The sequence below is a fragment of the Pagrus pagrus genome (genome assembly GCF_965226575.1).
Source record: "Pagrus pagrus genome assembly, chromosome: 13".
In the NCBI taxonomy this organism is placed as follows: Eukaryota; Metazoa; Chordata; class Actinopteri; order Spariformes; family Sparidae; genus Pagrus; species Pagrus pagrus.
In genome coordinates this window covers 7,593,068-7,665,156 of record NC_140197.1, presented here as the reverse complement: position 1 = coordinate 7,665,156, position 72,089 = coordinate 7,593,068, and the positions used below count along the sequence as shown (strand labels likewise).

The 72,089-nt window shown below is 41.2% G+C and overlaps 2 protein-coding genes and 1 pseudogene across 7 annotated transcripts; all 3 read left to right on the top strand.

The window, feature by feature from the left end:
• Positions 1 to 12,597: 12,597 nt before the first annotated feature.
• On the top strand, positions 12,598 to 24,161 carry LOC311268453 (primary amine oxidase, liver isozyme-like; annotated as a pseudogene). The gene is made up of 6 exons: positions 12,598 to 12,713; positions 17,636 to 18,797; positions 20,787 to 20,904; positions 22,399 to 22,565; positions 23,448 to 23,581; positions 23,700 to 24,161. The product of its transcript is annotated as a primary amine oxidase, liver isozyme-like (transcript).
• Positions 24,162 to 27,254: 3,093 nt separating this feature from the next.
• On the top strand, positions 27,255 to 48,351 carry LOC311268803 (transmembrane protein 106A-like). Of its 5 annotated transcripts, none has more exons than XM_084372672.1 (8): positions 27,255 to 27,658; positions 29,269 to 29,445; positions 30,282 to 30,345; positions 30,610 to 30,763; positions 30,960 to 31,100; positions 37,552 to 37,595; positions 38,804 to 38,857; positions 47,554 to 48,351. In XM_084372672.1, exons 2-8 carry the CDS (start codon positions 29,271 to 29,273, stop codon positions 47,672 to 47,674), a joined length of 753 nt encoding a protein of 250 aa, XP_084228798.1. In that variant the 5' UTR covers positions 27,255 to 27,658; positions 29,269 to 29,270; the 3' UTR covers positions 47,675 to 48,351. The 5 variants fall into 5 exon arrangements, with proteins under 5 accessions (XP_084228798.1, XP_084228796.1, XP_084228799.1 ...); XM_084372670.1 differs by lacking the exon at positions 47,554 to 48,351 and adding an exon at positions 40,366 to 41,139; XM_084372673.1 differs by lacking the exon at positions 47,554 to 48,351 and adding an exon at positions 40,163 to 40,338.
• Positions 48,352 to 59,842: 11,491 nt separating this feature from the next.
• On the top strand, positions 59,843 to 63,502 carry LOC311268723 (ADP-ribosylation factor-like protein 4D). Its single transcript, XM_084372521.1, has 3 exons — positions 59,843 to 59,978; positions 60,595 to 61,293; positions 62,494 to 63,502. The coding sequence occupies exons 2-3, from the start codon at positions 60,850 to 60,852 to the stop codon at positions 62,656 to 62,658; spliced, it is 609 nt and encodes a 202-aa protein (XP_084228647.1). The 5' UTR covers positions 59,843 to 59,978; positions 60,595 to 60,849; the 3' UTR covers positions 62,659 to 63,502.
• The last annotated feature ends 8,587 nt before the right edge of the window (positions 63,503 to 72,089 follow it).

Here is a 72,089-nt window from a genome sequence, read left to right as displayed (position 1 = left end):
ATTTGTCAGAGTCAACAGGCCGTTTTGTTTGTTTGTTTGCTTTTTTCCCTCTTTTTGTGGCCGCCTTCAGCTCCGCTTTAGTTTTTATTATTATGCGCCTCGCGGCCGCTACACCAGACGGCCGCAGTGGCATTTGCCCACATTGCCCAATGGCCAGTCTGTCCCTGGTTATATGTAAGGAGATGAATGATATCATAGTGTTTCAAACCCACAGTGAAACATGGCGGTGGGAATATTCAAGTCTATGGGGCTGTTTTGCCTCCTTTAGAGCTGGACACCTGCACAGAACTGACTCCACCCTGAGCAAGGAGACGTAGCCTACTACTCCATTCTTCAGAGTCATGCTCCACCCTCTGGTTTGAATCTTTGTGGAGAAGGATTCATACTGCAGCAGGATAATGAACCCAAACACACCTCAAAGATTTTGCAAGAACTACTTGAAGACCAAAAAGGACCAAGGAGTCCTGACTGTCATGGACTTTTCCCCTCCCAGTCACCTGACCTCAACCCCACTGAACATTTATGAAGGTACTTGGAGACAAGAAAAGCCAATTATGCTGTTGTAGAGTCCATGCCATCTCAAGTGCATACCAAGCCATTACTAAGATAAGAGAACTTTTCCCTCAAATTGTTAAGCTGATATTATCAAAAAAACAGAATGACATTGCAAAATAGAATCTTCACTATCAACACTAATAATTCATATGTGGACTAACTTTGCCTTAGAGAAAGGCATTGGAAAAGCAAGCAGAGGTTCCATAGACTGGTCACTTCTCATGGACAGACAGCTGGTCATGGAAGAGTCAGCCCTCTCTTGCTGCACTGGGCTTTACCAGAAAACAGGCAGAAGTTTGTCAGAGTATAATGGTGATAGAGTTATTTCAGTGCTGATGCGATAGACAACTCTGACAATCATACCTTCTGGGGGACGCCCCCTCTCTAGTGCTCCCTAGACCAACTCATGGTTGTGTCAAGGGCATCATATCCAGCAAGAGCGTGCAACTCTTCCTTGCTTTGTACACCTTTGGTTTAGCCCCCTGGCTAACTTGAATAGGGACAAAATAATTTAATATTGCGGCCCTTCTAGACTTTCCTAATGTTATTGGACCTAATGGATCGTATTATGACAGTGATTTAAGTCATTTCGCAGGGGTTGTGACACTCAAAAAAATGTATCCACCATTTAACAGCCACTTCCTTTATAATGTAAGCTTATGGGAGATAATACTTTTAGGGCCCCAGGGCATCACATGACGTAATCCCATGGTTTGGCTGATGTAAGATTGGTACTCGTCCTGGGGCTAGCCAGAGACATGGTTAGCGTTGCTGGCTCAGGCCTGTGGGACCTGACTAATCAAAACAGACTGGGCTTTTCGGGAGGGGGGCTTAAAGAGAAAGGAGCTATAACAGAGCATCGGTGGTGCAGCACTGGACATTATCAGAAAGCTAATGCATTTTTTTTAACATAAGAGCATGTCAACCTATTCTAGTTGTAACTTAAATAAAAGTATGAGCATGAAAATGAGCATAATATGTACCAAGTTGGTGTCCCTTAACTTTTAATTCATAATAATCTTTTCGTAAGAGAAATCCGGTTAGGGTCTCGTTAGTATCAAAATTACTCCCGTAATATTTGAATGCTTCCCAGACTCGCAACTTTACCATTCGCTCATATTCATATAATCCTATTACCTTAATCATATAGTCTCCACATTTTCTGTTATCATTGTTGTTGTCTGAATCATCATTTCATTTATTCACCCTGATTTATTTAGTAAATAAACGTATTTAACCGTATGTCATTGTCTGTGCAGGTTTGTTTTAATGTGGAGAACCGAGGGAAACTGTGTAGAATTCACTAATTAATTTATGAGATTGAATAAATTGATTTAAAATTGATTAGTCATATCTCTGTTACATACGTTCCACTACTATTATTGTAATGCATTACTACATACTATCCTTACCGTTAACCACTACTACTGTTATTACTAGTAATCACATTTCCATTATGTGCATTTCATTATTATTGCTGTAATACCTCTTTATGTACTTTCATTCCCGTCAACCATCCATTATAATTGTATACATTGTGATCTCGTTGATCTGCTCTGTACATGCGACATCTATTGCACATCTGTCCGTCCTGGGAGAGGGATCCCTCCTCTGTGGCTCTTCCTGAGGTTTCTTCCGCATTTTTTTTTCCCTGTTAAAAGGGCTTTTTTGGGGGGCAAGTTTTTCCTCACTCAAATCGAGGGTCGAAGGACAGAGGGTGTCCCCCTGTACAGATTGTAAAGCCCTCTGAGGCAAACTGTGATTTGTGAATTTGGGCTATACAAATAAAATTTGATTTGATTTGATTTGATTAGAATTGATACAAGTAACCTTGTGTAGTCGGATTTGATTAATTACCTCCGGATTATTCAAATAGACAAAACATCGGAGGTGGTGCCCCATTAACGAGTGTTTTATTAATCGCCAGTGATTAATATATTGCATTTATTAATAGTGTATCTCCTACAGAAATGACTGTTAATACTCCCTAGTTTTAAACCATGTTCGGATAACAATGATCTCTTTCGTGGCACTTTCTTTTAAATTAAGTCACAAAAAAAAACAAGACAATGCAGTACTAGACTACATCTTCATCTAAACTCATACATATGTCCAAATCAAGTTAAAGAAACATTTTACCATGTGGCTAAGCAGCATGTTGCGTAGAAGTTATTGTCTTCCGATGTGTCAGTCTCCACTGCTGCCACATGGGGTTAAGGTTATTCATTTTAATCCCTGAGCCACGACGGTTTTGTTTCTAGTTTACAAGTTCGACTCATCTAACTTGTTTTAACTGCAGAAGCCAAACCGTCTATCAGTCTGTCCCATCTTTTGCACTGTCCTCGTGTAAGCAGCAGGTTGCAGCAGGTTGGGTCTGTATTATTTTTCCTTTAACACGCTGTAAAAAACATTTGCCTGATTCTGACAGCAGCATATTGTTTCCCCACTTTAAAATGGTACTGTACTGTAGAAAACACTGCATTCTGGGCAATATTTAGGGAAAGCATGCCGTTGTAATAACAACTATGTAAAAAAGAATTGTTAGATGAAACAATAAAAAGGGCTAGGGTTATCCCTCTCTCACAACAGCGCTCCCTAACAAGGTGCAAGCTAATTTGGGTTATAATGTTAAAGTAATCCTGCGTAGTCAGTGTCGAGTGTGAGGTGCTACCATAATCAAATGTGGATTCTCCTCAACCTGATTTTATATTTATTTGCATCACAAATACTCTGTTTGCTTTTTTTATTATCAGATGTCATTTTCTAGCCGCGTACTTTGTGTGTGACTGTCAGTGCTAAAGGGAAGAGAGAAGGATGGTGAGAGAGAAGATGAGAAAGTGTACTGACAGTGAAGATTGTTACAGTGGCAGAAATTGTTTGGTTGAGGTCATTCACAATATAATTTTACATGCAGAGCACCCTTTAAGGTCCTTTAAACCTCTTAGCCTCTTAGCTTTACAGACAGCTGACTCATTTTGAAATAAGAGACATTTAACATGTTGTTAAAACACTGAAGTTAAAGCTGCATGTCTCAGGCAGAAGGGATGCCTCGCCTGGTGATTGATGTAGAAGACACAAAACAAATCAACAGCAGCTCTTTAAAAACAAACTGGCTGCTTCACTTACAAACTTGGACAAGCAAGAAAAGTTGTATTTGTGCGTCTGTGTTTGCATTGTAATGTACAAGAATAGAGGTTTTTAGGATGTGGACTAACCAAGGTGTTTATTGAACGTAACACTGTCTCAGAAAACTGCTGGGGTTGTGTAAGTTCAATAAATCATGAAAGAGTAACTAACGTTAGCCTCAATCTCATACAGTAGCAGCAGAAACCATGTCATGCTCAGTTAGTCAATTTGCAGCTTATAAGAGCAGATAAACACAGAGAGGGTAGCCTACAAAAACAAACCACTGTAAACTAAACTCTTTTATAAAGAATACCACCTGACAGCCTGTGCACACTGCTTCATTGAGTAAAGAAATCCAAAGCATGACAGGCCTGCCCTGCCTAGATATGGCTGCTAAGCTTTGATAGGACAACTGTTGTTTCGGCAGAGGGGTTTCATTTATATCTTTGTTTATTTCTGATGATTACAATAGCTTTTATGTGTCCATTCTAATTAAATCAAAGGGGGGTTGCTGCCACATTATTTACATTATTTTCTGTGACTATTTTTAGCTGGTTAGGGAGTCTTACCCTGTTAAATCAGCTACAGGGAACTTTAATTTTTTGTTTTTGATTCTGGTGGCCCCTGTGGCCAAAAGGAGTGTGAGCTCCACCATCTCGGTGGCAAGGCCAACATATCTACGAGTAACCAGTTATGATATTACAACATTAATCTTAAGTTTTGGGGCCGGATCATCAATAATAGCCAGTCAGTCTTAACTGTACTCAAACCAGCTCAAAGTGTCCTTGCTGTGCTATCAGAGCATCTTGGTGCTTGTGGGAGCTCAGGAAGAAGTCTTTCCCCCTCTGCAGGTCCTGGTCTGACAAGAAGCACTCCACCAGAGTCCGCTGGATGTCTCTACGCTCGCAGACCTTATAGTGAACCCCATGGCTCACGTTTCTCAGAGGCTCCACTATCAGCAGGGCCGGAAACACTTTCACCTGTTGGCAGAGGGAGGAATTATGGGCTGCTGCACAAGTTTTATTTCCATGGTCAGAAGTATGAAATCAACTGGAAGTATTCTGCAGATCTTCAAACAAACCTTCAAGGTAAAACACCTAAGAATTTTGGTTTAAAACATTTAAACAAAAAAACAACTGAAATTGTCAACAGAATGTGAAGAAATAACCATTTCAATATACTGAAAACGTCTATGTATTGTGTTGCAGAGATACAGTTTCTATTGAAGAAAGCATAATAGCCAGCCTCAAGTCCAATAGTAAACACCACCAACACTCCCCTGGTGGTCTGCACTCCCAGTCCCAGGCAGAGTCAGCTAACAGGACCGGTAGCTGCACGTTTGACTGAGCTTATTAGCTAACGTCAGCTACAGGTGGCTACCAGCATACAGTCAGCAGTTACCTTAGAGAATGAATTTGACAGGTGGCCGGTTCTTACAAATTGCACTTTTAGGTGAAATATTAATGTAAATTTTGATGTTGTTGTCAGGTACACCTAAAACTAATGCAGTCTAATACAACAGTCCTGTGATAAATCAACCATTATGAAAATGCTAATGTTCACTTATTGTTCAAACTGATTCTTTTCATGCTCATTTTGGAGGATGTACTTTGTGGTGCTGCTGAATTATATTTCATTGTACTGAAATATTTTTCCACATTGTCCATTTATACATCAATGGATATGATACCTGAGGATGGACTATTGTAAAAAGACAGGTTAATGCTTATAATTATAGGCAGTAGGCTGCTGACCTCTGGTGGTCTTTTGGGGGAAATGAATGTTTCCTGTGAGAGGTTATCTAATGGTGTTTGCAACTGTGCGCTTGTCTAGTGGGAAGTAGATCTCTGCACAGCAAACTGCAATAGAATCATTTTCACCTAGCTGTTGTAAGAGGAAAGCAGTACCATTTTGTGCAGATACTCTCTGTAGATCATGAGAAGAGGGTCAACACGTTGCAGGTAATATAGACTTAAGACTTCTCCAGATGATGGGTTGGTCAAAAGCTTCCAGTGGAGGAAGGTGTGGACGTGGAGAGCAGCTCCGTTTATCCACTGCTTCACCTGCACACGAAAGGTAAAAGAATGCCTTTACACACTGACAAAGAGTTTTTAAGTTTTGACCCAGAGCTAGCTTCATTTTGTTTGGAAATGTAGGTGAATTTGGCAGAAATGGAATATGATATTAAAAATCATTAGTTTTCATTCGTGTATAATCATCTGAAACTAAGAATCGTTGTGTTCTTGTTGTCTTAGAATGAGCCTTTTATATCTATGGTGGGGGCAGGTCCTCTCCAGCAGAGTCTGCCATGTTGCACCACCATGTTTCTATAGTAGCCCAGAATGGACAAACCAAACACTGGCTCAGGAGAAGGCCTTTCATGTTATTTGTGATTTTAGCAGCCACAGTAAGGGAGGGTAAGATCAGGGGTGTTCAGTTGGTTGCAATCTGCAACCACACCACTAGATATCACAAAATCAAGCGTAGCGTTTGTTCTGGCAGGCCACGACGTCAAGCTCTAAATCAGCATCAACAGCGTAGCTGTCAATACGGAGCAGATCAGCTGATGGCTCAGCTGACTCCCCGTGCCCACTTCCTATTGGGAAATTGCATTCAGAGCGCACTATTTAAACTGCTCTAGCCCGACCTCACTTGCTGTTTCCTCTGCTGGCTTTTTGCAACCCACCTCCACCCCAGCACCTCCTGTCATCTGTTATGAATCTTACCATTGAATCTTGTTGGTTGCTCTGCTCTGTCTGGGTTTTTCTTTGCTGCTGCGCTCCCTGTTAATGCCGTTCATGATGGCTCATGAAGGGCAGGAAGGTGTGCTCTTCCTGCCTCAGGCTTTCTACGCAAGCGCGTGGAAGAGCAGGTAGTGCCAGAACAGTACCATACCGCCAAATGAAACTTGTGCAAGTAAATAAAGATTATTTTGACAAAGTGGTCCTGACTGAAGTCCTATACACTTGACCTTTAAAACAAGGATTATCACATTTTTTCACTCTTGATTAACTGATCAATTATTCCAGTGCCGAATGTGCTACTTATTATTTAATGGATGGTAACAGTGACATCCATTCTGTTAGTAGTGACACCATTACCAGCACCAACCTCTCCTTGTCTCATCCTTGGCTTTGAGTCCCAAAAGGTAATAATTGTCAAGTGTGTTGATGTATAGACTCCAGATGTGGGTGTAAGTTGGGTTGTGTGCATGTATATAAGAAAACCCACAAGAGGATGTTTTTGCGCCTTTAGCCAGAAGCATTACATGTTGATGGTTGAAGCGCCCACTTGCAAGTGTTGAATAAAGGAACAACAACTCTCTCCCATGTTTGGTCCTCCGTTCACAACAAATTACCGCGACACAAGACCTGATTTAATACACACACTCCTATAGAACATTACAAAATCCATGACATGATGGATTCAACATGAATCGATTAAATGTTTACTGTACAATAAGTTCACATTAAACACGTGTGTATACATTATAAAATATGCAATACTGATAATACTAGCTGAACTGTGAAAATTATTCTGGTGAGTTTGAAAGACGATTAATAAAACTACAGCACTCCAAGGAGCTTTTAACTTTTTATGAAACAGTCTCAGCCTATATACTTATTCCTCTACACATATGACCTCCATAAGCAAATATGTCGGTCTTAATAACCTTAAGACGCAAGCTTGTGACCAGAGGCCCAAATCCCCGGACCAGCAGGATACATCTGGGCGGGGAATGAGAAAGGCAGTGCTTGCCCACAGATCAGACTGTGATCTGTGGGCAAGACTGAGCAGCTTCCCAGGTATGAATGTGATCAGGGCGTTCCTGAAAAAGAGAGCATCACTCCCAGTGATCCCTCCCTGAATAAATAAAGGTAAAAAAAAAAAATTAATAATAATTATTATTTTCCTAATGCCTGTCACCTAGAGTTCTCAACGGGCCTGAAAATTACAACCCGACCCGACCCGGCCCGTGGCTTTTAAAGCCCGGACCCGATGTAACCCGACACATCAACATGAATTATCTGCCCGAACCCGGCCCGCGGCCCGACGACGCCGATCACCCCCCCCACACCTTTTTTTTCTTCTCATACACGTACTATCATGACCAGCAGACGGGAATTCAAATCAACCTTTAATGTTCACGCCTTTTAACAATACAAACATGATGCACGTTGCACACAGCTGCCAGACTTTCTTTACGGTGAACAGCAGCGATGATTAATAAATGTTTTGTTTTTTTGTTTTTTTCACTGAGCGGAAAAAATTAAGCCCGAGGTCCGACCCGACCCGAGTCACTTGCTTATATTTTCGACCCGAACCCGGTCCGAACCCGCGGGTCCCGTCGGGTTTGTCGGGCCGACCCGACCCGTTGAGAACTCTACTGTCACCATGTCGAGCTTATGACCAGAGACCCAAATCCCTGAACCGGCAGGATGCATCTGGGTGGGGAATGTGAAAGGTAGTGCTTGCCCACCGATCAGACTGTGATCTGTATTTTTTCTTAATGCCTGTTACCAGGTCAGATTTCAACTTATTCAGGTTGGATAGGTCATGAAATGAAAGCTATTTCTCTGACAGAGACCTGTACATAATATGTATTGATTAGTGTGCGATGATGATGTGATGAAGGTCTGACACATGACCAGGGAGGGCATCTTCGGGGGACATTATAGTTCATATTTGACAACAGTGTCAGTGTAGTCCACACTGAAGAATCACACTGTGCTGAATGTTGCTGTCGTATCGTTGTCATACCAAGTTCTAACTCCTCCTCTTCTTTTTACCAAGCGTTTTCTCATTGTTTGCACCAATCCTTGGAGTTTTATGCAAACAAGCAGTGTTGTGGTCAAGACCAGTTCATCTAAACTGAGAATAAGTCACGACCGAGACAATAATTTATCAAGGCCAAGACAAGACCGAGTCTTTGAGGGGTTGAGACAAAGTCAAGACCAAGACCAGTCCCACACTGCGTGACACACATGTGGGACCTGCAAACCAAACTTAAATATCATCTTTTCACCTTAATGTTGAGTTGGCTGTTATTTTTGACGACCATGTGTCTGTTGTGTGGGTCAGTCTGTAGGACAGTGTGTGTGTGTGTGTGTGTGTGTGTGTTGGTTCCCTCCCCTTCTAAGATGTGTAGCTGCACATGCTGTGACAGGAGATTAGAAACACCTGTCCACTCTGGGAGGAGGGCGGTGATTGGTTGGTGCGGGCAGGTGGTTGCTTTTTCTTGTCTCCCTCCACAGTGTCGGGAGGACGGAGTGAGTGCGGGCGTGCAGAGAGAAGACAGGTGTGCGAGTGGGCAGAGCGGACGGCGTGGCGGAGCCAGGACGGAGTACGGCGGTGGACTGGGACGATGCCCGCCGATTGTAAAGTTGCGCATGCTAAAATAAACAGCAACTTTTCCACACATTTAGCACCAAACCCCATTAAAAAAACGTATGTGAATTTTTTAAAGGGGACATATTATGCAAAACTGACTTTTTCCTTGCTTTAGTATGTATATTTGCGTATCCGGAGTGCCTCCCCACCCCCTAAGCATGAGTTTTGACAACTAAGTCAATATTTTGTACCTGGCAGAGTCAGGAATTGAGTCTCTAAACGAGCCGTTTGGATTTCACCCGGATTGTGACGTAACAGTCCGGGTGATTTGCATACTCTTTGCGTATCTCCTCCCACATTACGCCAGCTACCTGAACGAGGATCCGCCATTTTTTTCCCCTCGCTAACTTGTACGCGACAGCCTGACCGCTACCATGTACAACCCGAAAGCCAAGCACTGCTGCTCTGTCGTCAGATGCACGGATCCTCATGTTTCGCTACATCGCCTCCCTACCAAAGAGGATATCAGAGCGAAGAGGCTACTTTTTATTTATCAGGGTCCCAGCTTCAGTGAGCAGAAGCGTTATGGTCACTTCACGCCGGACTGTTTCAGCAGCCAGGGTCAGTACAACGCTGGACTGGCAACGAGATTGTCCCTTCAAAGATGGATCCATACCCGCTGTCAGTGATGGAACTGTAAGTATTTAAAAAAACAGTGTAGTTTGTGTTACTTTGGCCGTTTAGCACATGAGCTAATGCTAACCGTGGGTGTAAATATGAGGCTGAGCCAACATTACATGTGAAGTTATCAACGTTGGGCTTACTGGCCGTAGGATTCACGATAATGTTAATGATACGAAACGTTTATTTGTCATATCAGCACTCTTTTAAAACATGACGGTGAATTGAGACAATGAATTAGGATATTGAAATTTTATCGCTTCTAACCGGCCGGTGAACCACTGCTCGGCCGTGAACATGGGGAGGAGACGGGGTGAAATGTCTCAGTTGTTCGCGGACAGTGAGCTGCTGCTCGGCGGTGAACAAACAGAGGAGACGGTGTGACATCGTCTCAGTTGTGTGTGTCAGTTGTTCGCGGACGTTTAGCTGCTGTTCCGCGGTGAACACGCAGAGGAAATGGTATGAACTGGTCTGTTATTCACAGCTAGTGAGCTACGTTCATTCATTAGCATGTTGTGCTAAAGGACAGTGTGTAAGCAAACTTCTAGAAGAGTGTCTTGTCTGAATGCACTGCTGACTGTGTGACAGCCCGAGGAGCTGCTGTAGTTTGGCAGATGTCATGGCTCTGGGAGACTGTCCTCTGACCGTTTTTCTGTGTGTTGGTATACATGTAATACGTGTGTAGCGTTAGCCGTAGCGTTAGCTGTACGGTACAGCTAATGCTACAGCCTGTAGCGTTAGCTGCTGGCATGAGAGACCTGAGAGCACCAAAACGTTATCTGCAGTAAAGCAATCACTACTTTGTTTTGGAGCCGGAGACAGGGGCTACCTGCTACATGTCTGCTGTGCTACTATCAGTTATTTGCAGGCACGGACACTGAAAAGCTGCGCCGCGCTGTGTATTGCTCGTTGTTGTTGTTGTTGTTGTTTTTTTTTTGTTTTCGTTTTTTTTTCTCTCAACTTTATTGAAAGTTGCTGTGTGTCGCTCGTTGCCATGGTCCCGCGATGCCGTCCTCACGTCTTCCGGTCGGCAGGAAGAAGTGGGCGGCGCACGCAGTAGCTCATTAACATAATGAAAAAAAAGTCAGAATCCGGCCGCTGAGAGCAGGGCTGTGAAACTGGTGTGTAAACAACCCTGCTGTGCTCAATCCTTCGGTTTTTTCGACCAAAGCATGTTACTATCAGTCCATTTAGACATCAAGGACCCATGTCAACAAGCAGAAATGAGCATAATATGTCTCCTTTAATATTGCTTTTGACCAGATTTACAGCAATATTTGTGAACTTTGTGATATTTACTTCTCTTGTAAAAATATAATGTCAATGTTAAATCTAAATGTTAAATATTAAATCTAAATGTTAAATGTTAAATCTAAATGTTAAATCTAAATATAAATGTTAAATTTAAATCTAAATGTTAAATGTTAAACATAAATATAAATGTTAAATCTAAATGTTAAATATAAATATAATAAATGTTAAATATAAATGTTAAATATAAATATAAATATAAATGTTAAATCTAAATGTTAAATCTAAATCTAAATGTTAAATCTAAATGTTAAATCTAAATCTAAATCTAAACGTTAAATCTAAATGCTAAATGTTAAATCTAAATGTCACGGGTGAAACTAAACATTTAGCTAATATGCAAATTCACACTGCCTGTCACCGGAAGTACCAAAATAAAAGCTACCGAGTGCTGTAGTGGCTCTACTGTGGTGTATGCTGTAGCTGTGCTAGCCCTTTTCAAGCAGAGAAGCCGCATTATCGCCGGAGCGGCGGTTCGCTAATTCTCCGCTGTTGGTTGTTCACACAGAGCCAAGCAGCGCTGGCATAAAGACGAACCGCTGTGTAATTCACACAGAAAGCCGGCGCTGCGGCTCCGAAAGAGGTACACGTCATGTTGATGACGTGTTTCCCCAGGTGTCCTCCATTAACAGGAGTCCTGTCAATCTAAACATGTACTGCTGACTGTTTATAATCATATAGATGCTGTTATAATGTGTTGGGATTGAGATCCTGACCCACCAAACAGCAAGCTGCTTGGCTCTGTGTGAACAACGACAACGACAACGACGACGACGACGACGACGACAGTGAAATGGCGAACCGCCGCTGCGGCGATAATGCGGAGACTCTGTGAAAAGGGCTACTGTCGCTGTCGTTGCGGACGCATTGCTGAACCTCTGTATTGCTGCCAAAACGGCCCTACCAATGTTTCCAGCTAAGTCGCTGGACATGGTGGCAGGCAACATGAGAGCACGGTGAGGAGACATGATTAACAGTGCAGCTCAATCACTCGCCTGACTACCCGAGGAGACCGCGGATAGCGCTTGTTCGGGACAATGAGCTTTTATTTTGGTACTTCCGGTGACAGGCAGTGTGAATTTGCATATTAGCTAAATATTTAGTTTCACCATGACATTTAGATTTAACATTTAGCATTTAGATTTAACATTTAGATTTAGATTTAACATTTAACATTTATATTTATATTTAACATTTAAATTTAACATTTAGATTTAGATTTAACATTTAACATTTGGATTTAGATTTTGTATTTAGATTTAACATTGACATTATATTTTTACAAGAGAAGTAAATATCACAAAGTTCACAAATATTGCTGTAAATTTGGTCAAAAGTATCATTTTAAAATTAACATGTGTTTTTTAAACGTGTTTTTTTGCTAAATGTGTGGAAAAGTTGCTGTTTATTTTAGCAGGCGCAACTTTACAATCGGCGCCCCGTAGTTGACCCAATGTTTTGTTTTTTTTGTTTTTTCCTTCTCTAAATTCCCTCCAATTGGGCCGGCCAATTGGCTACAGAGGGCTAGCAGTGTGTTACCAGCATCGACACATATAATTGGAAGTTGAAGTCTCTGGAGGTGGAGGCTTCTAAATGTGCGAAGTTGACGGTGTCCCAGTGATACCAACCCGCCAGCAGCCACAGGTGCTGCTGCGCCGGGAGACGAGGGAGGAGGACCTAATGATGATGAGCGAGTGGAGGCAGACATGGTAAGTAACATTAGCCTGGGGCTGGCTAGGCTAATTTTTAAGACATGTCCAAAACAAAGTAAACAACGTTTTTACATTGAATGTGTAACTGCATACTGATGAATGCAGCTGCCGCTAATGCTAACGTAGCTCCTCAGGGATTGAAGCCGTTATTTTTCTAACTTTGACAATCTAACATGTGACAACATATTAGCCCAGAGTTGAAGGGCTGTGACTGTTGGTACTTGTGGTTGATTTTGTTCAAATATGCCGAATTGTGATATTATGGGTTATTATTGTTCAGATGATTTAGCTAAGCTAGCTAACAGATGCTAACGTCAGCGGTCTCTTGTTGCCATAGCAACAGTAAACACTCACGTGGACTGATGAGCTGTAAATGGAGATGCAGAATCAAGCTGAGATACTTTGAATTTTAGCACAAAATACAAGTAAACCTATATGAAATAATAAGTTTAATTTGCAGTATTTACCATTGAATTTATTGTAATCTTTCAATTCATTTATTGTTTACTGAGGTGATAACCATTTAATAGGTATAATTTGTGTGTAACTTTAATTTGTGTGTGAATGTGTTACCTTTACTGTAGTTTTCAAATGTCAAATGTCACAAAAAGGCTACTTGGCTACATATACTTGTCAGTACACAGATGCTGAGTACAAGTTCTGTTTGCTGTTTCTTGCAGGTCACGAGAGTGGAGCTGGCTGGCTGCGGACGAGGAAGTAGGGCAATACATACTTGTGCACATACACGTATATGAGAATGCATATCTATTCAGACCTGTAATTCTTAGACTTTTTCACACAGCTATAGATTTTTATTTTTTTTTTCAAATCTGTACTTATGGTTTCATAATGACTGAGTCACCGTTAATACAAATGAGTTCCAGCTCTAATGCTGCTACTGTCTGTAATATGTTTTTATTTAGATTATTTGTCAGGATATTTAGTGGGCTGTGCTCGCAAGCCCACTATGGACACCTCTATAGCAAAGCTATAGGTGTCCATAGTGGGCTGTGCTCGCAAGCCCACTATTGTTATTCCCCGGACCTCTCTTTATTAGTGGGCTGTGCTCGCAAGCCCACTATGGACACCTCTATAGCAAAGCTATAGGTGTCCATAGTGGGCTGTGCTCGCAAGCCCACTATTGTTATTCCCCGGGCCTCTCTTTATTATTCTTCTTCCGCCCTTTTTTCGGTTTGTATCTTGCCCCGCAGCTTTGAGCGCACACAAACAAAAAATATATCAAAACGTGCGCCTCGATCGGACTCGCAATGCTATTATTTATTTCCTCCAGATCGTTAGTTCGAAAAACTGTGAAAAATTTCCCATAAGAATGAATGGGACGAGGAAAAAAAAAACTCGCAAATCTTCGCCGTTTTTCAAACATCTCCTGCTCTGGCCTACTTTCACCTAGAAACACCATTCAAACTTTAAAACGTAGGCACGGGTCTTGTCTATCTGAGTTGTATTTGAACTTTTTTCGTACGATGTTTCGTTTTTGACCTTGACCCTTGAAAGATGGCGAGTGATTTTGGAAAAATTCAGGACTTTATAATGGGTGTGTATTGCGGAATGTTCGTGCAGAGCCAACTGACAGAGTGGGGGGAGACTCAGAAAATCTCTCACAACTTTTCTCTTTCTCTGAAGACCCCAGCCACAAATTACACAGTAGAAGAGTGATTTTATCGGTAGGATTTACGGTTTTTGATTTATCTGCCTCCAACCGACAAGAGTAGCTCTCAACTCCAGCTCCATTTACTCCATTTACTCCAATGTTAATCAGGAGGAGGATTTTCCAGGATTTTCCAAACTGCCCCTGTTTTTAACTCGCTCCTATAACCACATTTCAGAAGCTAGGACCACAAAAAATAATGGCTGTGTTCTTTAAGGCCTCCCTGGCTTGATGGTGAAGAAAATTTTCCGATATCATGTTTGGTTTTGAAGATATAGCAGTAGTTTGAGATCTAAATTTGAGGCAGAAGTCACTCTCAAATCAGCTGTCACAGGTGGTTGCTAGTGCTTAACGACAACCATCACCGCGGCAACCAAGCTCAACTGGGCCTGCAGAGACACACACACACACACACACACAGAGAGAGACAGACACACAGACAGACAGACAGACACACAGACACACAGACAGAGACAGACAGAGAGACATACACAGACACACACTCACACAGACAGACCTACAGATAACCAGACACACGACAGACAGACAGACACACACAGAGAGACACACACACACTCCTTATGGGGACATTTTCAAATTTCATCCTGCTACTGCTTTTGCATACGTTCAGCTACAGAAACCGTTCTGTCTGTCTGTGTGTGTGTGTGTGTGTGTGTGTGTGTCTGTGTGTGTGTCTTTCTGTCTATCTGTCTCTCTCTGTGTGTGTCTGTATATCTGTATGTCTGTGTGTGTGTGTGTGTCTGTCTGTCTGTCTCTCCCATAAGCGGCAGTGTTAACTTTGAGCCTAAATTTCTGGAGTGGAGCAGACGGTACCGGTTTTGTCTCTCGCTCTGGCTCCCTCATTTTTCACTCTACAGAAATAAAAAAGACATCACATGGTTCAGCAATGTCTCCTGTTACTCAATGTATGCATATTTTAGCAATAACCATTAGACTTTTTTCTCAAACTGCAGGAGTTTGGGAGGTGTTTTCCCATTCATCCTTATGGGGACATTTTCAAATTTCATCCTGCTACTGCTTCAGCATACATTCAGCTATAGAAACCGTTCAACTATCAAAATGTTCGGCTTTTTAAGGTCTTTCAGCCTATTTTCAGCTTTTCAACCTAGATATAATATAATATAATGTAGATCTAAAAGCTATCAACGTACGTGGGGTTCGAATTTGCACAGAGCACAGTAGAGCTGCACGATTCTGGAAAAAATGTGAATCACGATTTTTTTGCTTAGAATTGATATCACGATTCTCTGGCACGATTTTTTTTCACAAAATGTTTCTTGCACTGATGAACTGTAACAAAACAAAAAAAACATTGCTTTGGCAGAGGCATAGTAGTAGCCTAGTTCTATCATTACAAAAGTAAAAAAAAAAAATTGAGACATGCGGCTGATAACAACTTCCCCTTATCATCATATGCACATCAAACAGTCTGATTTCCTTAGAACTTAGAGCATATGGCCCTGAACATAGCACTTCAGAACTGAACGCTCAACTCTTGAATCTTTCATTGTATTCTCTACAAGGAATTTTTAAAAATGGACTTAATACCTCATCAACTTATTAGCCTTTTTAAAATTATTATTATTATTATTACAATAATTTTTGTTGTGGTGATACAAATACAATACAGTTCATTATTGTTTTTGTTGTTGTGACTATAAAGGAGTGAAATCAGGTGCTATAAAATGAACCGTCAGGCTCAAATACGGCTCCATGATCCGACTGGACCATAAATGAGACTTAGCGGAAAAATGATCGATTTCCCGCAATTCTGCCTCGACCACTGCCCGCTGCTTATTGTACATGTCAGGGAGCGCAACGTATGAAAAGTAGTTGTGGGAGGGCATCGAGTACCGTTGGTCTAGAGTGTTTATCATCTTCCGAAATCCCTCATGTTGTACAGTGTTTATTGTGGCCATATCTTTGGCTAGGTGATACTGTATGCGATAGCTGCTGTGATCTCCTTATGTCTACTGGAGTTTGATGGGTATGGCGTTGCATTGTACAAGGTTCCGGTTATTGACATCTGTGTTTGTTTCTTGCCTTGTACGGCTTCATCATGCTGTACTTTGTGGTGACGTTTAAGGTGATTGTAGAGATTTGTGGTGTTGCCGTGCGGTGCTGCAACGACAGCAAAACACACTTTACAATGCACCTCACACTGTTTGTCATCGTCTGGCTTAAATCCAAAATACTTCCACACCATCGAATGCGAACCTTTTTTGGGAACGAGGTCGGTTCGGGTGGGTGGGTGACTCTCGCCACTACCACTTGGGTTTTCGTCGCCATCCATTCAACCCTCCTTACTGCAGACTTTCCTCCGCTTTAACTCTCACTCACTCTTTCCAAACACTCAACTGCAGCCGGGCTTCCTCCACTGAATCACGTGTTGTAAAGACGCTTTACCATAGGCTGAGGGAGGAGGCAGCGGCAGTGTTGCGTTTGGGGGCGCTTGAAAAAATCCGGGAGGAAAATGGGAGCATTTGTTTATGATGCAGCTCGACATATAAAATGCTTCAGAATCGCCGCGTGTAGAAATGACATCGCGTGTATGTGTGAATCGAGATCGCGATTTTTTTTTAACGATTAATCGTGCAGCCCTAGAGCACAGCCCACTCTGGCGATTTCCCGACGGGAAATTGTCTAGTTTGTTATTATTGTCCCTGTTTGTCCTCATCGCCCTGTCTCTGTCTCTTTGTCTCTCTCGCTCTTTCTCCCCCCTCCACCCAACTGGTAGAGGTAGCGCCCACCCCGAGTCTGGTTTTGGGTTCTTCCCATTAGTCTCGTCCCACCCCTTGTCATGACATAACTTCTGTTGTGATTTGACACTATAATGAATAAAGATTGATTGGTTGATTGCTATAGCTGTCAATTTTCGTCCTTGAGTTCATAGCTACGTGCTTTAATTGTTAACTGCTATCAAAGAATATGACTCTCCTTTGTAGTATGTGTCAGAGAAGACGCCGCGAGACTTCTACGGGGACGGTCTTTTCATTCCGAAACACCCTCACTCCAAAACACCGCTGTTTCAAATCCGACTTTCAAGTTCCAATTACTTCCCGTTAGGGTTAGGTTCAGGGGTTCCCCCATAGCCTTTTCGGAATAGCGGGGTCTTTAGAAAAAATGGGAAACCACACCATTACGAAAATGGAAGTCTATTTTCGGAACAGTGGGGTTTCGGAAAGGCGGGGTGTAACCGACTTCTACGTGGTGTCCGCTGATAATGTAGTGGGCTGGTCTGGACAGAAAATGCCAGGGCTGAATTTTTGTCCCAGTCCACCCCTGCGTGGCACTATCCACTCGCCATAAACTCTCTAGTGAAATGGGCGCTCATCCTCTTCTTCGTCGTCTCCATCATTCTCAACATCGTCCTGATAGGTCTCCACTCCAGCAGGGCGACCAAATGTTCAGCTCAGCGCGTCCACCCGCTGAGGGGCAAACACGAGGATCGCAGCCTCGTGTTCGCTGACCTCACCCAGGAAGAGTACTTGCAGGTCCAGCAGTACATGGTCAAGCAGAAGGACTTGGACGTATCCACCGACCGGTTCACTAAGACATCGGATAATTTCTTGCTTTTAATAGACCTGTCACTGCCCAAGAAAGCGGACGCCCTCGCTTACTTGGACGGGAAATCTGCCAAGCCGGTTAGAGAGGCGACGGAGGTGGTCTTCTACGGCGCCCGAGGCCACATTAAGGAGTAGTAGTGGGACCTCTTCCCAACCCTGACATACAGAAAAGATGTCACCAAGGAGAGTTACAATATGGAACTGCCTATCAATGCGCGCACGGTCACCATCGGGGAGTACGTTTTGCTTGCCAAGTTTTTTGATGATAAGGTCTTCTTCAAACTGACGAATGTTCGAGCAGATGCCCCGCGGAGTCCGATCCGGGGACAGGAAGACCTGGATGTCTTTCCTTCAGGATGTGAGCGGCATGTACCTCCACCTGGTGGGCTTTGAGGTGCTGGTTAACCACGAGAGCGTCAACGCGTCCGACTGGAGAGTGGAGCGGCTGCTCTATAACGGCCAATACTTCGCGACCGTAGCAGAACTCAAAGAGAAATATGACTCGGGCTCTGTTAAAAAAATAATTTACAAGAAACTGCCTAACTATGCTTCTCTGAAACCCGAACACAAGCAGCTGCAGATCGGCCCGCAGCTGTTTTACGCGGAGGGGAAGCGCTTCAGCGTCAAGAACAACCACGTCCTGTACCTGGACTGGAGCTTCGCCTTCGGGCTCAGCTCTTTCACGGGCATGAGGGTTTTCGATGTGCGCTTCACGGATGAGAGGATAGCCTACGAGCTGAGCGTGCAGGAGGCCATGTCGGTGTACGGGTCGGTGACTCCGGGGATGATGACCACCAAGTTTCTGGACTCGAGCACCGGGATAGGGCACATGTTGCTCACTATGAATAATGATCAAGTTACTATGACTTTAGTTCAGATCTCTTAATAGATCATCAGTTAAGGACTTTAAAGGAGCACTCTGTAGTTTTGGGGCAGAAATGTTAATGAGCAGAGAAAGATGTTTATTGGCTGATTATTTTTTTTCTGCATAAACAAACTAAATAAACAAACTGACTAAAAAAACTGACCTTAAAGGACAACACAATTTATACTGTTTTACTTTGTCTATATGTGGCGGACCCTGCCACCTTTCAAGCTTCAAACAGTGTTCTGGGACCTTATGGAAAAATTCTGAGTTTAGATTTCTTCTCCAAAACTACACAGAGCTCCTTCAGTTTACAGTCACTTCATATTTTATTTGATATGCATAAAGCTAGATTGAGTTCAGTTACATAAAACTTTGTTAATGTAAGTGCATGTATGTATTTATGTATTTTTAATGTTTTATTATGTACAGTTTTGCATTTGACAAGCAGTTTCATATCTCTATGAGAACAGGCTCTAAGTCTGTAACTTTAAACCTGCTCATTTGGTCACATATCAATTAATGTATTATGTAGCTAGCTGTGAATGAACATCTATTCACTTATTATGTGATGTGAATTTTCGTATGTAACTCTGTAGTGATTTGATCATGTGTTAATGACGAGCAACAGGAATTCATGACACATCCTACATTTATTATTGCATTAAATCAGTTTAGCAGTGTTCACGTATATAATTTGTACCCTTGTGGTTAAGTGTTACCTAAAACACAATGGATAAAAAAAAAAAAGAAATTGGGAAAACAAACAGTCTCCAAACAGCTTTACAGTCACGCAGCCTGGCCGCGCCCGGGTCGTGGATCGTGGATGCGCCTACTGCTATGGCCCTGCCTGATCGTGGATGCGCCTACTGCCATGACCCTGCCTGATCATGGATGCGCCTACTGCCATGGCCCTGCCTGACACCCACCACTACTGTCGCTAATATTAGTCATATCTCTGTTACATACGTTCCACTACTATTATTGTAATGCATTACTACATACTATCCTTACCGTTAACCACTACTACTGTTATCACTAGTAATCACATTTCCATGTGCATTCATTGTTGTTGCTGTGATGCCTCTTTATGTGCTTTCATTCCTGTCAACCATCCATTATAATTGTATACATTGTGATCTCGTTGATCTGCTCTGTACATGCGACATATATTGCATGTCTGTCCGTCCTGGGAGAGGGATCCCTCCTCTGTGGCTCTTCCTGAGGTTTCTTCCGCATTTTTTTTTTCCCCTGTTAAAAGGGCTTTTTTTTGGGGCAAGTTTTTCCTCACTCGAATCGAGGGTCGAAGGACAGAGTGTCGTCTCTGTACAGATTGTAAAGCCCTCTGAGGCAAACTGTGATTTGTGAATTTGGGCTATACAAATAAAATTTGATGTGATTTGATTTGATTTGGCTGTGTGTCCATGGAGCATTGATATGAAATGAATTTGAGAACAAATTTGCAAAAAAATATGCCTATATAAGCATCATCTAATTCTCAGACTACGTAGTTTAAACTGAAACAGTGAAGCTGTCAAACCAAAGCATTGAGATCAGTAAGGTAGATAGATAATGACTTTATTAAGGACTCAGAGGAAGGTACATGACCAAGGGCTGAATAATAGCATTGTCTGAAACAGACAGCCTGCACATGTTGGTAGATAAGATTTCTTATTATGCCAGAGCAAATAGGCACACCGACACTTGCAAACATCTGGCTATCATTACACCATCAGTTTTACAGTCTCATGAATGTTTCTGAAACACTCTCTAACCCATAGAACTGAAATCAACCTGGTCATTGGTCATTTGGTTTATTGTAGACAATAGCTGTAAATGCATTTAAAAATTAATAATACTTTTTTTTTTTTAAAAAACAAGCACCTAAAATGAATCTGCAGGGGACCAAAACTACAACCAAAATAAGAATGATTTATTTCCCCTGCAAGGGTGAAGAATGTTTTCCAGACCAAAGACATGGAATATGTTAATGTGTCGCTGCCGTGGATGCCTGATCACTATGCTATGATCCCTCAGCTGGTGGAGAAGCAGCTTAAAACAGAATAGGTCTGCCTTCATTTTCTTTCCCCATTTTTAAAAATATTCACTTGCATTTTATATTTAAAGAGCTGGTAGGACAAAAGCATATGTAATGTGCATGAAGCACAAAGACAAAAAGCTAAAGTAGCAAACACACACAGTGCACCTCTGGAAAAACACACAAGCAGATCCACACACAAATCAACAAAAAACACTACACTAAACTGGGACACCACCAATCACGTTAGTGCATTACAATCTTCTAATTTACAAAAGTAATGTTTTCACATAGCAGCTTTAAGACAGGGGCCTTCCTGAATGATGCAACCATCAAAAACATGACTGCTGCACCCATTTCTCTCATAATTAGACATCAAAGTTAACAACACTTCCTCAATACATGTCTGATAAGCTGGGCTCACTGTATTCTTAATGTTTGCAGAACTTAGCTCAGGGTGAAACGTGGTTTGTAATTGTTGTGGCAGATTTTACACACAGTGTGTGTCTCGTCCACTTTGTGCTTCCCAGCAAGTTCATGAAATCAGAAACTTGCCTGGATGTCTGCATTCACAATACTCATGTGTTATTTATCACTGTGTGCGGATATCTGCTTCCCTCCACCATATCTCCTAACATGGTGTCTCATTCTCCTGGTTTCAAGCAGTGGCAGGCAACCATTCTCAGCTCTAAAAACTCTCTGTACACTACCTGCTCAGCACCAGATAGCAGGCAGACACAAGCCCCTTTTCACGCTGAGACTCTGCATTATCGCCGCAATGAAGGCTCGCCTTTACACCACCTTCGTTTGTTCACACTGAACCAAAACCAAAAGAGGTGTGATGGTACACATCATGGCATAGAGATCTGTGTGTTTTTTTAATGTGTATCCTCCAGTTTCCACCTATAAATCTAAACATGTCTCTGCAGACTGTTTATGATCATATAGATGCAGTTATAATGTGTTGTGATTGAGATCCTGACCCACCATACATCCTGGGAAAGTTATGTATTTCGCTCAAAATTACATAATTACATAATCACCATCAGTAAATAGTGGACCCTGTCTGGCTCTCACTCGCGAAGAGGGATGCTGTTTTCTGGGGAAAAGTTCACTAAAGTCTTGGTCAGGAGGGCTGATCGTCACGGTGATTTTTCAATACAAGTTTCCAGAGACAGTAACTACAACAACACAACAGTGGAAGGAGACAAAGACGTGAATTTAAGTTTTTTGCTCTGAATCGAATCACATAATCTGACGCTGTTTTTCAGGCAGAAATATGATGAGAGAGTCGGCAGGACAGAAAGGATGACAGACACTTTTTCACATATGGATGCAGTGTTTGCTACCACATTTTGTTTGGTCTTGTAATGTCACTTTATGGGTTGAAGTGTGGGACATTTCTCTTTTATTTGATGCAAAAACGACCAAGTATATTAATCATTCACAATTTCTCACCAGTGCTTCAGTCAACAAAGTAACTCTTTAATCTTGTGGGACTAATATTACTGATGCTTCTGCAGGAAGCTGCACTGCGTTACGACACTAAGAGCCCTCGCTACCTCCACATCGCCAGCAAAGAGGTCAATAAATGGGGTCACCAGAGCTCCTACAGGCTGCAGGTGTTCAGCTTCGCTGGGGATCACCTACCAGAGAGCCAAGCTGAGGAGAAGGCCATGTCGTGGGCCAGGTGAGAATTAATCTCACAACGCTATGTGTTTGAGCACTGGGGAGAGGTCTGGCTGCACCAGTTCTCATTCTAATAAAGGAGGAAAAACACTCTGGCTTGATTGTTATTCTTAAACCAATCTCAATTGTCCTGGGTGGCACAAAGCTCTGGATGCAGCAAATCCCTGCAAAAGAATCTAGCTCACTTTTCTCAATGAGTAAAAGCTGTGTTTGAAAAAATGTGCTGTGCTCTATAGGGTATCTATGGATATGACCTTCTGGATGCTCAATTTAAACTTAGGGTAATTTTTTTATAAATAATTCTAGTCAGTCAGTACTTGTTAAGTTGCATGATTTGAAGGTAAGAATGAAAGGACAAGAACTCCTGTGGACATGGAAGTCCTGGAGCCAGACTGTGTTTGTGTTTCGATGTTTACATTTTGTCTCAAAGTCCTTTGGAGACAGGAGACACATACTGTACGCTGCCTGATGGCAGAATGTGTGTCCTAAATTTGATCATGATTAAGTGTTGGACCACTGTCATTTTCTACTTATATGCTGTCATGGACCACATATTATAAAAACATGACATGAGATTTCACCTACCATTACAATAAGATGTCACATTGCTATTTGTCATCCTAAGAACTGGTGACAACAGTAATATATGTTAAAATTAGGGTGTGATATGTGACTCTAATTTCTCATTTGAAACAGAAAGAAACATAAAGTGTAACAAATCCTTGGTTTGCAGAAACACACATTGTTAACATGTATTCTGATGATTGGGTTGAGTTGTTGTCTGATGCTCGGGTTACAATCCCCAAAGAGCCACACGCTTCAATCATGGCCCGGCTGCTGATCCAATGCTATCTCTATCTGAGCTTCTTCTCTCTGTCTCCAGGTATAAGGTTAACATCACCAAGCATAAGGACTTAGAGCAGATGAGCAGCAGTCTGTACAGTCGGAACAACATCTGGAATCCAGCTGTCGACTTCAGCAAGTACATTGAAGACAACGAGAGCATTGGAAGACGAGGTGTGTTGAGATACAATCTGCTTGTAAAACGACCAATGATACAATCGCTCATGTCAGTTTGAAATGACATAACTTAGCTGAGGTACTGTGCATGATGTATATGATAACGTGCTTGCAGGATCTGGTTGCCTGGGTGACCACCGGCTTCCTCCACATCCCCCATGCCGAGGACATCCCCAACACAGTAACCGTGGGTAACGGGGGTGGAGTCCTGCTGCGGCCACACAACTATTTTAATGAGGACCCGTCCATCCACTCTGCCGACGGGGTGTACATTAAACCAGGCACCGAGGACAGCTGTGACGACAACAGGATGGCCTGCCTTGCTCAGGATGTCTGCAGCCCCGCCCTCGAACCCTTCACCTACCACAGCTTTGAATGGATGTATTAAGCTTGAGGACTGAGTCAGATTTGTTGAGCACTGCTAAGTTTAAGCACAATGATGTGCTTGGGGTTTATATGCCAAGTTATCTATCAAGAAGCTTGTGTCAACATAAGAATGTTTAATGAGGCAATTTGGGACAGCAAATTCTTTGTTCTGCATAAACCAGGCATTAAATTGAGGCAAAGAACTTTTCAACATGTAGGAAAATATTTTGTTTCCCTTGAGATGAAAAATTGTCCTGGATTCAGGACATGGTTAGCCTAGGTTTTTAGAAGCAGGGCCCCTGCTTCTAAAAACCTGCTGCAGGGGAAACAGCTAGCCTGGCTCTCTCCAAAGAATAAAAAAAATACAGTCTACCAACACCACTAAAGCTAACTATTAAACACACTGTTATCTCATTTGTTTAGTCAGAACACTAACAGACTTATAAAATCATCAGTTTTAGGGAGAGTTACATGCTGGAACCATTTATTAGTGAACAACAGCAAGGTACAGTGACTGCCTGCAGCTTTCCACAGTTTGTTTGGATGCTAGTGGTGGGCGGATCGATCCAAATATCAATAATATCGATACAAACGTTGATATTGATATTGATCGATACCAGTGTAATGAGATTGATGCTTTAGTTTCAGTGTCTCTCCTGTATGCACTGCTGCGGTTTCATCAAAGAGGTGACCTGGCTGTCTGTGTAAGTGCCGCTGCTTTCAAGTGCTGCTCCTGTCACAGCGCATAGCGCACTCTGCTCCTCCTCCCCCCTCTTGTGATTTGATGTTGTACCATCACATAACTCAGAGCGCCGTGTGGCTGTATTTTCAGGCTGAAAATGAAACAACAGCAAGATGTATAATTTGTAAAAGGCTGAAAAGATACAGTGGTAACACAACAAATCTATACAAGCATATGAAAAGTCATGCGAATGAAAACACCGAGCTACAGAAACGGAGAGAGGAGGAGAGAAATCCCCCCTTTCAGTCTGGCAGAGAATATTCAGGTAGATAATAGTGGTGAAAGTGATATTTTAGTCACCTTCGGCATTAGTTAATATTAATTTTCAAAGTGCAGCTGGTCATTTGTTACTTTAGCCAACTCAAAAAGTATAAATTATGCTAAGACCTTGATATCATACATGTATCCCATTGAAACGTGTTCTTAAAATGAATACATTTACTGGAATTGAAACAAATATACTGAATATAATATGGCTCAGATTTGATTGAATATAATTACCCTTTTGTGTTAACAGTGAAAGGGATACTGTATGATTACTATATTTAAGCTACAAGTAGATGTGCTACAGACTTAATTATTTTATTATTTCGCTTAGCCGATTACCCAAGAGCAGTGGAGATTATGAGGAGCCTGGCAGAAATGATTGTGAAGGACCTGCAACCTCCAGACATGACAATGTATGATGAAAAATTGTTTTGTTACTGTTCTGTTGTTTCTGAACAAAAACTTTTATTTTGATAATAAAGTATTTTCTATTTACCTATAAACTTTTCCCAAATTCTGTCCTGGTTTTTAACTAATTAATAGCCTAATCCAAAGGTAAAATCACAAAAACACTTAAAAGGTCATGAAATTTCATTCAGATTTAGCAATTTGATGATGCATCCACCTTAATCATTAAAAAGTATCGGTTTTGGTAATACTGGCCCTGTATTTACTTGGTATCGGATCGATACAAAATTTAGCCGAATTCAGCACAGAGCAGACCGGAAGTCAGACACCACCACAACAACAACATCCGGTTATTTTTCATAATAAAACACTCCATGTTGACGCCAGCACAAAAATCTAAAAAAAAAAAAAAAAAAAAAAAGAGAGAGAGACAAATAACATGCATTTCTTCTAATCCTTTGTTTGGGAACACTTCTTGTTGTGTTTATAACACACATATATATAACTGCGGTCGCGCGTGATTCTGTAAGTGGGTTGTTGACATGACATGTATTTTTCACTGTCACAGAAGATAAAAATAAATATAATTAGTATTCTCGTCATTTAAAATACAGTAAGTGTTTATTTTAAAAATTGGCAATCATTTTTTTCATCCATATATTTCTAAATGCATAGGAACTTGATACATTTTGTCACAAAAAAACATGTCTTTCTGTGTGACACCTTATTCTGATTTTAAATTGGGCAATTCCACGAACAACTTTATTTAATTGAAGGACCCCATTCAAATTCCTGTTACTGAAGCCTCCTATGAAGCCAATGACATGAGTACGTGGTAAGTTCTTGTCTCAGCATTATTCAAATATTTCACTTTTTCCGAACCACTATGAAAGTGTTCAGTTTTGTTGTCCTTTGGTGTGACGTCACTAAATTATATTTTTCAATTAAAAACTGTTGGTTTAACTACATAATTATGGAACATTATTCAAATGCTAACTGCTAACTGCTAAAGACAGGTTAGCTAGGAATAGCATGGTCATTAACTTACACAAAAGGCTGAAATGTCCTTTAGTGTGACAGAAATGTCCTTCGGTGTGACACCTTAGCTGTCACACCGAAGGACAAATATGTCACACCGGAGGACAAGGTCTCTTTAAGAAGCATTTTAAACAATTGAATAAGATTTTTTTAAAACAATTTTTATTCCCTTGACCATTTTCAGTGTTTTAAAATGCAATAGCTACATTAATTAAAATATTTTCTGTTTTGTCCTTTAGTGTGACAAAATGTCCTATGGTGTAACACACATAAAAGAACCAAACATTTATTTGTATGTCAAAAAATATCTTAAAAAGAGGTTGAGTATTGCATTAGGGGATATATATCACCACTCACCTTGAATTATTATAATTTTTTCAACAGTTTTGAAAGGTTGACAATTGACATCAAAGTTTGACTTGCATTTATTGAAAACGTTCAACAAGTCATGGGGAAAAAATTGTGTTATTCATAATTTCTCATCAAATAAATAACACTATATGAAAATAAGTGTCTCACAATTAAAAGATTAATCTGTTTCATGCCATTTGTGTAGTATTTAAGGTTTTTTTCCTCAATTTTTTTTACGTCACACCATAGGACATATTTATGGTGCAGGTCAGAGAAGATGTTCAAAAAAACAGTGAAATAATTGAAAAAGTTAGTGATCACTTATATATACTCAAATATCAGATTTCAAACTACATGAATATATATATATATATATATATTTTCTTCAAAAAATGTGTTTTACAAAATAATGATTTTTTGCTTCTTATTTGTCAACAACCCAAGTATCGCGGGAACTCCTCGGTCTCGCAACTCCAGCTGTCCGGAGAGAGACACCCACTGTCTGTAGAGTGCTGTGTTCATGTACCGCTAATGCAAACCAAACATTTCCTACAGCTTCGGCTTCACATCAAAAGCATTTCAACGGCGAAACGCAAGTAGACTTTTATTTTGAAGCAGGGTAGTCGCAGGAAAATGCAATGTGGTAAGTGAATGTAACACATAACGGCCATCGTTCACTGAAAAGTCTCGCAGCAAAACAACAGCCTTTTTTTTTTAAGCATTTGATGACAGCGGATCAGTTTAAATACGTTAGGGAATAGTTTTGTTCCGTCTGTGGAGTAATGGAACAAGAAGGAGCTGTTGGATGAAGTGACGCCGAGATCGAGAAGTGTCCAACGGTGTGTCACTCGTGACTCAGCGGCCTCAACGAAAAAACTCTCAAGGCCGGGGACAGAAGGCAGGTGAGCTTTCCGGGGAATTAAACGAGGCAGGCACGGTCGGACACACTGGCAATGAGTGTCAGTGAGGCTGGAGTATATATACCAGGGTGATGGGTGATGAGGAGCAGCTGAGGGAACAGGTGAGTGGAGCTGGCTGATGAGGTGAGAATGGCTGGTGACAGGGCAGGCAGAAATGAGCAGGTGACCAGCTGTGACACTACTGAAGTTATGTCCTTGTTCTGATGTGTAAGAATCCTCACTCAGACACTCATCAGTTAAAAATATGTAACATACGACCCCCTCATGAACATGTCACATCTCATGATACATCCATGTGACTGATGTTCACAACATTATAACAAAGTCTAAAATGATTGGTTCCTCATGTGTGGTTTTGCAGGTATGTTAGGCCTTTGTACACCTGTATGCTCTCAACAGCAAACTTCACCACACTCACAGTGTTACTATAGTATTCTATTTATATTAACACCACAGCTTCTCCATATGCAGTCGCACATAGTTCCTGTTTAGTGAGCACACATATGTTCACATATCTTCAATATAAAACGATGGCCAGCTGCTCATGTGGAGCTTGAGACAGGTTTTAATTGCTACTGTTGTTGACACATGGGAGAAGGACTGTGTGTTTTGATCCCCCTTCACTTATATTAGAAAATCATAAAGGAAGGAATACCTAAGAGCCAGTATAAATAGGAGGAATGATGACAACCACCCAAAACTGTTTTAATGTACATAGGAGCATGTGAGTATTGTTTTAAGACAGACTTTAAAATGTGTGAACCTCCCCTTTAATCTGCTGATAGAGTGTAATACACTGCCTGTGCTGGTGACTAACAATATTATGAGAATAGATTTGAAATAATTTGATTTAAAAAAAAACATTGTATTATTATAAAAATTTAAATATTTCAAGATAAAGTAGTTTTATTATGGGAAAAGTCTTATTATTGTATTAAAGGTGCAATATGTAAGAGTTTTCATTGAAAACATTCAAAAATGGAAATTGTCAAACAGATGTGAATAACAGTCCTGACAGTATGACTTACAGTATGTATCTTATTGCAAAGCTATATACTAAAGTTTGCATGCTAACCAACTAGCCCTGCACGGCTAACTGAGCTAACTACAGCTATAACAGCTGACTGATACAGTAAGCAACAGTAAGTGATTACTAGCAGTATGCTGCCCCCCTTTTTGTTTTGAATTTAACAGGTGGTCAGTTCTTACATAATGCACCTTTAAGAAAAGCATCTAAACAAAATCATATGTTTAAGAAAAGAAAATGCATGTTATCAATTAAATCCATAATTTTCTAAGAAAAACTTATTTTAAGAATAAAGTTGGAATTTTTCATAAGAATTATAAAAGCTGAATGAACAAAACTAGTTTTATCAAAAAAGTTGCAACAGTATAAGAATGAGGACATTCTCTCCATCAAATATGATCTAGTTTCACCCAAATCACTGTTAGTTGCTGCTGTGTGTGATGTACCGCTATAAACCGTTACACACTGTGATGCTACCCCCTCACTGAAATTGCTTTTGTCAGCCCATCTAAGTTTTGCAGTTGACTAGTAATTAGCACAGTTAATGTTTGTTGTGTTTCTTCAGGTATGGGGGCTTCTTCAAGCCAATGTGATGGATCCCAGCAGAGTGGGATTGGGCAAGACGACAAGCAGCCTATAATCGAGAAGGATGACATTAAGAGGAGGAGCTCCAGCAGGAGACACAGCTCAGGAGAAACAGTGGACTGTCCCACCTGCCAGGGTACAGGACGTATACCCAGAGGTAACACACACACACACACACACACACACACACACACACACAAACACGAACACACTGAAGACATCTGTGTCCCCTGCTTTAGTTCCTTGCATTCTTTCCTTGATGTTCACTCAATATGACTCACTTTTTTGAAGTCTTAAAAGTTCTATAAAGGACATCCACTGCCACTAGATGTCGCAATATAGCATTTTTTGGAATTTGCATTTCCATCACCAGTTGTAGGGCAGCAGGTTGAGCCTTCTAACGAGTAGGGTGACATGGTGACATCTTGCGACCTGATGAGTTAAAACACATCGTGCTGGTCTGATCTGCAGAGTCAAACAGGGTAAAGCCAGGCCAGTAGATGTAATGAAAAACCCCAGTAGATTAATTTCACACACGACAATGGCAACCGTGCTACAGCAAGAAGAAGAGCTTTGTTTGCTGTACTTGGCTAAACAACAAGAAAAAGTCAGAAAAAGACGATGTCTGTGACCACTTTTCTAGTACCATACTGTGTCTGGCCACATGCAGGCCTTATTGTAGGCTGCATTTTAAATACGCACATATATTATAGCTGCTTTATGTTAAGCAGAGCGTGACTGATACATTTTCTTGGCTACATTTCAGCACAGAAGTGCAAAAGATATATTAGGGAATCAGGAAACAATCACCATCACATACTGTAAGTTGTCCACCAGACAGCACTGACACTGTGAAAATCTTCAGTACATGTACAGTACACATCTTCTTTTGGCAGTTGAACACAAACACGAGAGGATCACATTTCTTACAATATCATATCTGCTCCTACTTTGTCATCTTTGACATGAAACCATGTTCCACCTGTGTAACAGGTCAGGAGAGCAAGCTGGTAGCTGTCATCCCCTGTACTGACCAGAGGCTGAAACCCAGACACACGTAAGAAAACAAATACCCAACACTTGAATTTTACTTTGTAAATCTGTGGAGTGGTTATTACCTTGAACCCACGCATTACACTACTGTGCAGATGTAACATCCACAGCATGAATACTGTATATACAGCTGTATACATAGCTGACCAGGCGCTCCTATATTTGATGTGCAAATGTCAATCCGTTTTCTGTTCAAAACATTTTACAGACAAAAGTAAAAATGCACACAGCGACCACCTGCTGTCCTCTGATCTGTCTCCTCTCTCAGGAGGCTGTACGTAGCCGTGTCTGTTGGTGTTTGCCTCTTGGTCAGCTCCCTGGTGCTGTTCTTCCTGTTTCCTCGCTCCGTCCTTCTTTCTCCAGTAGCCGTCAAGTCATCCTTCGTTTACTTCAATGAACAGGATGTCCAAATTAACATTACGGTAGGTAGAGAGAGAGAGTGAAGGAGAGGAAGGAGGGGTTTATGGATGCAGAAAGAAATGGGAAAGGTGTGGATAGAGGTGTTGATAGGTTGTCCTGTCATAATTATTTTGATTGTTACATCTCTTAGTAACAATGGAACTTATTCTCATTGTATTACTGTATGTGTTATAAAATCACAACTTTGTTTCTTTGTAGAATGTTCTGAACATCACAAACCACAACTTTGCACCAGTGCAGGCCTACAATCTGACCGTGCAGGCCCTGAACTTTGACACGGTGGTGGGAACAGTTGCCATCAAGAACGTCACCAGTATCCAGCCTCTGTCCGTCCAAATGGTGAGACGTCGCACAGAATAGAAACCTGTTATCATTGAGGCATGCATGACTGCTGCTAACTGTAGCTGCTATTAGCTATAGGTTGGACCACAGTTGGCCATGCAGCTAGCTTCCCATTAGCTGACTCTGCCTGAGCTTTAAAGGATAAGTACCGTTTTTTACAACCTGGACCTTATTTCTCGAAAAAAATATGATCGTTTACTCACCCAGATAACTTTGGGATCATTCGGAGTCGTACGGACGAAAATCGATCCAGTTTGGCGCTGCAATATCCATATAATGGGAGTAAACGGGGCACCGAAGCGCAGCGTCTATATAACGTATTATCTGCCGCGAAAATTGTTTATTTCGCCAATATTTTGTTATGATATGGTAGCGCTATCCCTCCAAGCTGTTGTCAACATCCGGGGTCATTGACCTGACCTAACCCCTGACCTAGATGATGTCATTTCCGAGCGCCGCGCGCAACCGCGAGAGCTGGCTTGTTTACCTGTAGCTGCTACTGCTAGTTTTTTGCAACATGGATGAATATTTTTCCGATTCTGAGGGGGTGGACGATGACTTTGTTTTTGATGGACGTCCTTACCGCTTTGAGCCAGAGTACACGGATGAGGAGCTCGTTGAAAGGAGGATGCGGAGGCAGAGAGAGGAACAGCTGGCCAAAGAACAACAAACGACTGCACGTCCGCGAGTAGATGGTAACTGGTGGTGTTCTTGTGGACAATGTTCATCTATGACAACAGAGGGGGAATGTCTCTGTTGCTCAGAGTGGGATTTGAGGCCAGGAGATACGCGTCTGGATGTCTCAGTAAATGTCTGTATCACAACACTGGAGGATTTCCGTGCAATGATAAACCAGGCTGTGGTAGAGACTTTTTTTCGTGTCCCGAAAGTCAACTGGAAGACCCAGTCAAAGCCTGCAGGACCAAATGGGCAACTTTCGATTGAGTAAGTAGCTCACAGACATGCATAGATTGTGTATTTGCCTTCAATTAGTTTGCTTTACGTATAGACAGCCGGACTTCACAAGGGCAAACTTTTCTCCCTCCTCTGACTTTACTTTCTTCTAATCAACTTCACCCTCTGTCCTATAGGCAATGCAGACTCGTAGCATATCGCATTGTGCTGGAGTGGGCGCTTGGAGGGGAACGTCTTGGACCTGGCAACAGAAGAATTATTCCTAGCTGCATTGTTATTGCCATCAGGACCAAGTACCCATCACCAACAGGCAGCTATGTTGGATTTACTGAGGCAGAGGAGATTTTCACTATCATATGATTATTGATACATGACCAAACATACATGTTACTGTATGCTACAGAGAACTATATGGTGAACTGTAACATTTCATTACTCATGCTCATAAATAATGATAAAACACAAAAGTTCTTTATTTGTCTTTGTGTCACTATGCTGTACATGCAGCATACAAATACTTACAGCACAGTCAACAAATCAAACGTCAGTGTAATAACAAAACAAAAACAGTCCAAGGCACAAAGAGAAATTACCATGACATCACTATCAAGCCGTCAGTAAATTCAATGAGGCTAATAGGGTGTAGCTCTGAAAAAACGTCCAAAACGACTGGTCCGTCTTGCCACTAGAACATCTGTATCTGGTCTTTGAAATGGAGCAATGTTTTGAAGCAGTTTTCTTTGATGAGGTCTCCTGTCTTTGCGAGGCACCGTGTAAGGAACATTTGGATCGTCCCTCATCTGCAGGACGCGCTCCATGAGGTCTCTCCGGAATGTCTGTGCCGTCTGCACATAGATCGGCTTTGTCACCCAGTCATGGGTCTGTTTGGAGAAGGGAAAGCTCCAGCACAGTTGTCCTGTGAAAAACATAAAAGCAGTTTGTTATTATAGTTCACCATGGCCAAGACCTTCACTGTTTTCATGTGAATGCGGTTTTCAATATCAGGAAATATACTGCAGCACAAAACAGGGTCTTGCAAAGATATATAAAGATTGTCAATTGTCAAAGACAGTAGAACACAAAGCAGACCTTTAGAAATGTGCAGCCCCTCATAACTTCAATGTAATTTCATTATAATAATAATAATAATAATAATAATAATATAATTTTGCAGGGTGTGTCTCTGGCATCCGTGCGGCTTTCTGCATCAACCTTCAGTAGTTTCTTTGTTTATTGTTGCTTGTCGATAACAAAAACCTACAATTGGGAAAATCTATCAATATATATTTTCATGCAATCTCAAGTTACCTTCTTTAGTGGTAGCCTGTGATCTGCCAACATTCTCATTGTGGTCCATGATTGCCAGCTGTGTGCGTGCCCGCATGGAGTCATAGTGGAAGTGCAATCTTTTTGGAGCGTACTTCAGCACCACAGAGTGATACGCCTCCAGAGATCCTGTGTTGGTGAATGACAGACAACCACAGACAATATATAATTTGACTAGTATATCTTTTACTCCCTTGTGAACTGTAAAGTTATTAGCTTTGTCTGTGCCACAGCGCAAGCTTTTGACAAGACAGGTAATGGATAAAAACTATGAAAAACATTACAAGCCTACAGCGGCAGATTGCAGTTTCACCATACATTTAGAAGAAACTATAACTACTAAATATTATAAATCTGTAAAAGGGACATACCAGTATGTTTGAAAAGTGACATTTGCCTCATATCCCGGAGGAGATTTTTGTCTGTCACAATGGCTTTGAGGGCGTTGAAAGCAGGTGAACCAGGTTCAATCCACTTCTTCCTCTCTTGCTGCTCATCTGTCAACCGAGGATGAAGGCAGGTGTACTCAACACCGTCTTCTTCCCATCGATGCACGCCACAAATGTGATGCAGCACTGAAGTCCATCGAAGAATGCAAAGCTGAAATGATGAAAAAGCAAAAAATTTCTCTTCAAGCATAAGTATGACATACAGGACTGTAAAGCTAAGTGTACAGTATTTATGTTGCAGATTATGGCCGAGATTTATCATATTTTAGGTCATTATGTTTCAATAAGTGGAAACAATCAAAATCCTATTCTGGTCCTGAATATAATCTACGATTGTAAAACAATAAGATCATGTCTTACTTCCTGATCTCCCTTTGAGGATTCACAGGACCAATACAGATGGTTGGTAATGGCTTTCAGCCAAGGCAGGAGGCCTTTGCTGTCCTTCCTGTTTGATGCAGCAACAATTTTCTTCTTGACACCTGAGAAAACACACACAAATAAAACAACAACCCAATCAGTAAATAATACAATATGAACACATGCTAGGAATTGGAATGTAAATAACTTCTCCTTTCTATCACTCAATATACACTTCTATGACGTGTGTTAGAAAATAAAATGTGTGGGCTTATAATAGTAACTTACCCTTGACAACATGCCAGGGGTCAAACTCATGCCGGATTTGTGGATAGTCCTCTCTCAACAGTTTCCGGATGGAGGGCGATCGGTCAGTGGTCATCACGGCCACATCCACCCCACAATCCAGCAACTCCTTCAGGCCCCTCTGGAATCCCATCACCTCCATCGCGACAGAGCTTGTTGCTTCTGACACCTAGAGCATAACGGATATTCAAAAGTTGTACATCCACAGCTGTTTTTCTCCTTGTGAAAGCAGCCTTCTATCACAGTGCATTTTAGTTTTGGATAGATAAATTACCTGGACCAATTCAAAATGTACAATCTCCTTGGTGGCGTCATTTTGGAAGGAGTAGGTGGAGTACTTCGCACTGTAACCTGAGAAAAAAAACATAGATGGTACAGTTTCCCGTTGGAGGGGGGTTAGGGTTATGATGGTGTATGAGATGATTATGTAATATTGCTAACAATCTAATATTTACCTGGACTATCACACCTTGCATCACCACAGAGTTCATGCCGCTTTCCGGATTGTGAATCTTCCCTGAGCCGAGATATTATTTTGTCATGTTGATCTTGGTAGGCAGACTGTATGGCCGGTAGAAGGTAGGTCCTCTGAATGTTATAGAACTGCGTTTTCTGAGGAATGTGAATGTTTATAAGAGTGGCCCAGTCTGCCAAGTCTGTGTATGTGGACCCCGTGAAAAAGGTTGACGCACAGATTTGAAGATTATTTTCTGGCATGCCTCTTCGGTTAGGACATGATTGCCAGGAACCAGAATGTTTCCCACAGTTCCACTGGATCTTGATTTGGCTGCCTTTGGTGGTGATTGTAGTCTCGGTTATGGCAGTGGTACACTTGGGACAGGTTTGGAAAAGTTGAAGGAGGTGTGACTCATTCACCAGCCACTTATTTTCAGCCCATCTTGTTGTGTTGTCTCCAGAAGAGCTTACAGACCCAGACGTAGTCCCTGTGCCTGAAGCTGAGCTGGAAGTTGGTGGTACGAAGCTGGTGTCTGTGGGATCTAGTACCAATTCCCCAAAACTCATGCTGACATCACGCACTTCTGGGTCCATTTCACCTTCCTCTTCACTCTGAAGACACAAGATAGTTGTGTAATTATCTTCACAAAGTCACATATGGTCAAATAAGAAATTTTCACTATCATAGCAATATTTGGCAATTTTCTTTATGCAGACATGTTTATCCTTTTACAAAGAAGACAAGCCTCTCAACTCACTTGCAGTGATGGCAATGATGTAGAGGCAGACGGGTGTGCAGTAATGAAAGTGGAGGTTGATGTGGATGGGATTGGGTCCTAGTGCACACAAAAAGAATACACATTGTGTCAGTGTAATTATGGAGGGGCAAAATAGATACTCTGCTAATATCCATAAAAGATGTTTTTGCTGCTGTGCTTACCACTGACTGTGACCATGTAGGAGCCAAAGCAATGTATTTCCCAGACAGGGATCGTTTTGTGCGTGGTCCTGTGTGAGGTGGACTTGTCAGCATTAGAGTCAATGCAGGGGATAAAGATGTCCTAGACGATCCAGATGGCTCCTCAACTGCTCTGTGTTGGCTTTTGATTGGTGTAGATTGAGGGTTTTTTCCAAAGTCTGGTTCTGGAAAATCGTCCTCACCACTGGCAATTTCCTAAAAAATGAAATAAGTATGTTACACAGCATCATAAAAAAACAGCTTTTAGTAGAATACACTGTTGATAAGGTTTCTATTTGTAGCCTACATGTAGGTACGGGTAAGTGTTTATGTTCCCATTTGCAATTGCTATTTTTTTATCTATAGGTTGTTTTTTTATTCTTTGTGTTGTTATTGTCACTATGTGTAATGCTGCTGTTGCACTGAAATTTCCCAGCTTGGGTTGTATAACGTCTATCTATCTATTTAGCTATATTACACCGATGTCCACAGGTTATAGCATAATAAAATCATTACACAAACATGCATTAGAAATGTATTACCTCCGTTGTGTCTGTTGTGCCTTCTGCGACCATCGGGACAGCATTCTTCTTGAGGTTCAGACGCTGAATTTTCTGGCCTTTTCTCAAGGGAATTGGAGGGAAAAAATCTTCCGGCGTGAAGTGAGCACTGCAAACGCGATGATCCCCAACTCTCAATGCTTGCACTTTTGTATTCGGGTCCATTTTCAGCGCAACTAGCCAGAGCTTGAGTATGTCCGGGTTGCGGAGAGGAAGCCTGTGAAAGCTGAAGTTCGTCCACCTTGTCATTTTGTTCGGACAATTTGGAAAAACGCAGTTACGAACCATAGCTGTGCTAAGTAGTAGCTAAACGAGCCGACCGCTGCAGAGTGGCTGTGCTGTGTAAACAAGCTGGCTGCGCGCGGCGCTCGGAGATGACATCATCTAGGTCAGGGGTTAGGTCAGGTCAATGACCCCGGATGTTGACAACAGCTTGGAGGGATAGCGCTTCGGTGCCCCGTTTACTCCCATTATATGGATATTGCAGCGCCAAACTGGATCGATTTTCGTCCGTACGACTCCGAATGATCCCAAAGTTATCTGGGTGAGTAAACGATCATATTTTTTTCGAGAAATAAGGTCCAGGTTGTAAAAAACGGTACTTATCCTTTAAGGCCTTTACACATTGGAGCCAGGTTTATTTTATGTCAGTACTTGCACAGTGAATTTAACACAGTTAAAAAGAGACATCACTTTTTATTCAGCTTTTGCACCACGAATGAAGGACTCAACTAATCGTATTGTGCGAAACAGATGTCAAGTCACAACTCATGAAAGTGGCGGACCAGTTAATTGTTTATGTTTGTCATTACTCTGCATTGTCTGACAAAGGACACAAAATTATCAGGACAATATGACAAATGACATCGCTGGGATTTTTTTTTGCTTTTTATCTCTTTGCACAAGTCTACTTACTTGTGCAAAGAGATAAGCTTCTGTGTTGTTGCGGTTCTGAGGACACAGTGTGAGTTTGAGGACATTCATTCCTGGCTCTAAAGTCCCCAATAAATGCACCATTTCCTCCTGTTTGAGTAGTGTTTGTTAAAAACTACAGTGACCAGCTGTAAACATTAAATTGACAGTCAATAAATGGCTTCTGCATCTTTTCTTCCTTCCAGTACTCCTTTGTGATCCCCATCAAGCTGACAGACCCCGGCCTGTGGTGAGTTGCCGTTGTTACTGACTGTTGACAGCAAGAAAAGTGAATTTGATGTCTCCATTTTAAAAGACAGTCTTGTCAGAAAAGTCATAGTTTGTTGTAAAGTATTTAAGTTTGTTGTAAAGTAGTTTTGTATAAAATTGCTCAGTGAACTACATCGTCTCGCTCAATATGTGTCAGCAACACCAACAGGGCCGTCACCTCAGCACAGAAAAGTATTAAAAAAGCTTAAGTCTTGCCATATTTACGATTGCAGTTATGTGAAGGAAGAGTCAGTCAGTTCTATGAGTCAGCTAACACACAGCACCAGCTCTACACGGAGCATTAAACAAGGTGACAGCACTGAGGCAGCTGTTGGGTGTGTAGTCTTTCTAAATAGGTACTTTCACAGTCTTGTATGTATAATTAGACGAGAATATTTTTTTTTGCTTTCGGTTTATGTTGATACCACTATCCTGTCTGTACAGTAAATATAAAGCTACAGCCAACAGTAAGCAGTAGCTCAGATAAGTATAAAGACTGGAAACAGGGAAACAACGAACCTGGCTCTGTCCGAAGGTGACAAAATCCACCTGCCTCCTAGCGGCTCCTCTAAAGCTTAATATAATTAAAAAAACTCCCACACTGGCAAGCTAACTTTTTGTTGGGGTCCAATAGAGTGTTTGCTCTCATCTGTCAACACAGCAGTAGTCACAAAACAAACACATGTGATTGGTTCTATTAATCATTAAACTTTAGAGCTGCTGGTAGATATATATTTTTTATCTGGCTTTCCCTGTTTACAGTCTTTGTGCTCAGCTAAGTCAGCCTTTATTTCAAAGGGGAAAAACCAAATGTGTTGTGCTGTGAAGATCACCCCTTACATTCAAATGATTTCCAATGTCCTTCATCTATTTAACACGAGGAATACAGAAACTTTAAAAAAAAAAAAAAAAAAGGTTTCCATTTGTATGTATTGTATGTAACCAGCTAACCTGGTGGTAGAGATAGCTTCTTCCTCCTGGGATAAGATGTGTTTCAGTTTTAACTCAGCGTCTGTCTCTTCTTAGTCAGTTCAAAACATGTATTGTCCTTGTGTTGTAATGTTGTCATTATTATTGTATTAATACAGGTACTTTTATTATTTATTTTATTTCAATTTAATTATTTATTATTAATATTATTATTATTATTATTCATTTAAAACTGTTTTGACCCCTCTCTCTCTGCAGTAACTGCTGTAAGAGAGTTTCCATGCATGTCCACATCCTGTATCTGCACTTACAGTAAGTATCATCATACGTGCAGTAATGTGTTTCCATAGGTCTTTAGGATCCTTTCATATTTGTGGAAGATTAATGGATAGTCTCAAGGCTAAATTACTGACTGGGGAAAGAGGTTGCTGTTCTCGGTTCAGCGTTTTTTTAAAATTCTGTGTAATTCGATTAATCGTGAATTTGTTACGGACCTTGCACCCTTAAAAACTCTAAATGAACTAAAGCAGAGGCTGCATTACTACCGAATATTGTGGACCTGACTCTATTATGTGTTTTCATTCGGTATTATGTTTTAAATTGCGCTCATGACCAAATTGCCTCTGTACACATATGAAAATAGTCATATCTTTAAAAAGCACTTGCATCGTAATATAGTTTAAAAATTACACTTGAACTACTGATTTTAGTAATAAAGAAGGGCTTGATGCACAGGATTAATGACTGCTTGTGTTCTGATGTCTGAAGTATTTAGCTTGCTAGAACTGTCCTGAATACTACCTGGATAAAACCTGGATTCCTCGCTCTCTACCAGGCTTTGTCCGTCCTGTTACATGCAGCCGGTGCATCATCTCCATCACCCAAATACTGATTGTCATGGCAACAGTCATGGAGCATTTGGGTCCGGTTTATTGACAGCAGGCTAATGTCCTGAAAATACCAAACACATGCAGCGTTGTTCGTTGCACCACCACAAAAAAGGCCCTGAGTTAGTTGAGTTTAGCCCTTGTGTTCAAGTGACTGTGTGTGACCTTTAAAAGAATGACACCAATGCAATGGTCTTTTTTCATATTTTGGCTGAAGAGATTCAGAGAATGTTATGAATGACACAAGGATATACATGACTGACGCATGTATGTACACAGAATAATGGCTTAACGTGGCCTAATGTTTCTCTTGAACATCAGTTACATTTTTATAGAGAATAAATCACCTTCATTTTGTCAGTCAGCCTTTGTCAGACTTTGAGTGCAAGGTCCGCATCAACACAAAATGTGTGACAAAGTTAAAGAATGACACAAGGTACAAAACTATGTTGTTTTGAAAAATTAAAACTCAGAATTTTAATATTTTACAATATTAATGAAGTAATGATGAAAACTTAGAAATATGTATTTTTTCCATTAGTGAATAAACAAGCTGTTCTCAGAGGAAAATAAGGTCCCAGAACACTGTTTGAAGCTAGAAAGGTGGCGGGGTCCGCCACATATAAACAAAGTAAAACAGTGTAAACTGTTTTGTCCTTTAAGGTCTGTTTGTTTATTCAGTTTATTCAGTCATGAAAACAAATCGAGTTTGTTTAATTATGTTGTTAAGGCTGTTGGGACCCAAAGATGAAGTCATTCATTGCGGATTTCAAAATGGACTCTGAACTGAACTCAGTGTCCCAGAATTCCCCTTTCTTCACACCTAGAAGCAAAATTCAGCTTTGAGCTACTATTGGTCAGGGTGACAGACCCCCCTCTGATCACAGAGTCAAAACTCCAGCGCCTTCCTTTGTTCTCTCTCTTCTCCTCAAGCCTCTTCTCCACAAGCCCTCTTCTCCTCCAACTTCTTATCCTCAAGGGCTCCTCTCCATCTCCCCCCCCCCCCACGGGGCTGCCTGCCCTCAAGATCTCTTCTGGGCCTAACAGCTGCGGAGAGCTGCAAGCTTCATTTGCAGCAGGCCCAAAGAACTTCTCCTCACTGCAGCGACACGAGGTCCTGCCAGTATTCCTGATCAGTTAGCACCAGCAGCTGCGACGCAAAGCTTGCCAGCTAACTTCACAATCTGAGGAACACCAAGCAAGTTAGCACTGAGCTGCTATCCCTGCAAAGGAAAGGAGCGAACCATTTCCTCCTCTGCCGACTTTCATCAGTCCTTGCACAGCAAGAACAGCATTCAACATTGGAATCCCAACGTTCTCCTGCAACCACCAGCACCTTTTCTTCAAAGACTGGTAACGTTGAACTGGGCTTAGATAGCATAGCATAGCACGGCTAAGCACAGGACTTTAAACTCTGGTTGATGTAATGCATATGTGTTCAATTTATGTGTGTCCACTGTTTGAGTGTTATTGTGATCTCAGGTCAGGTTATTGGTAGTTTGCTTTCCTAGATGGCTAATTCGACGTTAGTCGAATGATGCTTCACACAGACTCAGGGTCTTTGCATGCAACTAACCATCTTCTATAACCTGGCATCACATCACGTCACACTCACACACACACATACACATACACACACACCTGTATATAGTACATGTTAGTTAGTGTGTTTTCATCTTTGTGTTGAATAAAATACTTTTTAACCCACATGTTGTCTATTTAATATTGTACAAGAGTGAATGTTGCCAACCTCTACTCTGTCTTACTAGCTGTTATGGTAATATTGGTTGTAGTTATTAAATTAATTATTAATCAGAGTTACAAACAGTTTAGTACCTTTTTGAGACTGATTTGGTGAATTGGCTATCTTTTCCCTTCTTCAAGGGTGGTGCCCCAAGGTGATCTAATGTAAATTGGATCTTATTAGTAATCAAATCAAAATCAAATCAAATCAAATTTTATTTGTATAGCCCAAATTCACAAATCACAGTTTGCCTCAGAGGGCTTTACAATCTGTACAGAGACGACACCCTCTGTCCTTCGACCCTCGATTCGAGTGAGGAAAAACTTGCCCCCCAAAAAAAGGCCCTTTTAACAGGGGAAAAAAATGCGGAAGAAACCTCAGGGAGAGCCACAGAGGAGGGATCCCTCTCCCAGGACGGACAGACGTGCAATAGATGTTGCATGTACAGAGCAGATCAACGAGATCACATGTATTCAATTATAAGCGATGGTTGACAGGAGTGAAAGTACATAAAGATGTATTATAGCAATAATAATGAAATGCACATGGAAATGTGATTACTAGTGATAACAGTAGTAGTGATTAATGGTAAGGATGGTATGTAGTAATGCATTACAATAATAGTAGTGGAACGTATGTAACAGAGATGTGACTAATATTAGCGACAGTAGTGGTGGGTGTCAGGCAGGGTCATGGCAGCAGGCGCATCCACGATCCGGCAGGGCCATAGCAGTAGGCGCATCCACGATCAGGCAGGGCCATAGCAGTGGGCGCATCCACGATCAGGCAGGGCCATAGCAGTGGGCACATCCACGATCCACGACCCGGGCGCGGCCAGGATCCATGGGAGCCTGTAGGACTAGAAAGCACAAGGACTCCGGGGAAGAAGTAAGTCAGTGACATGCAGAGATGGGGCATGTATACAGGCATAATGTATACAGATGGAGAGGAGAGGAGAGGGGAGGAGAGAGAAGCTCAGTGTGTCATTGTCCCCCGGACTAGGCCTATAGCAGCATAACTAAGAGCTGGTCCAGGACAGGCCTGGGCCTGTCCTGGCCCAGCCCTAACTATAAGCTCTATCGAAGAGGAAGGTCTTAAGTCTACTCTTAAAGGTAGAGAGGGTGTCCGCCCCCCGGACCAAAACAGGAAGATGGTTCCACAGAAGAGGAGCTTGATAGCTGAAGGCTCTGGCTCCCATTCTACTTTTGGAGACTTTAGGAACTACAAGTAATCCTGCGTTCTGGGAGCGTAATGCTCTAGTTGGGTGATAGGGTAGTATGAGCTCCTGGAGGTATGATGGTGCCTGACCATTAACAGCTTTGTAAGTGAGGAGAAGGATTTTAAACTCTATTCTTGATTTTACAGGGAGCCAGTGCAGAGAGGCCAATACAGGAGTAATATGATCTCTTTTCTTAGTTCCTGTCAGTACACGTGCTGCAGCATTCTGGACCAGCTGGAGACTCTTTAGAGACTTGTTAGGGCAGCCTGATAATAGAGAATTACAGTAGTCCAGCCTGGAAGTAACAAATGCATGGACTAGCTTTTCTGCGTCTTTTTGAGACAGGATGGGCCTGATTTTTGCAATGTTACGTAGATGAAAAAATGCAGACCTTGAAATGTGTTTTATGTGGGAGTTGAAGGACATATCTTGATCAAAGATAACTCCCAGATTCCTGACGGTGGTGCTGGAGGCCAAGTTAATGCCATCCAAACTCGCTATATCATTAGATAATGCATCTCTAAGGTGTTTAGGACCAAGTACTATAACTTCGGTTTTATCTGAGTTTAACAGCAGAAAATTGCAGGTCATCCAGGTCTTAATGTCCTTGAGACATGCATGGAGTTTAGTAAGCTGATTAGTTTCATTTGGCTTTATTGATAGGTATAACTGTGTATCATCTGCATAACAATGAAAGTTTATGGAGTGTTTCCGAATTATATTTCCTAGAGGGAGCATATATAAGGTGAATAGTATGGGTCCAAGCACGGAGCCTTGAGGAACACCATGACTAACCTTGGTATACAGGGATGACTCATCATTAACATGTACAAACTGAAATCGATCCGATAAATAGGACTTAAACCAGTTTAATGCGGGTCCTTTAATGCCAATTAAGTGTTCCAGTCTCTGTAGTAGAATGTGATGATCAATGGTATCAAATGCAGCACTAAGATCTAGTAAGACCAGGACAGAGACAAGTCCTTTGTCAGAAGCGATTAGGAGGTCATTTGTAACTTTCACCAGTGCCGTCTCTGTGCTATGATGTGCTCTAAAACCTGATTGAAAATCCTCATATAAACTATTTTTATGAAGAAAGTCACATAGCTGGTTGGCGACTGCTTTCTCAAGGATCTTGGAGAGGAAAGGGAGGTTGGATATAGGTCTATAGTTGGCTAAAGCTTCTGGATCAAGATTAGGCTTTTTAAGACGCGGTCTAATTACAGCTAGTTTAAAGGATTGTGGTACGTATCCTGTTAATAGAGACAGGTTGATCATTTCTAGTAGAGATGTGCTAATTAAAGGTAAAGTTTCTTTCAGCAACCTAGTTGGGATGGGGTCTAGGAGACAAGTTGTTGGTCTAGATGAAGAAACCATCGAAGTTAGTTGGTGGAGGTCGATGGGAGAGAAGCAGTCTAAATATAAGTCAGAATTTACAACTGTTTCTGAGGTTCCTGTGTTTAAAGATACAATAGTGCCAGTTGAGGGCAAGCGATGATGGATTTTGTCTCTAATAGTTAAAATTTTATCATTAAAGAAGCTCATGAAGTCATTACTACTGAGCGTTGTAGGAATACATGGTTCAGTAGAGCTGTGACTTTCTGTCAGCCTGGCTACAGTGCTGAAAAGAAACCTGGTGTTGTTTTTGTTTTCCTCTATTAATGACGAGTAATAGCTTGCTCTGGCATTGCGGAGGGCCTTCCTATATATTTTAAGGCTATCTTTCCAGGCTAAGCGGGATTCTTCCAAGTTGGTGGAACGCCATTTCCTTTCAAATTTCCGTGATGTTTGCTTTTTTTTGCGGGTATCCGAGTTATACCAGGGTGCTAACCTCCTGTGTTTTATAGGTTTCCTTTTCAGGGGGGCAATAGATCGATTTGTGAGGAACTGAGGTTAGCGGAGGAGTCCTCTATTATATTAAGACATGGCATTGAATTTAGTGCCAGCGGTATAATTTCCTTAAATTTAGCTACAGCACTATCAGATAGACATCTAGTGAAGGAGTTTTTGCCTAATGGTGTGTAGTCCAGTAATAGAACTTCAAAAGTTATTAAGTGATGGTCTGATAAAAGAGGATTCTGTGGAGAAACTGTTAGATTTTCAATCTCGATACCATAAGCTAGAACAAGATCAAGGGTGTGGTCAAAACAGTGAGTTGGTTTATGTACACACTGAGAGAAGCCAATAGAGTCTAATAATGAGATAAATGCAGTACTAAGGCTATCATTAATAACATCCACATGAATATTAAAATCACCTACAATAATTACTTTATCTGATTTGAGGACTAGACTTGATAAAAAGTCAGAGAATTCAGATAAAAATTCTGAGTAAGGACCAGGTGCTCGATACACTACAACAAATAGAACTGGCTGTAAAGTTTTTCACGTTGGATGTGAAAGACTCAGAACAAGGCTTTCAAATGAGTTATAATTTAATTTAGGTTTAGGAATGATTGACAGACTTAAGTCATAAATAGCTGCAACACCACCTCCTCGGCCGGAGCCTCGAGGAATGTGAGTATTAATGTGACTGGGTGGAGTGGATTCATTCAGGCTGACATATTCTTCAGGATGCAGCCAAGTTTCAGTAATCAGAATTAATAATTATCCCTGATAATCATTAATTATTATTGATAGCCAAATTTAAGCCAAAACTCTTGCATGAAGCACTACATTATGGTGCCTCGTGTGATGTGAGCACAACAAGGCAGAAACAAAATCAGCCAATGAAGATCTTTCTCTGCTCATTAACATATCTTACCAAAACCACAGAGTGCTCCTTTTAAGCAGGTTTGGTTATATGAAGCCTGATTTGTGTGTCAACTGGTTTGAAGTGTGTGAGGTTCAGAATTTACATTCACCAATCAGTTTAACAATAATTAAATCCAAATGTGTCATTTTTACTGTAACCTTTGTTGTTGCCAAAGATTCAAACCAGGTTTTTCTTTTTAAAAGGATATAAGACACGTTCAAAAAAGCTATTTTGTGCAGTCACAACTCTTGAAAACAAAACATGACTCGCCCACTTCTGTTGACTTCACTGACTGAATCTTTAAACAAAAGTCATTCAGTCATATTGTTAGGATGGTCTGACCGATGTCAGTGCTGAGACTATTGCCAGAGAATTTACACTATCTGTGTTGAGCCTGTGCTCACATGACACTCAGTCCACAGATTAACAGGCCCTCACAGTGATTCACTTCAGACTGGATGGGGAAGAAAAGCATCAGTGTGTTTGCCTCAATGTAATTATAGCTCAAAGCTCATGTGATGAGCCATGCAGTTTGAAAACTGTTGTAGATATCGCTACTTTGAACTGCTCTGTAAGAAAGAAAGCAGTTTGACACTGCATGTTTTGCATGTGCAACCACACCATTTTTATATTTAACTTTTTTTTGTACTCACTGTGCATACAGACACACGTTTGTCTCTGTATCGTACAAAGGTTAACTTAGTCTTATTGACCAGGCTTGAAAAAATGATATTGTTGGTCCATGTTATACCACCCTTAAATACACTGGGCCTTCCCTACCCTGTCAGTGGCAATCCACCCCAATGAGTCTCAAACTGACTATTTTGGTAGTTTAATTGTCATTTTTGTACCGACAACTGACGCCTTCCTGGTCTGAGAGCATTTTCGATTAAAGTTCCTGTGTTTTAAAGCATCTGTTGGAGCTGATAAAGGTTATCAAAAATACCACATGCATGTTGGTGCATGTGAGCCCTGCCCTTCTGACCGTTTGACTGCCCCATGTATAGACATAGTTTGTTTGTGTTCTGACTGATGCCACTTTTGGGGACAACCCCCTCCTGCATTTGCATGGGAGCAGTTCTACCAAACCTTCAACACTTCAAGAGTATTCCAAGTCTGTGGAATAACAGTGGACTTGGAATACTAAATATTTTCATGCAAATGCTGTCTTGAATCTGGTGTTTTTCCATATATTTGTGGTATAAGTCAGAACACATGCACACACACTCGACGTGCCTTTACTCTGCTAGTTACTGAAGCAAATAATAGCCAATATGTACATCCCTTTGTCTAATGTACTTAATCGACATGGTCCACAAAAGGGTACCTTTATTCTGTCCCCGGTGCTGCTGAGAACAGCGGAGGTGCAGGAGGGTGAGGCGTGTGGGGGGCCAAGGGAGAGGGGAGATGTTGCTGACACGCCTTTTTTAGTTCTAGTTTAACCCTTACTATACAGGCTCAGTGGTACCCAATATGGCAACCTTACTACGACAACACGACTCTGGGAATCTGTGGATAAAGTGCTCAACAAGAAATTTTACATTTCTTTTTGTAAACAATGTAAATACATAAGATACGAGTTACGCCAGGTTCACACAGGACGCCGAAGCGCCACGCTCGGAAATTCTCGTGCGAGCCACGGCCCTTCTGTTCACACCAGACACGAATTTCTCCGCGCCGGTCAGCAAACGGCTCTGCTCGTCAGCTGTTCTGTAGTCAAACTTGGAGCTGTTTTTTGACCATAGGAAAGTAAATAACCACATAAAAGCACAATGTCATGTTTTCCTGACAACTGTAAATGTATGTCCACTTCGTGGTAATGAGTAGTTTTCTGTCAATCGGGGTGTTTAATTATCGAAAATATTTTTTTTTTTAAATGTGTCTCATTTTGAAAATCGACAGGATTTCTCGTTGTTGCTTTGTTTGACTTCCTGCCCGGCTTGACACATTCGGCCGCGGCACACGAAAAAATTAGACCAGACGCCGAAACGATTGCTGCACGGCGCGCGCCAGGAGCGGAGCAGAGCGCCTCGGTGCTTGCTATGTGAACAACACCATCGGTTAACATGGGCGCCGAAATGAAAATTACTCCGCGCTTCGCAGCCGATCGGGGCGCTTCCGCATCCTGTCTGAACCTGGCGTTATGGATGTCGGGCTGGCTGTTTCCCCCTGCTTCCAGTCTTCATGCTAAGCTACATTAACCACACCATGACTCCAGCTCTGTGCTGAACGCCTGCTCACACCTGATCACATAGCAAATGGTAAAAAGTGTACTTCCCCAAATGCTGAACTGCTCCTTTAAATTGCAAAAATCGCTAATCCATGTTTCTGTAACACTCGTGTTTTTTAACCTGACATCAGTGCCAGTACAATTCTTCCATGTTTTGTCTTCCCTCTACTGCAGGATGTCAATGACAGTGTACTACCTGGCCCACTATGAGCAGCTGTCCATGGAGACGTATGAGTACATCGACTGCGGAGCCAACAGCACCGTACCACACAGTGTGCAACCCCCACCCACCTGATGGATGGATGTTGGATGAACGGACGAAAACTGTGGAGTTGGGCCTACAGTGTTTTTTTAATATAATTTTTTCCTGTGGACTGTGTCACTAAAATGTCTGATAAGATATAACGTGATACCAGGATGTGATTAAGTCACCCTGGATGGATCCATGAAGGGGCCTGGAGGTGGAAGATAAATCCGAGTGTGTAAATAACCGGATGGTGTCAAATGCACCACTCTCACTGTCTCTACGGACAGTTTTTACAGTGCTGTGGAGGAAACCGATAAAAACCTTGAGGCCAAGGACACAGTGACAGTATGAAGGTCGGAGCAGAAATGCCATGCCACCTGAGGATCTGAATTGGTTCTGATTCTACTGGAGAGATGTTGTTACTGAATGTGAAAATGTTGGATTTCTTTTCTTTCACTGTCTGAAATCACCACTCAATAACTGTCAGTTTATGTCATTTTACTATATTTTGTCATTTTGTTCATAATCTGAAAAGGTAAGGTGCAGTAGAAGTGTTGAAATATAAGGATTGTCTAAGTGAAAATTGCACAATAGTTACGTCAGTATGGTGTGTGTATAAATGACAAGCAGAAGACGTTGGATAAAGACCTTTTTATTGTTTTTCATTTTAATTTCACATTCAGCGCTAAGTGCCATTCTGGTGGCTTCTAATCTTGTCGTGCCTTATAACCTCAGGTTCCCATGGTTGTGCCCACTGTCCAATAAAACTCTAAAACACAATTTTAAAGTTGCACTCATCATTATTTTTATAGAAACAAATCAAACAGCTGCTCGCAATCTGAAAGGCACTGCTGGTACTGACTCATGCACAGGGAATTATCATCTCTACAGAGCCTTTAAGCCTCTTTTAGTTCACTGTTTTGGTTTTCCTGCTTCATTTCACAACAGTTTTTCTAAAAAAACAAAAAAGAAAGATGCGTTTTAGGCGACATTCTGCTGATGAACTTAAAGCCTTGACGGCCTCATGCTGATGTTGTTTTCACAGAAAGGAGCAGAGCTGCTGTTCAGAGCTTTCAAACAAGGTCTGGTGATCCAGTGAGGTCGTCAGAGAACAGTGCCATCACTCATCTTCCTCACCACTGCTGGGTGTACTGTAAGGACTGTAACATAAACTGGCATTACTCCTCTGAAAAGACTCAAAACTGCTCCGCTTTAACAACCGAGTTCTATCCTGAGATGGGGAGCCTTTTCTCAGGTCACACACTGACACGTGACAGTCTTATCTCTTTATAAGGAAGGCTCTGATACTTACTGAGTATCTGTTGGGGACCTTGGGACTGTGATGGACAGGTGTCTTCAGGTCACTCTTACAGTGAGGACACTGGCCTCCAGCTGGAAACAGCAAATGAAAAACATGACACAGGTTAAAGTTCTTACAAGGTTTTAGACTCTAAAGCCTTTTTCAGGCTGCCAGCGCTAAAGTTTAGAGACTAGCCGGTGAACATAGTGGAATATTTTTCAGGTAATTTAACAGTTTTTTGTAGTTACCACTCCTGCTATGACAAACAATACACACACATTACTTTGATAAACAAGGACCTTCCCATATCCGGAATTCAACCCAGGCCGTTTGGATGAAAACCAGGAACCCTAACCACTAGACCACATAGGAGACACAGAATGAAGCACCGATCGATGGCTGAATATATTCATTCACTTTGTTTCCATCAATCATTTCCAGGTAAACAGTAAATCTGTGCAGGTGATATCTGAGACCCAGTGTGGAGCAGCCTGTGTGGCCCTTCATGAATCCTTCAACAGGCCTCCCTGTGATGAGAACACTGGACGGTGACGGCTGTTTGTGTGTGCGTGTGTTTGGCAAAATGATTTAGATATTTCAGCCTGATTCACCTCCAGATTGCACATGAAAATGATGTGGGTAACTTGAGACAGGTTCAAAAGATGTTATGTGGATCAGGAAAATATTTAAAGGCATGCAGAACACACACAGACAAGACCGAAGCCCTCTTCAGACCTGATATTGACATCTGTCCTGAGTGATCCGATCCAAGTCCATCAGTTCACGTGTTCGAGACATGTTTGTGGTGTAAAAGCAAACCCAAGATAACAACTCGACCTGACGTCATGTTTTGTTTAGCACCTGCAGTGGAAAAAGCCTTGTTTTTGGCCTTGAAAAAGCCAGCCTCGTTCAGGATATTTATCCACGGTACCTGGTTGCTCCTGTGTTGCATTTGATTCGGTTGCATTGCAGCTGGTCTCAGAATCCCTCTGCAATAGCTGTAAAAGAGAGGCAAACAATGGGACAGAGTCACAAAACATCACTGAAGTCACACAAAACAATCACTGAAGTCAAGTCAGTCTCTTGTGTTCCATGCTAACATGTTAGCATTATTGGTTTACACAATACATGATACAGGACTGAAAGGAATTTCTTATGTTTTATTCATTAGGCCACATTAGTGTATTATTACACGCCTGCTAAAGTCAAAAGAAAAACTGAACATTTACATTTTTATATGGTGATGTATAAATGTATATCTTTGGAAGTGATCTGTAGCCGTACATTTTTAAACTGCCCACCAAGTTCAGATCTTGTAAGAACAATTAATTTTTCTCAACAGAGAAAGTAGCTTTGATCAGTATTTGCTCTGCCCCATAATTTGGAACATCCAATTAACTATATCAAAATCACACTTTTTTAGCTTCATTAGCCACCAAGCAGCTTTTAAAGGACCTATTTGTAAAGAAAGTTGTTTTTTGACTCTTATTCGAAACCTTTCCAATATTGACGCTTTGGTATTGAAGGACAGGTCGGCCATCATGAATGAATGGGGCTCTGTGAACACTGAAAATCTTTAAACAGCTTTTCCCTCTTTTCCCAGTCTTTGTTTAAAGCTAAGTTAACCAGCTGCTGCGGGTTGCTTTGTATTTGTCAGCCCACACATGACAATGATACGGAGCCTGGGAGCCTAAAACTGCGAGAATGAAACAGGAACTGAACTCAAACCACAAAACCAGACAGCAAAGCAGATACAGATCCAGCTGTTAGAGCGTTTCCAGAGATCAGCCTTTGAAAAAAATAGTGATCATCCAGCAGAACTGTTTAAAGATGTTTAAACAGGTAAAAGACAGGATTGGTTATAATGTAGGGCAGACAGACAGCAGCTGAAATAATGCAAAGTACTAACTGCAAAAGAAATCTGATCTTTATTTGAACTCATCCGTAATTAAAGTTCATCACAGCCTAATTTCCAAGTGTAGCTCTAAACTATATTCACAATTTTTCTCCTCATCTCATATTTATTTCCTTCTTGTTGTTTCTAAAGAAGGTCCTTAAGATATCTTCCACCCTAAAGATCGATAGATAACCTTTTAAATCAATTCAGAATCAAACACATTTTTCAGAGGATAGAGAGACATATTTGGTGTCTCAACTTAGTTAAAGTATATGCCACTAAACTCAGGTCTTCGTAATCGTCAGGTAGTCGTAACCATTAAACTGAAAGGAAACAAACATATTTTTGTGTCCATACACATCCTGGAAATCAGCAACAGGATACAAGCTGCCAGATTCACTCAAGAAACGAGTATGACCTCATGCTGGGGTGTCACATGTCCCTGCTCAGTTTCCAATCAGCCCTGCTGTTGTTTAATAATAAAGTAGCGCGACCTTGCTGCCCAGTTGTTACAGCAGTGATCCCCCCCACAGACTGAGGCACAGGCTGCTTTAGATTTTACATTTAGATTGCTTAAATCAGTAACTACGTACATCACCCCTGCAAATGTTTTTTGCCGTTTAACACATCATCTTAGATACAAACATTGCTTTATTGGATTATTGTACGGTCTTACAGGAGAACACGGTGTGAGGATTTATGCCCCGTGTTCCAGTCACACTGTGTTATATTTATTTAACCTCATGTTTACTTTTCAGATGATGTCACAATCAGAAAATAATGATGTGATCAGCACAGCAGCCTGCAAATCACCGGCTGGTTAACATCATTAGTTCTCATTTAGATGTTTGACAACAGGAACCAAAAAATGTGGAGAGGAGAAAAACAAAATTGTGATTTCAATAGATGTAGTCTAAAGAAAAATTTCCTGAGTAAGTGTCCTAAATCATTTACTCATTTCCTTCTTAACCTTCTTACTAATTGCTCAGTACAACATGTTGTTCACCTGCTGGTGGTCTCTGGCTGTCCTGCGGTCCAGAGCACTCTGACGCCGCCTGGCCTCCCAGTGCATTGCTGACATCCTGATGTACAGCAGCTAGAGGAGGCATTGACAGATCAATATTCACTGTGAAAATCTGATCTGAGCTTCTAATTGTATGGTGTTAAGTAACAAAGACAACTCTGTGGCTTGCTCACACATTAGGTCACATAAAGAATAATACTGAATAAAGGAGGAGTAATAAAAAGTAGTTGATGAGTACATCTTCATTTATAGGTACATTGTTCCTTTAATCTGGACAAAAACCAAGGTGTACTTCTGGAAAGAGCCAGGCGAGCTGTTTCCCCTCTGTTTCTAGTCTTTATATTAAGTTAAGTGGCTGCTGGCTTTGGCCTTGCATTGAATGGACAGATATAATTGTGGTATTAATCTTCTCAGTATGAGAGTCAGGGGGAAGAGCAATATGTTGCCCGCAACTATTACTTTTAAGTGTTGGCAGTGCAGAGGCCTGTGTAAAATATCTTTAATAGCCAGTATTTTAGCACACATGATATTTAGTTTATTTGCCTCACAAGCCGGTGATTCAAGTCAGCATACGAGGCATGCACTGTTATGTGTGTTGTACTGAAACTGAGTGGAAACCACTCACATCTGGCTCAACCCCGAAACTGTAATGGTTTGGTTAAGGAGCACGTAGAGCACACCTGTGACCACACCTCGCTGAAACTTGGAGATAGCAGGAATCTTTAATGAAGAGCAGCACGTGGTATTAAAATTATTATTTTTTTGTTTTGTTCTGAGAATGTTTAGACATACACCTGCTTCCTCTCTGTGAAACTGTATTACCTGTATGTGATCTGACAGTAGAGTCACCTGATACACTTTAACTCCCAACCACTGCCCTCGGCTCCTCTGATTACTGATCTCTTATCTGTGTTACATGCTCTCCGTGCACTGCTCTGAGCTGGCACAAACTGGATACCTATCACGGACAATCACAACTTGGAGCCCTTTTATTATAATATTATAATTATTAAATGTTATTATTGTGACATGCATGTAAATATGCCCAGCCTGAATGGGATTACAATGAATATAGGACAGATACACAATGATACCAAATAGAACATTTTTACAAAATGTGTCATATTACGGTCACATTACATGTTTATGATCTGACTGTCATAGCAGGACTTTTGTTTGTTGCAACAAAAAACAGATGTTTTACACCAAACCATGATCTTTTCCTAACCCTAACCAAGTGTTTTTTGTGCCTAAAGCTAACCAGAGCACAAGTGCAGCATTTGTCATAACGTAAAACAGAAAATTGAACCTAAAGATACTTAAATTTGCAAAATAAAGAAATGTAAAGTTTCAACATATCAGAAACGTACATTGCCAACATTTAGTCTGGTCAGTGAGTTTGAAAATACACGATGTATCCTGATTTAGTGCCATGTTTTTACTTAATATACACATATCCTCAGTATGTAATGTGTTTAGGTAAGACGCATTACCACAGGACAACACATCTATTGTTTTGCCCTTAGAGCAGCGATTCTCAGAGAAACTAACAGGAATAATTTATTTTTACTGTAATTCCAGCCATATATGTAACACAATGTCAGAAATGCGTGACTATGTTGGTAATGGGTTTCATACACTTCATACAATTGTCATAAAACATCTGAAAGCAAACTTCTTAAAGATGGTGGTCAGTGGTCTAATTTGTGTCAGTTCAGGGGTCCTTGATGTGAAAACGTTTGAGAAACCACTGCTGTACTATATTTATGAACAAATGTATCTGTATGTTACAGCAGACAATTCAGCTGAGTGACGTCTAAGACATAATGAGCACACAAATAAGAGTGTTTCCTCACCTGACCAGGTCCCCGTAGAGAAAGCAGCTCTGGCAGCTTCAGTGGACGACTGGTGGAGGCTGAGGTGTCAGTCTCTCTTTACCTCTCTCCTACCTCTGACCTTGTTAAGTGGAGTTTCCAGGCAACATAATGCTCTCCTGGACAGCTTTTGTAAAGGTACAGGTGGATAAATCATTGTTCCGCACCTCCTGTGGCTCACTAACAATGCTTCCACCTCACTGTGTGGATGCTTCTCTGCACAATTCTGTCTTTATGGTCTTATATCGGTAACTTCTTTTAAATGGCTTCTTAAAACCCACTTTTTTAAACTGTTTTTTTTTTGTGAAGTCATCCTTTTTTAACTGAATTTTCATCTTTCCATCTTTCATTCCTTGTACTACTTCTTAAAATATTTATCTTTTTTTAATTCCTCCCTTGTGTTGTCTTCTTTCTTTCCGTCCTTTTCTGGTTTTATTTGTTGTCCTTTGTTCCTTTTACTGCTCATAATGTTATCTGTTCTTAATTCCTCTGATGTGATGTCATCTTCTAATCTTCCTTAATTGTTTTTATCCTTTTAATTATTTCTATTTTTGCATACATTTTATTAAACGTACATTAGACTAGACTTCCTTGTGTTTGGCCTGACTGTTTAGGCTTTATTCTGTACTATTGTTATATTTTCCTGCTTTTGCTTGATTGTCATAGCACTTTGTAAACTCTGTTTTTAAAGGTGCTGTAAAAGTTTATTATTATTATTATTATTATTTGTTGATGAAGATTCTCAGTCATCTAGGTCATGGTAATTGCTGTATCGTAGGCAACTGGACTTGTTTCAGAGACGTGTCACCTCTCATCCAAGAGGCTTCTTCAGTTCTAACTAACTGGAGGGAAGATGCAGGCTTACAAACTCTGTGGGAGTGTCCTTACAGAGTCGTTAAGGACACCTGTGAGCTCTGAGTTTCAGAGTCGTTAGGGCCACATGTGGGTCGACCCAACCGGCCTTCATGTGGGTTTGCTAGAGCTAGGTGAGCCCAGGTGTGAATGGTTGTTAAGCTGTCTGGGGAGAGAACTCAGTACTGCATTGTAGGTGGGTGATAAGTAATGTCTTAGGCCACCTCCTCTGTTCAAAGACGGTCGTTCCAGTTTGACATAGATGGTCACCGGGTCTGAGCATGAAAATGGGGAAAACTGCTGCTATGTGCCTGTCAGACAGAACTTAGTATTAGCACCATTATCTATCCAGTGATCTGATACACTTTGCTCCTCAGCTTCTCTTTACTAAAGTGAGAGAAATGTTGTCACAGCTAGGTTGGTTGGGTTTTATCATCCATCAGGTCGGCCATTCCTCCTGCGGACAACAGAGTGCACTGCTACCCTGTGTGCTCCCTGTGTGATGAAGATTGGTGGTCTGTATGGCCGACTGCTCTGTGATCAGTTTAGCAAATTCAGGACGGGACAGAAGAGGAGGCTGACCTCTTGTCCTGCATTTGGTGTAGCTGTTCAAGGACTAATAATTATAGTGAGCAGTGAGAGAATATTATAACTAGAACACAGGAAGATCGATGTCTTCAGTCTGGATGAGCACACTGCTGTTCCCAAAGGTCAACAGCGAATACTCACTCATGCAGCAAATTGTTTTTGAGGGATTTTCTTTTCTTTTTTTTATATTGTTTTCATTTTAGATTGTTTCCTGCTCTAAGGGCTTGATATATTTTGAATCTATTTTAAAATACATCAAATACACCTGCTCAGATGTAACTGAGCTCAGTGTCAGCGGTGGAAAGTAGCTAAGTGCATTTACTCAATACAATTTGATGTACTTTGCACTTTGTACAATACTTGAGTACTTATGTCTACAAGCTATACCCAGAAGTATATCAAATAATTTTAGCTCTGATGTATCAACTTACAGTGATGGAATGTAACTAAGTGCATTTTTTTTTTCAATTTTGAGGTACTTTACTCAAGTATTTCCTTTCTCTGCTACTTCATAATTAATTTAGTCAGAAATCAGATTTAAAAACAGAGTCTGATAATGAGAAAAATGCTGAAGTAAAGTATTTTACTTGTACCTAAGATACTTAAGTACATTTATTGCCAGGAAATAACTTACAGTATTATATACTTTAAGACTTCTACTTCGACTTCCGTTTTTACCAAAGTCATATTTTTGGTAACAGGATATCTTATCTAAAGTATGACTTTTGGGTACTTTTTACAGTACTGAGAAGTTATAGTCCTTCCTTCTTTCCTTCCTTCATTCCTTCCTTGTTTTCCATAATTAAAATATGGTCTACAAATACATTATGATTTAATGACTAAACAAAGAGTAAGTGTGGGCTCTGACCAAGCATTTAACACCAACTGTAAATACTTGATACTGATACTTACCAACAATAACCCCACCCTGTGGCATGAATGTGATGGGTGAGAAACAGAGACAGAGAACTAGCCCGGTGTTGCTGGCCGTTGTGACAAAACAATCTGCAAAACACCATGAGTTATCATTTTAGCTCCTGCATGTGTGTGTGTGTGTGTGTGTGTGTGTGTGTGTGTGTGTGTGTGTGTGTGTGTGTGTGTGGTTGGTACGTCTGTGTGCTCATATCTTTCCTCACACACTGGACACTGCTGATAACAGCCTTTTGGATTTGACTCTGTGGTGCAGCCTATCACACACACACACACACACACACACACACACACACACATACACACACACACACACACCTGAAGCTTCCATGATGCTGATATAATCAGTTTTATATCAGATCTACAGATTGTCTGACAGCACCACAGCATCATTTTATGCCCAGCAGGATTAAAATAATGATAAATTATAATTGTGTCTGTCATGGATAGTTTTTTTGCGTCCTCTATCAATGTTACATGTCCTCCTTCCTCCTGTACAAGCAGTCAGTCAGCCTGGCTCCAGTCAGTCAATAGGTCATCACTGCTTTGGCACACACACACATTTGCACACACCCACGTGTTATCATAATGAGTGTCGGGTAACAAGGAAAGCAATGCGTGGGCCATTATCATTCAAATCAATACAGCAGACCCATTATGTCATAGATGGCTCACACCGACCCATGATGACCTGCTGGCACTCTGAGCTGCTGTGGAAAAGATGTCACCTCTACAATCAGCCATTGTAACTCCTTCTGAGCAGATGACGCAGTGTTGCTTTTGCTTAACATTATCATTCATTTTGTTTGTATGCAGCTGTTGTTCATGCAGTTTCTTCTCGGGAACTGAAAGAGAATTATAGATAGCCAAAGTCATGACATCATGTCCGGACTAGCCTCTGTTCTACTAGTCAGTAGTGCACACAGTAGTTACACATAAAGCATTTATTATATCGACCTTTCTGAATAATTGAAGCGTGTTCCTCTGGTTTACTTTACATATTTTAAAGGTGCAAAATGTAAGAATTAGCCTTGTGTTTAATTCATACTCCAAACAAATGAGGGGCAGCACATCACCAGAGTAACTGCTAACTGATGCTAACTGTAGCTGCCATTAGCTCTTAAGCTCAGTTTGCCATGCAGCTGGCGCTCCTTTTAGCTTACTCTGCCAGTACTGGGAGCTCAGGGCACCAGGGGAGTGTTGGTGTTGTTTACTACTGGACTATCACCTCTGGAGTCCAAAGACGCCAGGGGCGATGTACTTCTTACAAATTGCACCTTTAATGGCTGATGATTCCAAAAGTGCTAAATCCACTGTGACTCAAGTTTTGTCATTTATCTGTTATCAATTTGGTAATACTTAAAAATCAATCATCTCTCTTGTGTCACAGTGCTCATCATGAATTTAAACAAGTAAATGACCTAGGTCTGGAAATGCATTCTTGTGTGCACACTTATACAGTCTGCTGATCTGTGATGTTTATCAATACAAATAGATCTGGTCTTGTACTGTAGTGGACTGTTCTAGGACTTATTGATTGGAGAAGCTACTTTAAAAGCCGCTATTTGCAGGATACCACTGGATAAAGCTACCCGAGGGAGAAATCTGACTAACTAATCTAACTAAAGCTACTAAGAAAAACTTGTTCGAACTACTCAGGTAAAAACCAATGCCATTCAGTTCAGTTTATTTCAAATAGAGCTCACTCCTTGACAGGTCAGACATAAGCCAAACATAAAATACCCCACTGTTAATGGGAAACAGTGTCAGCTTTGGTTTTGGACACAATGTCCATTCCTGTAACTGGAGTACAGGGGGCGCTATTGCACCAAGCAGGATTACTCCTAAAACAGCATGCAACAACGTTTCTCAACATTTGTTAGCAAAACAGCAATAATTAATGCTTATGACTAACTGACACCTAATACATTCAGGCTGTACAAATTCAGATTCAAAACATTAAAAAACAATGGCCAAGTATTTTTCAGGTGAGCTGACAATCCAGCTTCCTGGAAGCAGGTCAGTGTCATGTTTAAGTATGGCCGTGGTGATTCTTCCTTGATTTGGGAGGTTTATCCCTGATGACACAGTTTCTGTGTGAGCACTGAGCACATGCACTATACACAAAGGTCAATGTGGGGGCGGCTGCCTGGGCATGCCTGCACAAAGGTCAGGATGAAAGGAAAAGTGGACAGAGCAGGAAAAAGTGATTCAATTAAAGTAGGGAAGAATTGGTCAAATAAAAATAAAATAAAATAAAACCATTATTTTGGCCCAAATGTGTTCATAGTTTCGGTTGTTAAAGTGGAAACTTGTTATTGCTGTCACAAAGACAACCTGATCGCTCACTGTTTTCCTCAGAGTAGCATCTACCAACAGCACAGGACAAAATGTGACTTTATTCATTCATTTAGTCTATAATGGACATAAGAAAGCGGATATAAATGGTGCCGGGTTGCCAGATTTGTGCCCCTTGGCAGACAGAATTGCACAGTGAAAGCAGCCTTAAAAGGAACCAATCTAAATGCAGATGGTGTCATTATTCCATATTTACTTCATAATGAGAAGTTAAAGGAAAAAACTTGCCTATTGCTGGTTTAAAAACACAAAGCAACATTGTAATTTAATTACTTAAATCATTATGCATATATGAATATAGTTGAACTACAGATAAGTTGGTTTCCTGCAAAATGAAGTTAAACTACAAGTTTAATTACATGTAGTTCACTTCTCTGCAAAACTGTTAATATTTTTTGCAAGTCACCTGCACTAGAAGGTAAGTACATTAACTCAGGTTCTGGAGTCTACTTGAAGTGACCATTTTACATTTTATTCTACTTTATTTGTCTCTACAGCACAGAGGTTAAGTAGTGCAGACTATTTTAATACTTAATACCACATTTCTACATGCAGCCAGTTTTGAGTAATTTTGCAGGTTATATTTACATCCAATCCATCCTTTTAAAGTATGATGCATCTTTAAACTACCCAACAGCATGTACAGCTATTAAAATTGGCTCCATATTGACCAGCTGCAAGATAAAAAAAATAAAAAAATGCTGCCTTTAAAGGAGCACTGTGTAGTTTTGGTGAGGAAATGTTAATGTACCCAACTTGTTTTTTTCTGCCTAAACAAACTAAATAATCAAACTCTGAATAAACAAACTGACCTTACAGGACAACACAATTTATACTTTTTTACTTTGTTTATATGTGGCGGACCCTGCCACCTTTCTAGCTTCAAACAGTGTTCTGGGACCTTATTTTCCTCTGAGAACAGCTTGTTTATTCAGTTATGGAAAACTACATAGTGCCCCTTTAATACTTCAGTAGCCTAATAATAATAATAATAATAATAATAATAATAATCAAAAATATACCCTGCACAACACTGAGTTAAATGCCATAGCCTATTTTTACTTCCATACGTAGGCTGATAAAGTATTTTTATGTTATTTCTAGTTTTGTTCAAATAGCTAACAGCTAATCAAATTCTATAAAATGTTTAAAAAAAAAAAGTGTCCTTCACAAGAAAGCACAATGACATGATTACACAACGTGTAAAGTAAAGATAGAGTAAACGTGGGGCCCACAGGGAGAGGACACACACATCGGACCAGATCAACGAGTTGTTTCTCCTCTGGTCTCACTCCGTGTCCCCAACCCCCACTGCTGTGACGTCAGCAGCGGGGGGTTGGCATTGTGTTTACCAGAGCTGCCTCTCTCTCCTGCTGCCACTGTTCGTCGGACACTCGGGACGTCCGCACCGCACCGCGCGCTGCTGTAAAAAGAAAACAATCTGTTGGGATTATTTGGCCGTTAAAAGTTGACTATTGTTCGCGCTGGGACCATGTTGACCAGTTTGAGGAGCTTGGAGGCGCTGCCAGGTGAGACTATCAACTATTTTAAGACACAATGTGAATACGTCGTCCGCCGCCGAGCTCTGCATGAAGACTCCGGACTACTCACTCAGGGACTGAAGTGCTGTTTTAGTACAGAGTCCCCTCTTCTTTACCTTTTATCTTGTGTTTGCTGGCTGTTTTAACCGAGTTCAACACGGGTGTGCCAGTCTGGGGAAACAAGCATTACTGGTTTGGTTTGGTCTGGTCTGCTCTCTTTGACTCCCTGTCTTTATTCCAGTCGTGTGTCAGGATACAGCTAGAAACAGAAACACTGCAGCTGCTGACAATGAGTTGTGCCCTGCAAGTGCCACGGCTCACATTCACTGCAGGACAAAAGCTTACTGGCAGTTTAAAACAAGCGCTTTTTAACAACACAACAGTGTAGTTACATCAAGTTTCAATCATTTTTTTAAAGATGGGTTAAACCTGCAGCCTGTATCTAAATATCTATTTTGGTGAAAAGTCACTAAATGCAGCATAGCTTTAGTCCTTTTTTGATGGCGAGACTGTGTTGGAGCAGAACTAATAAGTCTCAGCTAGTCTCATTAGGGCAGCCCAGTGCCCTTGTACAAACAGCTGACTCATGCTTTTCCTCCCTCAGGTCCTCAGTGACTGTAGCCACTGGTCTGCCCCCCTACCCATCTTCCTGCTTCAAACTTTGAAGTGAGGCCAGGAGTGTGAACCGCTCTCCAGCCAAACCCACCCCTCCTGGCACCTTCAGAGCCCTCTCCAGACACACACTTTGTCGCTGCCAAGGACACAGAAGGCAATTGAGACAAGAACCCAGGAAGTTTAAAGGAAGATCAGCCTAAGGAAATCATTTAAGAGGAATTATTCCACTTCACAGGACCTAAACATGGGGAACCAGCTAACAGAAATTGCCCCAAACACCCCATTCCTCCCCAGCTTCCAGTCTTTGCATGTAGTGGTGATCGGTTTGGACTCTGCAGGGAAAACCGCCCTCCTCTACAGACTCAAGCTGCGGGAGTTTGTTGAGACAATCCCCACCAAGGGCTTCAACATGGAGCGGATTAAAGTGGCCATGGGGAACTCCAAAACCAACACCACCGCGTTCCAGGTGTGGGACGTTGGCGGTCAAGAGAAGCTGAGGCCTCTCTGGAAGTCGTACACCAGGAGGACGGATGGCTTGGTGTTCGTGGTGGATGCTGCCGAGACGGAGCGCATGGAGGAGGCCAAGGTGGAACTCAATCGGATCACCCGGTCAGCAGAAAACCAAGGGGTGCCTGTGCTGGTTCTGGCAAACAAACAGGACCTGGATGGAGCCATGTCTGCTTCAGAGGTAATTATTGTTACATGAGTAACACTTGGTGCTGTGATATACAGCTGAAATGATTTCTCAGGTAAACGGTGAATCAGCTGACATAAAATGTTGCAACAGTTTGTTTATCGAATAATTGATTTAATGATAAAGTAAAGCTGCCAAACATCCTCTGGTTCTGGCTCCTTTCATCTGACGGTGAATGTTTGTGGGGAAAGATGCTTGGGGTAGATTATAATGATGAAAGTGATTGATAACTACATTTGAAGGATCATTGCAAACAAATTTGTGTTAATGTTTTAATTTTCTGTGTATAAAAAATATAAGCCAATATATTCATATCACATTTTTTTATTTCCTTAATAAAGGTAGCTGCAATGTCCCCAAATATCCAGTATTGGCCAGGCTCTAGTTAATTTACTGCACAGCACTAGTTTAGACCAAAGTTGCAATGATTAATGGATTAGTTAATCTGTTCATTGGCGTGAGATGATTCCAGCTTCTTAAATGTGAATACGTTCCACTTTATTTCCTCCTATAACAGCAAACTCAATATCTTAAGGTTGCTGACGAAAAGACAAAACGTTTGAGGATGTCCTCTTGGACCTTGAAACACAACAATTTTTTTTCACAATTTTCTGACATTTTATAGAATAAACAACTAATGAATGAATCCAGATATAAAGGAAAGATTAATTGAATATGAAAATAATCGCTAGTTGCAACCCTGGCTCAAATATAGATGGACTGTTTAATAATCTCCATGAGTGAGTGTTAACAAACAGCTGAACTTTAAAATGGCAGTTATGAACATATGTGTGTTCTGAAGCCTTGCAGAATCATCCACAACACAATATTGATTTCTGTAAATTTGAATATTTCATACCCTAGATAGATTGTCTAAATACCCTCGAAGAAATGCCTTCACCAGATGTTTTCCTCGAAAGTAGAAAGTGTAAATATATAATATTTTGGTAGCCTTCAGCAGCTTTGATTCAAAATATCATCCGTCCTCAAAAAAACTAGTTTTTCAAACCATGAGGAGCTTGAAATCTTACTGGTAAAAAAAAATCAAACTAAATCAATCTGTCTACTTATACAGTCTTTTCACCTGAGAGCATTTCAGTCAGGATTATTGAAAGATTGATTCTGCAGTGATTTGTGGCTCAGTTATGCTGGAGTGAGAGTCAGGTGGTGACTGTTTTGTGCTTTGTGTTTCAGGTTGAGAAGGTGCTGTCTCTCCACGAGATGAGCTCGTCCACGCTGCACCACACACAGGGCTGCTCGGCGCTGGATGGTCAGGGCCTGCAGCCCGGCCTGGAGAAGCTCTATGAGATGATCCTGAAGAGGAAGAAGATGCTCCGACACAGCAAAAAGAAGAGATGAAGCGGAGGATTGCAGCGCTGCTGAAGATAGAGGAGACTTTTTGAACCACTACTTGTAGAGGGCCCTCTCAGCAGACATGTCTGTAACACTTTGGGAACGTCAGTGGGTGAAACCAGAGGAAAGCCTGACAGACAAGTTGGGATGTCTTCAACCAAGTTCAAACTGAGGCTGTGTGAAGTCTGTGCCATATGTTACCGCCTTCCTTCACCCTGTAGACATGAGGACACACCTGCTTCCTTTGGGACAGTTTCTGCCTTCGAGCACTCTCTCCTCTCCTCATCTCCCGCCCTTAAAGGAGCAGAGACACATTCCAGAGGGAACGACGGAGGAAAACCTGTGCAATACAAGAGGAACACTCACAGATGCAATCACTCCAATATTGAAGGATATTTTGTACCGCTACTTGTACAAACTGTAGTGCCAACAGAAACCTGCAGGCCTGGCCCAAGCATCGTTCCTGTTCCTTTTACTAAGTTTCAATGTCACACTTTACTCTAAATTGTTACATTGCATGATGTTAACCCAAATATCTGCTTGGGAATATGAAGACAACACTTTTGTTGATCAAAAGAAGACTATTATGAATATTCTAGTTTAGTAACTGCCCAGTGTGAAGATGTGCCACTGACACGATATTTACAGACTGACACACTGAGGCTGCTGAATCCAGTCATGCAAGTTTAGATTGTTTTTCACTCTCACCAAAGTTTTTTGCTTGTCTCAGTTCGGTGTATTTTAGGGTTGGCTAAATGGTTGGTTGGTTGTTAAGTTCAAACAAGAAGTTGTTTTTACACTGTGTATATTTTTTTTGTAAAAGGTCAACATGAATAAATTATTGAGAAACTTTGGCATTATTTCTTGGATACACTCTTAATTTAATCGTCGACAATTCCTGTGAAAAGACCAAAACCAAACATCTCCCAATACTCGTCTCATTCCCCTACCCTGTCTGAGGCTCTCATCTCCAAGCCCATTGGTTACTACTTGGCCCCACCTGTGAAGAATAAGTTACAAAAGTATGTTAGCCAATACAATATATGTCTAACAAATGTGGCTAAAACCTGTGGCTTCAGAATCCTTCTCAGTAAATGGTCTGCACTACACACTACCATTAAAAAGTTTAGTATCACCTACCAGGTGCTTGATTTGGAGCAGTCAGATGGCTAAGAGGATTACTGTAGGCTTTTGAGTGGTCTTTCATGCTTTAAGGCTTGAAGGGTTTGTAAAAAAGTAATGCTTTGGACAAAGTGAAGAAAGGCTATGTGGTGGATCAACCAGGCCGACGATTGACAGACAAAAGAGCACAAAGACGAAAATACCTCTGACCAAGAGTTAATAAGAATATAAGAAATCGCCAGTCTTTGGTAAAATAAATGATTAGCAAAGCATCAAAATCATTGCAGATTTAAACAGGAACAGTTTCCTGTTTCAGTGTCAACTGTACAGTAATGTCCCTAACGAGTCGGAATTAAGAGACATATTGCTATAAGCTAAATGCAGGATATCAGCTAAATGAAATTTAATTCATAAATCACAGTTTAAACCTTTCCAGCATAACAGACTGCAGAGGGCCCAAAATATAACTGGTTCCCGAATATTCGGAGCCCAATGGCCCCACTGTGGCTCAATGGTGGTCTAATGGTCTTATACTTACGCTTGTCTTTTAAAGCTATTTTTATAGAGACAAGTAAACACTTACTTGGGGCAAGTAGATTCCTGGAAGGTGTACTTTATGTATAGAAATATATATAAAGTATCTTATCATTTTGTGGGTATTTTATGAGATTTCTTTTAAAAGCCCCAGCAGAGAAATGCAACAAATGTCCCTTGCCAGACCCAACCTGGGGAGATTGTGGTCAATGGTCAACATCTAAGTGACCACTAAGCCATGGGGGGTACCCTGACATGAATCACTACTCCTTGATTTTTTACATTCAGGCTGTGTCTGCGTGTAGATACTTGTTAAGTATCCATAGCCATCCAGAAAGGCTCATGTTCTGTAGCACATGGGCATCAAACAGGTTTCATGTCAGTGTCCTAAGGCTAGAGTTTCATCAGTAGGTCATTCTATTATTTCTTCCACGCACCTCTCTATTGTCTCACTCAACCCTCCCTCTGCCATATAATGGTATCAGGTGCTCATACATAATCACTGACCTGTTTGAGGTATGCTCATATTATGAGTATACACAAGGCTACTGCTGGGTTGTTCATTTCATTAACTATACTCGCTTTATTTACACAGCATACTGTATTTTATACACAGATGACACGTCATAAGATACCAGCAATAACAATCTCTGTATGCCTCAAATGAACTAGTGTGTACTATCTGCTGCAGTGCATCAAAGGCAAACAGGTTTATAGCCTTGCCCCTCTCTAGCCTGCTGCCATAGAGAGGGGCAAGATACAATTAACTGTGAAAATAAGGATTACAACACACATAAAATAATCTCTCATTTATGGTACTGTACTCCACTGTTCACTCAAAAGGTCCGAAAGTTACTCAAACTCTGTTTACTGTGACATCACCACAAGCTATTTAAAATGTACGTTCAATTATGCTCTCACACGTATTCATATGATTGCATTAAAAAGTAAAAAAGAAAAAACAAACAAACAGTAAAGCCCTCTGTACCGCTATAACCTAATTGCCAGAATAAATGTTGGCAATGTATGTTTCTGCAAACCAAGTTAAAACATACATACACATAGACACATACATTTCTTAACGTTGCATCTTTATGTTTCTTTAGGTTTAATTCTCTTTTATGTTATGAAAATATTGTGCTTACCCTCTTTTAAGGTTTTGGCATAGAAACCTAACTAGAGTTCGGAAAAGATATACCTTGTTTTGTTTGCAACAAACGTGGCTGGAAATGTCATCAGTTTTTTGTCGACAAAAACACAACTGCAAATTGTCCCATGGTCTCCTTAAAAAGGTGGTGCAACACTTAAAAATGTTGAAACACAGTCTTGAATTGCTGTCACTAGCTTGCGCACCTTGTCAAATGTAACTCCACCACCTCCTGATGTGACAGTCAGGCCATAAACACGTAGCGTTAACGTGATATGAAATGTTCGTAGAAATGGCACACATTGGGATACGGTCAGTAAAGTGTTTGAGCCCTCGTGTGTCCATTGATAATGAATGTTGTGCGGGAGAATATGAAAACACTGCCCAGCTGTTTGCATGTGCTGCGCTTCTCTTTGTTGTAATCATCAAGTCACACTGTTCTACTGAGCGGATTTATGGTTAATATTTGTTATTTGTGCACAGAATACCAAGAATCAAAGATGAGAGGTTTGGCCCTTCATGAATATTTGAAGGAGAAATCAAAGCAAGGCTGTGGGCAGGGTAGACTTCAAACAATCATACTGTACACACACAGACAGGTGCAAAAACACTCAAACACACACACATACACACACAGACACACAATCAATAAAAGTGGGCTACTGTACAGAGCCACAGTTAGTCGGTATTCTTCTCCATTGGCTCAACTGCAACACTCTGGACTACTCTGTGCTAGTGTGTTGACATATGAAGTTGAGTTTGAGGTCTTCAGTAATCTACACTTTTGCTGTTTGGAACCCAAAAAAGCCGTTAAGTGAATGAATGACCTCATTAATTTGTTTTATAAAGGTATCCAACAGGTATCAAAATATCCATCTTAGAAAACTCCTATGACCCTTCAGACAATCGGTCAACCCCATGTTAGGTCAAGACACCGAGACAAATGAACTCCTGCCTAAAATGAAAATGTAGGATTAGAGATGAGGCTGGACATTTTGTAGTTCTGCAATTACTGACCAGTATTTTCTATGTTGAACATCACCTATAATATGAATTTCAGCTCAAGGTGGCAGGCTAAATCTCTGTCCCCCTCCCCCAGCCAATGGAGCTCCTGTGTGATAACTACCAGTTGCTCATCCCTGCTATCAGTGCTGTAATGTTATAATAGTGACCCTGAGGAATTCAGCCAGTGAGGATCAGTCACACAAGAATGTTAAAGTCCTCCTCCAGCAGCCTAGCCCCCACCCGCATGACCAGTCTGCGCTGTTCTCTGATACTCTGCTCACTGCTGCCCAACCCCCCTTTGTTTAACCTCCATCACTTGACTGTGATACTCAGACCAACAGTAGTCTACTCATTCATGTGACCTTGCCTGACTGTGGGCAGTGCACACTGCTGTTACAACTTTTATGACATCAGTCGGGCATGAATGCTTCAAGCGGGCACATGGAGCTTCAGCAGTGGTTAGAACAGAGAGTAGTTCTTGAATTTGGTTGAGTTAAGGACTACATTGCTAAAATGTCTCCAAGTGTAAGACATGAGACATCTTGTCTCTCCAAAGTTATACAAGTCATGTCATTTTACAAATCATCTTAGATAAGCATGACAATGTAAACCGACCACTTACTTTCTGCCTCTCCTTCTGGCTTTTGTCTTCAATGTGAACGGGCACAATCAGCAGTCACTCCTGCATCAAATCACACTGCAGTTAAGGTCGTTTATAGGCTCCAGCTCCGAGGTGACGGAAACAACACCCAGGTGGACATGCTAATTTTCGCCCTTGTCAGGCGCGATGCTACGATGTGTGTCGAAGTTAAGGACAATTGCTTGTTAATACTTTTCCATCTTTTCAAGAAGCACTCCAACAGCATTCAATTAGTGCTTGTTTGAAAGAGAGGCTTAAGTGAAAGACAGAAAAAAGAAACCACTGTTACAGCTTTAGTGGCTTCCTTGCAGAAGTGAGTATATCCATAATATTGCTGATAATTCATTTCTTCCCAGAAATACTGAGCACACAAACAGGTAGGGGAGAACGGGTAGGTCGATCCAGTGGGTAAAATGAGCCACCCCCTGTATCTAGGTAACCATAAACAAAAGTAGTCATGTGACAACAAATTAATAATGTACATTCATAAAATAGATATGTTATTACATGTTAATTTAAGTCAGTGTAAGCTAAGAAACAAGGTCATGAACTAAGCACAACTGTGGATCTGAATCTGAGCCACTGTGGGAACAAGTTTTGTCAAAATGGACGTTGTGAGGTAAAATGTGCCAGTGATGTTGGGGCATGTTGAGCCAGTGGCTCATCACACGCACACACATTCGGTGTGTCACTGTTACAAGTCTCACATTGTTGATGTTGATGTAATAAATACCTAATTGTTGACTAATGTTTAAGCCTAACTTTCTGTAGCTAACACACAAAGACTACAGTCCAACCTTTACTGAAAATGTTATCATAGTTTGCATCAATCACTTTAGTGAATATATTCACAGCTGAGTTATATGACTGAACGAAAATTGTGTAATAAATCATATTTCTCCTGTAAATACCTGTTCCTTTGCCACTACAATACTAGTCTTTTCAGGTTTGATCACCATAAAAGTATTGATTTTTGAATATGGTTGTGTTGAATTTATATTTATGATGTTGGGTCACAGAGGCCTGCTAAGACGATGTTTTGCTGCATAGAGCTGTCTGTGACATCTGTCCCATCTCCCTATAGTCTTTAAATCATTGCTCTAACCCTCCCATGCCCGCTTACTGCTCAGTCAATCCAATTACCCAGATTGGAGGCTCCCTCCTGCTGCAACTCAGCTGTTGGAGCATTAAGTAAGTAGCAGGATTAGTGAGTCAGCAGAACGAACAGGAAACCCCCCCGTACGAAAAGTCCTTCGCTAGCAAGAGCCCACTTTAATCTACTCAGGCTTGATTGCTTGAGTTACTATTGTTGCGCCCGAGTTGACTGCAGCAGGACACCGTTCAGAGAGAGTTCACAAAGAACACACTGGAGACAAAGTATTGAGTTAGCCTTTTTGCAAAAAGGGAGAACACAGTCCAATGTGAGCCCCACGACTCACTCCTGCAACTGTCTGATAAAAGTTCTGCTCTCCTCTGCTCTCAGGCTTGTTTTATTCTCTTGCTTTGTAGGCGGTTACATGTTTGCAAAACACACACATATAAGGATACATACATCTGTTCAGCTTGTTTTCGGCAAGCCTTTTACACACCCCTACTCTCTTAACGGTCGAATTACACGACCCCGTGTCTGTTTTGAGACGAGAAACAGAAAATGTGTCAGTCACCTCTTTCCTGTTCAGCAATATGCAGGGGAGTGTGGCCTTGAGCTGAATACATCCTGTTCAGACACACTGAACTATAGTTGCATGTTTTAGCTGTATAAGGCATAATAGTTAGAGCAGTGTCTTTCCACACTATCTTGTCACTAAATCTTTCACTTCTCATGAGTCTGTTGGTCATTTTTCTTTCTTCTTGCTTTGGTTTCCTTCATTGGCATCTTCTCTTGTCTCTTTCCTCCACACTGCTCCTGACTTTTTCTCTCACACTGATGAGTTCGGTCCTGTCGGCCTCTTCGGTCATCTGTCATATCTGTCACTTTCACTTTCGAGACAAGGAAGAAAAAGATTTAGCTTATGATATTGGCTGAATTGCATGAGCGTCAAATTCGAAACTTCAAAAAGACCTGAAAACATGACATCACATTTTCTGCACTAGTTCATCTTAGAGTGGAATGATACAACTCAAATTCTGATTTCCTGTGATACTCTGATTTCCCCAGCCTCCCTTAACAGATTGCATAATATTGTGAGTTGTTGAGTTCAGATAAACTTTATAAACTTTGTGAAATGCTGTCTGTGACAAATTCTTAACTATTTGGGCCTCCTTGTAAAAGGTTCTAGCTCTACTAGCTATTCAATGTTGCTTTCCCAACATTGGTGAACAGCATTTTTTAAAAGAGCTGGACATAGTTTCAGTCCAACACACAAGTCAGGGCTCATTCAGCAGCGGCAAGCTGTCTCCCATTATCTGTGGTTGAGGCAAAATCTTCCTCTTGAGTTACCCCGGTAAAGATGTCAGCAGGCCTCACCGCAGGAATCAGGATCAGGACCAAACCCCAACCAGATGTCTAGCTCTGTCTCCACTTAACTTTTGATCATTCACTCTCCATCTGCCTCTGTGATTTACTTTTTCTTTCTGCCTCTGCCAGAGTTCCTCGTGCAAGTTTGCATGCAAAGAATCATACATTTCGATACAGTCTTATGTATGTAACAGTTGGACTGCCTCCTGACTGTCTTTAAAGTTGCTGCAATGTACGCAGTCTTTCACTGTCCCTACAATAAAGGAGCGATTTGTAAGTTGCAACCAAACTTTAAATCTAAAGCATTCAAACAATGGATTCACATCATCAACAGAGAGATAAGAAACAAGTACTGCTGCTATGTCAGCAATTTCTGCTGTTTGTGTTGCAGAGATGTTAGCATGCTAACTAGCTAGCCCCAGGCCGTCCTGTCTCCTAATACCATTTCGGGGAACAGCTTGATGTTCCGAAACACCTCCATTGCGAAACCCCTCCATTCCGACACACCCCACTCCGAAACACCGCTGTTCCGAATCCAATTTCTTCCCAATATGGTTAGGGTTAGGGTCAGGGGTTCCACAATAGCCTTTTCGGAATAGCGGGGTCTTTAGAAAAAATGGGAAACCACACCATTACAATGAATGGAAGTCTATTTTCGGAACAGCGGAGTTTCGGAAAAGCGGGGTGTAACCACCATTTCGTACCACAATGGCCCCCGTGGTTTCAGCTGGGAGATTTATGCAAAATATTTTCTTATTCATACTTAACAGAAAAATACAACCGTACACCTTCTGGAATTAAATTTCTCTTTTACTGAACGAAGACAAGCTTCATAGCCTTGTTAACTTGTTGTAAAACACACTTCATTCAAATTCACCATCACCCGGTGCAGGCAGACTCCAAATAATAGGGGCCACTCAGCTCCGCAGCTTATTGGGCCTTTAGCTAATGGCAGCTAGTCGCTACAGCCAAAGACAGCTACAGCAAAAAAAGTATAGTGCATCTGTCAGATGTCTGTCAGTCCACCCGGGCCCGGACGGTTAAAAGGAGGCTCCCGCTTCATGCACCATTTCAAATGAGACATGCCTCCCGAAATAGAACTGAGTGCATCCAAAACATAATGTTACCACCATTTGTGGAGTTAAACCATCAGACGAAAGTCTTCAAGGATAACCTTCTCACCAGCTTTATAAATGCATGCTACATTGGTTGTAGTTTGTAGAAGACTTGCTTACAGCAATGGTTTTAAATGTAAAATGTCACCTCTCGTTTCATCATCAGAAGTATCCACTGCAGTACCGTCAGACTACAGAGCAGCTTCTTTCCTCTGGCTGAACTCATCCTCACCACAGAATAGTTTACTTTTCTGATACAAGAAGTTACAAGAAATTCATCATACAATCTTCTATTGCATAATAACAGTTAAGTTGATCTTGAATCTCAACTGAAGCATAACAATGGAGTGAGTAACAGTATCACTGATGAAATCACATCCTTATCTCCTGCTCTAATAATACATCCACATTCAGCCGGCCTCGCTTTAATGAACACAGGGCTGGGCTGAATCTTTTACTGTTCATTGCAAGGTGCATTTTTCGCACCAAATCATGGCTGCAGAACATGTGTGTGTGTTTCAAATGCTAAACAGGGCGTCTTCACTCCCACTGAAGTCTCCTTGCTCGTCCCCTGTCAGTGGAGCTACTGGCTGGAAGCGTTTCCAGCCTTCATGTTCTGACAGGCGGGCCATGTAAATGAAGCAAGTAAACACAATGCGGGAGAAACAATGCGTGTTTATCCAGAACTAAGTTGTAAAAGCTTTAAAACTGCTCACTCGAATTCATAACTTCATCATAGTTCACTGTGCACTGTAAGAAGAGAGTCCCTGGTCATTACAATGAAACATCTCAGAAAGCTGAACAATGTAACAGGCGCCACTTGGTTCTTGGTAAAGATAAGAATGATGATACTGAAGTGCTGAGGTTGCCGCTTGCCACACTTTTTTAGCCCGCAGACCACCTGACTCAGCCACCTCCCCCCAGCCCGGTCACCAGGATGAAATGTTGGCAGGCAACGTTTCTGCAAACCACAAATTTGTTCACATTTGTTTTGGTCATAGGTTATGTACCATATTGACATTTTTACAAAATTGTCATATCACAATCACTGACTGTCATATCGGTTGGTGATGGAGCCAATGACCACAGTTTAACAGTTTTATGATCTTTTCCAAACCCTCTCAACTTTTTGTTAATGTAAATCATACCTACTAATTTAAGTTGCTTTAGCTAACAGTTCTCAAGCAAGCATCAGTGGCAGAATGATTTCTACAATCACCTAGGACTGATTCATCCTCTTTGTCTTCTGGTTCAACTTGCTGTCTTAGTTCACAAGTTAAAAAAAGAAAAGGTTCTTCCAGGGAGTGACTTCAGAGTCACAGCCTGTTCTTCAGTATGTGAAACATGTCAAGCATTTCAGCTATGTGCTACCCTGACACACTTCAGGCTATTGGCCATATCACACACACACAGGGA

What these genes read in the sequence shown, in the direction of transcription:
- LOC311268803 (XM_084372670.1), top strand. Translation starts at nt 29,271, where the DNA reads ATGGGGGCTTCTTCAAGCCAATGTGATGGATCCCAGCAGAGTGGGATT. An exon ending in ATGTCCAAATTAACATTACG is followed by an intron (nt 30,764 to 30,959) that starts GTAGGTAGAGAG and finishes GTTTCTTTGTAG; the next exon opens with AATGTTCTGAACATCACAAA. An exon ending in ATCCTGTATCTGCACTTACA is followed by an intron (nt 38,858 to 40,365) that starts GTAAGTATCATC and finishes CTTCTCCTCAAG; the next exon opens with CCTCTTCTCCACAAGCCCTC.
- LOC311268723 (XM_084372521.1), top strand. Translation starts at nt 60,850, where the DNA reads ATGGGGAACCAGCTAACAGAAATTGCCCCAAACACCCCATTCCTCCCC. An exon ending in GAGCCATGTCTGCTTCAGAG is followed by an intron (nt 61,294 to 62,493) that starts GTAATTATTGTT and finishes TTTGTGTTTCAG; the next exon opens with GTTGAGAAGGTGCTGTCTCT.